The following is a 72,089-nucleotide window of genomic DNA, read 5'->3' as shown; positions in this document are numbered from 1 at the left end:
TATGAAGTTTGACCTTCTAATCGATGATTCTCTGTCTCTGGATCTATTTTTTATTCATCAGTTTATGTTGTTCATTATATTCCATAAATGAGTGAGATCATGTGATATTTATCTTTCTCTGACTGGCTTATTTCACTTAGCGTAATGCTAACCAGTTCCATCCATGCTGTTGCAAATGGTAAGAACTCCTTTTTTACCACAGCCCAGTATTCCATTGTGTAGATGTACCACAGTTTTTAGTCCACTCATCTGTTGGTGGGCACTTAGGCTGTTTCCAGATCTTAGCTATGGTGAATTGTGCTGCTATGAACATAGGGTTGCATATATCCTTTCTGATTGGTGTTTCTAGTTTCTTGAGATATATTCCTAGAAGTGGGATCACTGGGTCAAATGGGAGTTCCATTTTTAGTTTTTTGAGGAAACTCCATACTGTTCTCCATAGTGGCTGCACCAGTCTGCATTCTCACCAGAAGTGCAAGAGGGTTCCATTTTCTCCACATCCTCACCAGCACTTGTCACTTGTTGATTTGTTGATGATAGCCATTCTGACAAGTGTGAGATGATACCTCATTGTTATTTTGATTTGCATCTCTTGGATAATTAGTGACTGAGCATGTTTTCATATGTCTCTTTGCCTTCCTTATGTCTTCTTTCAAAAAGTACCTATTTAGGTCTGTTGCCCATTTTCTGCTTGGGTTGTTTATCTTCCTTTAGTTAAGTTGTATGAGTTCCCTGTAAATATTAGAGATTAAACCCTTATCAGTGATACCATTGGCAAATATGTTCTCCCATGCAGTGGGCTTTCTTGTTGTTTTGTTGATGGTTTCTTTTGCTGTGCAAAAGTTTTTTTTTTTTATTTTGAGGTAGTCTCATTTTTTTCCCTTTAGTTTCCATTGCCCTAGGACAGGAGTGGGCAAACTTTTTGTGAGTGCGTGCCAAAACCAGCAAAATCTCTGACTCAAAATTCTTCTGCGTGCCAACCCTATTTTTTTGAGAACAAGTTACGCCTACTTGATATCTCTTAAGGTGTACGTATGTGAAGAACCTTGAAGAAATAATAAAATTCATTCTAGCAACAAAAACACAGTATATTATGATGAAAAATACATTTATTTTTAATGTATACATGTACACTGATAAGTCCGACAGAAAACTTTATGACTCCGTTTGATATTATCAGTGGGACTTTTGCTGCTGCATCACTGATGACAGAGATTTTACATCAGGTTTATATTTCGTGACCTTCAGAGATATGCACGAGCTACTACTGTCATCCGACAGGCTACTCCTATTACGAGACTTAACAAAATTCATCACTGAGAACAAAATTCACAAGCGTATGTGGATGAAAACATGGAGAGTAATGCTGTTGCAAAATTGTTTTTTTTTAAATTTGTTTTATTGCTTAAGGTATTACAAAGAGTATTACATATGTCTCCTTTTTTTTGCCTCTTGACCTTCCCCCGGCCTCCTCTACCCCCCAGTGTCTTGTGTCCATTGGGTATGCTTATATGCATGCATACAAGTCCTTCGGTTGATCTCTTAACCCCCCCCCCCCGCCCCAACCCTCCCCACTGTAGTTTGACGTGTGGCAAAGATTTTAAACAGAAAAAATTTTCTGGAATGGCATTCCAAGTCCTCAATAGTTCGTTTTCGACACTATTGAAATTGCTCTTCCCCTCTCTCATCAATCCATGTCTATGGTCCTTAAAATAACTTGTTATGTAAAATTATTTATTTATCTAAGATACACCTACACTGAATTTATCTGAAAAATAAAAAAGTCGATATTAAGAAAAAAATTGTAAATGGAAGATTATAAGAGAGGGTTTCGCGTGCCAGCAAAAATTACTGGCGTGCCATGTTTGACACGCGTGCCAGGGATTGCCCACCCCTGCCCTAGGAGCAGTATCAGTGAAAAAATTGCTTCTGCATATGTCTGAGATTTTGCTGCCTGTAGATGCCTCTAGTATTTTTATGTTTTCCCGTCTTATGTTTAAGTCCTTTATCCACTTTTGAGTTTATTTTTGTGTGTGGTGTAAGTTCGTGGTCTAGTTTCATGTTTTGCATGTGTCTGTCCAATTTTCCCAACATCATCTATTGAAGAGACTCTTGACTCCATTGTATGTTTATGCCTCCTTTGTCGAATATTAATTGAGCATAGTGGTTTGGGTCGATTTCTGGGTTCTCTATTCTACTCCATTGATCTACATGTCTGTTCTTGTGCCAGTACCAGGCAGTTTTGAGAACAGTGGCTTTGTAATACAGCTTGATATCTGGTATTGAGATCCCTCCAACTTCGTTCTTCTTTCTCAGGATTGCTGCAGCTATTGGGTGTCTTTTTTATTCCAGATGAATTTTTGGAAAGTTCATTCTAGGTCTGTGAAATATGCCGTTGGTATTTTAATGGGGAGTGCATCGAATCTATAAATTGCTTTGGGTAGTATAGACATTTTGGTGATGTTGATTCTACCAATCCATGAACACGGTATGTTCTTCCATCTGTTTATGTCTTCCTCTATCTCTTTTTTCAGTGTCCTGTAATGTTCCGCGTACAGGTCTTTTACCTCCTTAGTTAAGTTTATTCCTACGTATCTTAATTTTTTTGGTGCGATGGTAAATGGGATTGCTTTTTTAGTCTCTCTTTCTGTAAGTTCATTATTGGTGTATAAAAATGCCATAGATTTCTTGGCTTTAATTTTGTATCCTGCTACATTGCCAAATTCATTTATTAATACTAATAATTTTTTGATGAAGTCTTTAGGGTTTTCTATTTACAGTATCATGTCATCTGCAAATAAGGACAGTTTTACTTCCTCTTTTCCAATTTGGATGCCTTTTATTTCTTCTTGTCTGAACACAATGGCTAATACTTCCAATACTATGTAGAACAGGGATGGTGAGAGTGGGCATCTCTGTCTTGTTCCTGTTCTTAAGGGAAATCGTTTTAGTTTTTACCCATTGAGTATAATGTTGGCTGTGGGTTTGTCATATATGGTTTTTATTATGTTGAGGTATGATCCTTCTATCCCCACCTTGCTGAGAGTTTTTATCAAGAAAGGGTGTTGAACTTTGTCAAATACTTTTTCTGCATCAATTGATATGACTATGTGATTTTTATCTCTCAATTTGTTTATGTGATGTATCACATTTATTGATTTGTGGATATTGTACCATCCTTGCATCCCTGGGATAAATCCAACTTGGTCATAGTGTATGATCTTTCTGATGTTCTGCTGGATCCGTTTTGCTAGGATTTTGTTGAGGATTTTGGCATCTATGTTCATGAAGGATATTGGCCTGTAGTTCTCTTTCATTGTGTTGTCTTTATCTGGTTTTGGTATTAGGGTGATGCTGGCTTAATTGAATAAGCTTAGAAGTGTTCCTTCCTCTTAAATTTTTTGAAATAGTCTGAGAAAGATAGGTTTTATTTCTTCCTTGAATGTTTGGTAATACTCCCCTGTGAAGGTGTCCGGCCCCAGGCTTTTGTTTGCTGGAAGCTTTTTGATGACTGCTTCAATTTCTTCCATAGTTATTGGCCTATTGAGATTTTTTAGAATCTTCCTGATTGAGTTTTGGAATGTTGTATTTTTCTAGAAATAAGTCCATATTTTTGTCTGTGAAGCTCCTTATTTCCCCTTCAATTTTGAATGATAGCCTTGCTGGATAGAGTATTCTTGGATTCAGTCCCTTGCTTTGCATCACTTTGTAAATTTCCTTCCATTCCTTACTGGCCTTATGTGTTTCTGTTGAGAAATCATTTGATAATCTAAGGAGAGATCCCTGGTATGTAACTTTTTGTCTCTTTCTTGCAGCCTTTAAGATTCTCTCTTTGTCCTGAACATTTGACATCGTAATTATGATGTGTTTTGGTGTGGGTCTTTTGGGGTTCATCTTGATTGGGACTCTTTGTGCATGTGTGACTTTTTTCTTCCCCACATCAGGGAAGTTTTCTGACATTATTTCTTCAAATAGATTTTCTAACTCTTGTTCCTCTTCGTGTTGTTCTGGCATCCCTATTACTCATATGTTACTTCATTTCATGTTGTCCCATAGCTCTCTTAGGCTATCCTCCTGTCTTTTAATTTTTTCTCCAATTGCAGTTCAGTTTGGATGTGTTTTGCTTCCCTGTCTTCTAATTTGCTAATTCGGTCCTCCACTTCTCCTAGTTTACTGTTGAAACTTCCCATGGTGTTTTTTATTGCACCTATATCACTCTTAATTTCTTCTTGATTCTTACATAAGTTGTTGATTTTTTTCATCCATTTCTTCTTTTTTTGTTTCTTTTTGTTTAAAATATTTTATTGATTTTTTTAGAGAGGAAGGGGGAGGGATAGAGAGTTAGCAACATCAATGAGAGAGAAACACCAATCAGCTGCCTCCTGCACACCTTCCACTAGGGATATGCCTGCAACCAAGGTACATGCCCTTGACCAGAATCAAACCTGGGACCTTTCAGTCCACAGGCCGTCGCTCTATCTACTGAGCCAAACCAGTTAGGGCCATCCATTTCTTCTCAATTCTTATATAAGTTGTTGATTTTTTTTCATCTATCTGGTTTATGAACTGTATAACCATTATTCTCAATTCTTTTTCTGACATATTGCATGCCTCTGTTTCACTTAGCTGCTTTTCTGGTGATGCCTCCTTTTCTTTCCTTTGGGGGTTTCTTTGTCTCCCCATTTGTGGTCTCATTGACTGATCTAGATTTCGAATCTTACAGGGGCTTCTTCTTGGGTGGCAGTGGCTCCTCGGGTTGTGGTTGCTCCTCGGGCGGTCTTGCTAGCGGCTGCTCCATAAATGGCAGCAGCTTCTCTGGTGGGTGCTGTTCACAGCAGTGGTGTCTCCTCTGGCTGGTGGTGGAGGCTGTTCGCATAGCTGCTGTTCCTAGGACGGGGGTAGGTGATCACAAGGCTGCTGCTCCTCAGATGTGGGCAGGCTGCGTGCAGCTGTTGCTCCTTTGACGGGGGTGGGCTGCTCATGGGGCTGTTGCTCCTCAGACAGGGCGGACTACTTACCTGGCTGCTGCTCTTTGGATGGGCCTGGCTGTGTGCTGCTGCTGTTCCTCAGATGGGGTGAGCTGCTCGTGAGGCTGCCGCTCCTTGTACAGGGGCAGGTTGCTTGCAGAGCTGCTGCTCCTCAGATGGGTGTGGGCTGCTTGTGAAACCGCTGCTGCTCCTCAGACGGGTGTGGGCTGCTTGTGAAACCGCTGCTGCTCAGATGGGGGATGGGCTGCTTGCACAGACACTGCTCCTTGCTTGGGAGTGAGCTGCACATGCAGCTGCTGCTCCTCGGACGGGGGCAGGCCGCTCACCCAGCTGCTGTTTATTGAACAGGTGCAAGCTGTTTGTGGCTGCTGCTCCTTGGACCAGTGTGGACTGGACAGGGCTGCCGCTCTTCAGATGTGGGTGGTCTGCTTGTGTGGCTGCTGCTCCTTGGACTGGGGCAGGCTGCTCTGGTGGCTGCTGCTCCTTGGATGGGGGAGGGCTGCTTGCGGCACTGCTGTTCCTTGGATAGGTATGGGCTGCTCACATAGCTGCTGCTCCATGGATGGAGGCAGGATGCTCCTCCTCAGATGGGGACATGCTGCTCACACAGCTGCTGCTCTTTGGATGGGGGCGGGCAGCTCACACAACTGCTGCTCCTCAGAAGGGGGCAAGTTGCTCGCGCAGCTGCTGCTCCTAAGACAGGTGCATGGTGTGGGCTGTGCACAGCTGCTGCTCCTTGGATGGGGGCAGGCTGAGCTGGGCTGCTGCTCCTCAGTCATGGGCGGGCTGCTCATGCGGCTGCTGCTCCTCAGACATGGTGGGCTGCTCACGCAGTTGTTGCTCCTCAAACGGGAGAGCGGACCACTCACACAGCTGCTGCTCCTTGGACAGGGGCAGGCCACGTGAGGCTGCCACTTTTAGGCCTTGGGTGGGCTGCTCGCAGGGCTGCTGCTCCTTAGACAGGAGTGGGCTGCTCATGTGTCTGCTGCTCATGTGGTTGCAGTGCCTTGGGCTAAAGCATTGGGCTGGTAAGAGGTGAGTATGCCTCAGATCTCACAGGAGCCTGCACCTGGGGTGGCTGGAGACTCGTTGACCATGGGACTGCAGCCAAGGTAGCAGGTCTATGTCAGGGGTGGCTTTCTCCTGGGGTTTTCTGCCCTTCTCAGCTTCAAACTGTCTCATCAGCTGAGTCTCCTTTGCCAATTTGGGTTGGATGTTATTCATTTCAGCTGCTAAATTTATTTGCTCTGGGACAGGCTCTGGACATGTCCATCACTGCCATTTTGTCTCTCCTAGTTACTATTCTAATAGGTGGGAGGTTATGGACCTGTGAGTCTCAGCTTGACTTTGAGGTTCCTAGGAAGAAGACCTTTCAGAAGAGCATTGCTGGCTTCTTAACTCAGACTTCCCTCCAGGGTAGCCAAAGGATGACCATTCTGAAGACAAAGAGATACCTGAAGACAATGCACTTCCTCTATCTCAATATGGCTCCTAGCTAATACTTTAGCCCCTGTATAACAGCTCGCATGATGTGGTTGGGGTGAGCATCACAGTCATCCAGCCTGAGGGGAGATCCCACCCACTAACAGGAGAACAACCACCAAGACCCAATTACAACAGGAGAGCCCAAATAACCCACACAAGGGACAATCGTAGAGCATCCACCTAAAGAGAGCAAAGAGACTGCACCACAAGACACTTACTACATAAGGCCACCCCACAAAGACTGAAAGGCATAGCAGTTGTATCTAATACATAGAAAAAAAACCACAAAGAGGTCAGAGTAATGGTGGCATAAGAGATTCCTTCAGCCTCTCCCCCTAAAACTTTAATAAGTTAACCAACTATAACTCAACAAAGGATTTCCTGCTCAATATAGAAACATGTCTGAGTGACCCATGCATTGAAGCATCTAAAGGTGGGCAACTGGGAATGAACAGGGAGGTGAGAAGGGAGGAGAGCTCAGATGGCCACAGACATAACCCTGCAACAGGGAGCTGGTGAACAGCTTGGTCCAGACAAGGGAGAAAGCTGGAGGTAGCAGGCATTTCTGTGGGTCAGTAGGAACAGAGATTCTCGGTGGGCTCTCCAATAGGGCAAGGGCAAGCAGTGGCTGAGCCAGAAGAGATGCCCAGGCAAGGACTCAGCATAGGGGTTCTGCTACCGCTGTCTGCTGTTGGGTGGTGGTGTTTCAGATAAAGAAACAGAGCCATAGAACCCTACTGCCCATCAGACTCCCCAAACTCGCCTACTGTTGCCCTTGGTGTAGGGCCAAGGAGCACATTATCTGCAAATCGAGAGCAATTGCAGTGAAATCACTATTATCCTCTCTGATTGATCTCCAGGTGGGGCATGTTGGGGGGTGGGTAACCCTGCTGAGGTCTGGGGTCAACGTTTTGGTGAGGACAAAACAAACCCCACACCCAAGCTGCATGCTGTACTGTATGGTGGAAGCCATGGAGGTCAGCTCTGGGATGTCACAGAGGAAAAACCTTGTGATTCAGTACCACCAACTGGAAAATAGTAGAAAGAATTCTTCATAGAAAGCTGTGAGAGAAAGTTCAGTAATTCAATAGATGCCTAGGCAAATGAGGCAAGGATATACCTTGAATAACCATGTTAATAAGGAAGCTCAGAAAGAAAAAAAATCTACAGAAAAGAAGCTGGAACACATGGATATATGTGATAAAAATGACAGAGAATTCAAGATTGTAGTTCTAAGACAGGGATGGCTGCTTTCACCACTCTTGTTCAACATAGTGCTGGAAGTGTTAGCCATAATGATTAGAAAAGAAGAAGAAATAAATGGCATCCAAATGGGAAAAGAAGGAGTAAAATGATCATTATTCTCAGATGACATGATACTGTACATAGAAAACCCTAAAGACTCCATCAAAAAATTATTAGACTTAGTAAATAAATTTGGCAATGTAGCAGGATACAAAATTGACTCCAAGAAATCTATGGCATTTTATACACCAATAGTGAACTTAAAAAAGAAAGATTAAAAAAAAACAATCTCATTTACCATTGCACCAAAAAAATTAAGACACCTAGGAATAAACTTAATTGAGGAGGTAAAAGACCTCTACTCAGAAAACTACAGGACGTTGAAAAAAGAGATAGAGGAAGACATAAACAGATGGAAGAACATACCGTGTTCATGGATTGGTAGAACCAACATCATTAAAATGTCCATACTACCCAAAGCAATCTATGGATTCAATGCACTCCCCATTAAAATACCAACGGCATATTTCACAGACCTAGAATGAACTCTCCAAAAATTCATCTGGAATAAAAAAGACACCCAATAGCTGCAGCAATCATGAGAAAGAAGAACGAAGTTGGAGGGATCTCAATACCAGAGATCAAGCTGTATTACAAAGCCACTGTTCTCAAAACTGCCTGGTACTGGCACAATAACAGACATATAGATCAATGGAATAGAACAGAGAACCCAGAAATTGACCCAAACCACTATGCTCAATTAATATTTGACAAAGGAGGCAAGAGCATACAACAGAGTCAAGATAGTCTTCAATAAATGGTGTTGAAAAAACTGTACAGATACATGCAAAAAAAATGAAACTAGACCACCAACTTACACCATACACAAAAACAAACTCAAAATGGATAAAGGACTTAAACGTAAGATGGGAAATGATAAAAATCTTAGAGGAATCCAAAGGCAGAAAAATCTCAGACATATGCCGAAGCAATATCTTCACTGATACAGCTCCTAGGGCAATGGAAACTAAAGAGAAAATAAACAAGTGGGACTAAATCAAAATAAAGAGCTTCTTCACAGCAAAAGAAACCATCAACAGAACATGAAAGCCCACTGCATGGGAGAACATATTTGCCAATGTTATCTCATAAGGGTTTAATCTCCAACATTTACAGGGAGCTCATACAACTTAACCAAAGGAAGATAAACAACCCAACCAGAAAATGGGCAACAGACCTAAATAGGTATTTTTTGAAAGAGGACATAAGGAAGGTGAAGAGATATATGAAAACATGCTCAAAGTCACTACTTATCCGAGAGATGCAAATCAAAATGACAATGAGGTACCATTTCATACCTGTCAGAATGGCTATCATTAACAAAGCAACAAATGACAAGTGCTGGTGAGGATGTGGAGAAAATGGAACCCTCATGCACTGCTGGTGGGAATGCAGACTGGTGCAGCCACTGTGGACAACAGTATGCAGTTTCCTCAAAAAACTAAAAATGGAACTCCCATTTGACCCAGTGATCCCACTTCTAGGAATATATCCCAGGAAACTAAAAACACCAATCAGAAAGAATATATGCAACCCTATGTTCATAGCAGCACAATTTACAATAGCTAAGATTTGGAAAGAGCCTAAGTGCCCATCAGCAGATGAGTGGCTTAAAAAAACTGTGATACATCTACACAATGGAATACTATGCTGCTATAAAAAAAAAGGAACTACCATTTGCAGCAGCTTGGATGGCGCTGGAGAGCATTATTCTAAGTGAAATATGCCAGTCAGAGAAAGATAAATAGCCCATGATCTCACTCATTTGTGGATTTTAATGAACAAGATAAACTGATGAACAAAAACAGATCCAGTGACAGAGAAGCATTGAGCATATGCTCAAACCTCAGAGGGAAGGTAGGGGAGGGTGGGGGTAAGGGAGAGAGATCAACCAAAGGACTTGTATGCACGCATATAAGCATAACCAATGGATGCAGACACCAGGGGGGTGAGGGCATGAATGGGAGTGGAGTGGGGCGGGAGGAAAATGGCGGGATAAGGACACATATGTAATACCTTAATCAATACAGAAAAATAAACACATAAATGAAAATAAAACAGAACAAATAAAACAAAATAAATTATTTTAAAATATTGCAGTTCTGAAAATATTCAACAGGATGTGAGAAAGTACAGACAATTTAATGCACTCAAAAAACAAATTAATGAACAAAATGAGTATTTTAGCAAAGGAGTTGACACTCCAAAAAAAACCCAGAACATAAGTCTGGAAATAAAGCATGCAATTAAAGGGATTAGGAATGAACTACTGAGCACAGGAAACAGAGTCAACCAGATGGAGAAAAGCATTAGTGACATCAAAGATAGAAATTACCCAGACGGAAGAAAAGAGAGACCTGACCATAAAAATAAATGAAAGAACTCTATGAGAACTATGACTCCATCAGAAAAAGCAATATAAGAATTATAGGCATTCCAGAAGAAGGGAGAGAAGGGAACAGAGAGCTTATTCAAACTGGATTAGAACTTGAAAACCTCTGGAAAGAACTATATCCTCAAATCCAGGAAGCAAACAGAACACCTAGTTACCTCAATCTAAAGAGTCCCTCTCCAATGCACATATTAAAATGGTCAAAAATTACTGACAAAATTTTTTTTCCAAAGCAGCCAGGGAAAAGAAGGAAGTGACCTACAAAGGAAAACCCATCAGAATTTCATCCAACTTCTCAGAAGAACCTCTATAAGCCAGAAGTGAGTGGAACCAAATATTCAAATATCTGAAACAGAGATACTACCAGCCAAGAATAATATAGCCAGCAAAATTATCCTTTATTTGTTTTGTTTTTAATTTTATTTTTATGGTGAGGGAGAGAGAGAGAGAGAGAGAGAGAGAGAGAGAGAGAGAGAGAGAGAGAAACACCACTGACAAGAGAGAATCATTGATCGGGTGCCTCCTGCATGCCCCCTACTGGGGATTGAGCCTGCATCCTGGGCATGTGTCCTTGACCGGAATCGAACACATGACACGTCAGTCCACAAGCCGAAGCTTTATCCACTGAGCAAAGCCAGCCAGGGAGAAAAATTATCCTTTAAATATGAAGGAGAAACAAAGACATTTCCAGAAATACAGAAGCTGAGGGATTTTATCACCAGCAAATCTTCATTGCAGGAAATACTTAAGGGAGTAATTCTCCCTGAAACAAAGAACATAAGGTCACAACACTAGAAGTAAGGTAACCAAAATATTTGCAGCTTAAACAGGGATAATTTGTCTCACACACACACACACACACACACACACGGGGAGCAGGTAAAGATCTGAACTGGCAAAGGAGGATGAAAAGGAGGATGAAGATCAGATGCACTGAAAAGAAAAACAAACTGATGTATATATGTAAATTTATTTTTTATAAACCTAATGGTAACCACACAAAAAACCTCCAAAATTAAGATGTATAGTTTAAAAAAAGAGGAGATATTGTACAGAAGATGGTTGCTGAAGGGAAGGCAGGCTGCAAGATAGTGTGAGTGAGAGAATGAAAGGAGAGTGTTTTGACATATGGGGAGTGTCTATTTGTGAGTGAGGGACAGCTATATTCCAAGGGACTGTTGGAGACTACCGGACCGGATTCCCCTGACCTGGCAGCCTCCACTGCTGCTGAAATATCTCCCAGAGTGAATGGCTTTGCCACAGAGACCATGCCATCTTGAAGGGGAGAGTGGCTGGGATCAGAAGCCTAGCCTTACCTTCAACCAGGAAGAATCGGATTCCTCCCAGGACCCTACAAACACAACATCCAGGGACCAGCTGTGAACCCACGAACACTGGGTCTCAAGAAACATTAATACGTGGACTCAGAAGAGCTCTGCACCTTCTCACGAAAATGTCAGATTTCACCCAAAAAAAGGTGAGGTCTGCCATCCAGGCTAGAGGGAGAAACGCATGTAGCAGGTTCTAGAGGTTCAGAGGAAGTCTGCACCTCACAAAATTCGTGGCCGTTGGGCCCAGCGTAGTCCGCAAATGTGGAAGGGGGTCCACAGGGATGCTGGCAGAAGGGAACTCTAGAAATCAACCCATAGCTGGGCTAGACACAAAAAGGCAGCCTGAAGTTTTACCAGTATACCGGCTGCGCTATGCCAGGGAAGAAAGACGTGCAGAGTATGCCAGGGCGAAAAAGTCACAAGTTCACGTGATTACGCTGGCTCTTTTTTCTCTTTAAATTATTTTTGATTACTAAGCCCAGTACATAGGATCACCCAATTAAAAACACTCTCAGAGACTGCAGGGGAAAGTTGTTTTTGTGGAATCTGGGGATTAGAGCGGGGAGAAATGATCAGAAAACCAGCTCTGGGGCAGTCCACAACCCAAAACTAGTATTAAGTGTGACAGAGGAAACAAAATTTAATACTTGGTAGAGAGGACTTATAGCCCCAGATGGCAATACAGAAAAACTGCCACCCAGGGGTTGAATCACAAATTGACTATTGTGTAAATACAACTACAGGCCAGCTGAGAAACAAAGAAATACTGCCTGTTTAAAACAGGATTGTGATTTACGTCACAGAGAAGCGGTGGAACACAGGGAACTTCAATTCTGTCCTGACTATCTGACAGGACACAGGTGTGCCAAACAGAAGAGTAGAAAAGTGAATGACTTTCACTACTGCACAGTTTATTTTTTATATTTTACTTAAGAAACTAATTTTTTCTTTATTTTTTTCTCACTTGATTTTACCTTTTTAATTATTATATTTTTATTTTAAATCAGTATTATTACTACTATTATTTTACCTTTTTTAAAGTTTCATTTTATTTTCTCTTTATTTTACTTTATTTTGGGATTAGGGCTCTACATTCTATTTTCATTTTTCCTTTAGCATCATTTTTCTCTATCTCAACTTTACCTCTTCCTCACATTTCCCCTTTTGTTGTCCTGTTTCTCTTACCCTATTCCTGCTTTAGATTTTTCCTTATTCCTTCTTTTTACCTCCTGCTAAAAGTTCATCCTATTTATATATCTAATTTCTGCTCCCGTGCTCCAAGTCCATACACACTTCTTTTTCCTCTTTCTTCACTATCTAATTTTTTTCTCATTTCACTTTTTTTGTTTGTTTGTTTGTTTGTTTTTTTACTTTGTTTTGTTTTGCCCTTATTTCTCTCGGTCCTATTGCTGATTAGATTGGTTTTTTGTGTGTGTGATTAGTTCTCTCTTTTTTTGCTTCTGTTTTTTCTCTCCTTGCTTGTTATTAGTTGTTGTTTGTAGTTTGAATTCATATCTGGGTGTTAGTTATTTGCATGTTTTTGGATTAGTTGTTGTTCTATTGAAGTTTTCTCCCCATATAAATAGTCCCCCCTTTTTAATTCTCTTTCTTTTCTCTCTTACTTTTTTTCACTTTTCTCAATATCATTTTGCACTCTTTTTTTTAATCTCTATATTCTCTTTTCGCTGGTGGTCACCTTTAGTTGGGGTTATTAGTATTGTGAATACATTTGTGTTCAGTGCCTTGTGCGTTGTATTGTATTTTGTGCCTTTAAGTCAATGCAGGAGAGAGAGCACTACATAACAAGACACTGTGAGAGGAGAGATCATGGGGAGACAAAGAAACAGCCCACATACTAAAGAAAAGGAGGCATCACATACAAAAAAAAAGAAGTAAATGAAATGGAGGCAAGCAATACGTCAGAGAAAGAATTCAGAGAAATGGTCATAAGGTCGCTGAAAAGGTTGGAAGACAAATTCAACAATATGTGTAAGAACCAAGAGGAAATGAAGATGAGCCAAGAATAATTGAAAAATGACATCACTGCAATAAAGAACTCAATAGAAAGCATGAACAGTAGACTAGAAGAAGCAGAGGACCACATCGGTGAGTTAGAAGACAAGGTAGGAAAAAATACCCAAGCAGAGCAGTATTTAGGGGAAAAAAACTTAAAAAAACAGGAGTAGAGCCTAAGGGAACTTTGGGAACACGTGAAATGAAACAACATCAGCATAATAAGGGTGCCAGAAAGAGAGGAAACTGAGAAAGGAATAGAAAGCCTGTTTGAAGAAATAATGACAGAAAACTTCCCTGATATAGGGAAGAAAAAACTCACACAAGTCCAAGAAGCTCACAGAGTCCCAAAAAATGAACCCTAAAAGACTGACACCAAGGCACATTATAATTAAATTGGAAAACACCAACAACAAAGTAAGAATCTTAAAAGCAGCCAGAGAGAGACAGAAAATTACCTGCAAAGGATCCCTCATCAGACTAGCGACTGATTTCTCAACAGAAACACATCAGGCCAGAAAGGAATGGAATGAACTATACAAAGCCATACAAAGGAAGGGTCTGAATCCAAGAATACTGTACCCAGCAAGGCTATCAATCAAAATTGAGGGTGAAATCAGTAGCTTCACAGACAAAAACGGACTAAGGGTGTTTATCACCACTAAACCAGCAATGCAAGAAATGCAAAGGGTCTGCTGTAAAAAGAAGAAATAGGAAGCAAAGAAGGAACACAGGCATAAAGAATAAAAATGGTGACAAACAAGTAAGTATCAATAATACTTTAAGTGTAAATGGATTAAATGCCCCGATCAAAAGACATAGGGTAGCGGAGTAGATAACAAAACATGACCCATATATCTCCTGTCTACAGGAAACCCACCTCAGAAAAAAGGACTCACAGAAACTGATGCTGAAGGGATGGGAAAGGGTTTTTCAGGTGAATGAAAATGAAAAAAAAAGCTGGGGTAGCAATACTTATATCTGAAAAATTATATCTCAAAGTGAAGGACATAACAAGAGATAAGGAAGGCCATTTCATAATAATAAAGGGAGCAATCCAACAAGAAGATATAACTCTGGTGAACATATATGCACCCAATACAGGAGCACCCAAATACATAAAAAAAACTTCTGGAGGATATCAAGGGAGATATTAACAGCTATACAGTCATAGTAGGGGACTTTAATACCCCACTAACACCACTGGACAAAACCTCTAAACAAAAAATCAGCAAAGAAACATCGATTCTAAATGACTCACTACATCAGATGGAATTAATTGACATCTTCAGAACATTTCAAGCCAAAGTGACAGAATATACATTCTTCTCAAGTGCACATGGGTCATTTTCAAAGATAGATCACATATTGGGACACAGGCAAAGTCTCTTCAAATTCAAGAAGACAGAAATCATTTCAAGCATCATCTCAGACCACAATGGCATAAAACTAGAAATCAACTACAATAAAAAAAAATAAAAAATAAAAAACCTGGAGGCTAAATAGCATGCTATTAAACAATGACTGGGTTACCAGAGAGATCAAAGAAGAAATAAAAAACATTATGACAACAAACGACAAAGCAAGCACAACAATCAAAAATCTATGGGAAATGTTGAAAGCATTCTTGAGAGAGAAGTTCATATCTCTACAAGCCTACCTCAAAAAAACATGAAACAATGCTAATAAATTATCTAACCCTAGAACTCAAAGAGTTAGAAAGACAGCAACAAGAAAAGCCCAGCGTAAGCAGAAGAAAGGAAATAATAAAGATCAGAGCATAGATAAATGATATAGAGACCAAAAAAAAACCAATACAAAAGATAAATAAAACCAAGAGCTGGTTCTTTGAAAGGATAAACAAGATTGATGACTGTCTAGCAAGGCTCACCAAGAAGCAAAGAGAGAGGACCCAAGTAAACAAAAAGCAGAAATGAAAGAGGTGAAGTAAGAACTGATCCCACAGAAATACAAACAATTATGAAAAAATACTATAAACAACTCTATTCCAACAAAATGCACAACCTAGATGAAATGGATATATTCTTAGAAAAATACAAGCTCCCAAAACTCAACCAAGAAGAATAAAAAAACCAGAATATGATGATAACTACCAAGAAATTGAAACAGCGATCAAAAAACTTCCAGCAAACAAAAGCCGTGATCCAGACAGCTTTACAAGGGAGTTCTACCATGCATTCAAAAAACTAAAACTTATCCTCCTCAGACTATTCCAAAAATTGCAAGAGGATGGCACCCTTCCAACCTCTTTCTATGAAGCCAACATCACCCTAATCCCAAAACCAGACAAAGACACTACAAAAGAGGCCAATATCCTTGATGAACATAGATGCTAAAATTCTCAACAATATTCTAGCAAATGGGATTCAGCAATACATTAGAGAGATCATACATCATGACCAAGTGGGATTTATTCTGGGGATGCAAGGATGGTACAATATCCACAAATCAATAAATGTGATATATCACATAAATAAACTGAGAGACAAACATCACATAATCATATCAATTGATGCAGAAAAAGCATTTGACAAAATTCAACATCCTTTCTTGATAAAAACTCTCAGCAAAGTGGGAATAGAAGGATCATACCTCAACATAATAAAAGCCCTATATGACAAACCTACAGCCAAAATCATACTCAATGGGCAAAACAAGAACAGGAACAGGACAAGGATGTCCACTTTCTCTACTCCTGTTCTACATAGTACTGGAAGTACTAGCCATAGCAATCAGACAAGAAAAAGAAATAAAACCACTGAAATTGGAAAAGAAGAGGTAAAAAATGTCCTTATTCGCAGATGACGTGATACTATACATAGAAAACCAAAAGACGACATCAAAAAACTACTAGATGTAATAAATGAATTGGGCAATGTAGCAGGATACAAAATCAACACCCAGAAATCTATGGCCTTTTTATACACCAATAATGAACTCATAGAAAGAGAAATGAAAAAAAAATCTCATTAACCATTGCAGCAAAAAAATTAAGATACCTAGGAATAAACTTAACTAAGTTTGTAAAAGACCTGTACTCAGAAAACTACAGGACATTGAAAAAAGAGATAGAGGAAGACATATAAAAATGGAATAAAATACTATGTTCATAGATTGGTAGAATCAACATCATTACAATGTTCATACTACCTGAAGCAATCTATAGATTCAATGCAATACCTATTAAAATACCAATGGCATATTTCAAAGATCTAGAAAAAACTCTCCAAAAATTCATCTGGAATAAAAAAGACCCCGAATAGCCACAGCTATCCTGAGAAAGAACAAAATTAGAGGGATCACAATACCAGACATCAAGCTATATTACCAAACCACGGTATTCAAAACTACCTGGTACTGGCACAAGAACAGACATATAGGCCAATGGAACAGAATAGAGGACCCAGAAATTGACCCAAGCCATTATAGTCAATTAATATTTGACAAAGTAGGCAAGAGCATACAACAGAGTCAAAACAGTCACTTTAATAAATTGTGCTGGGAAATTTGGTCAGATCCATGCAAAAACATGAAACTAGATCACCAACTTACACCATACACAAAAACAAACTCAAAATGGCTAAATGACTTGAATGTAAGACGGGAAACCATAAAAATCCTACAAGACTCCATAGGCAGCAAAATTGCAGAAATATGTCATAGCACTATCTTTATAGATACAGATTCTCAGGCAAGAGAGACTAAGGAGAAAATAAACAAATTGGACTATATCAAAATAAAAAGCTTCTGCACAGCAAAAGAAACCATCAACAAAACAACAAGAAAACCCACTGCATGGGAGAACATATTTGCCAATGTTATCTCCGATAAGGGCTTAATCTCCAACATTTACAGGGAAATCATACAACTTAACAAAAGGAAGATAAACAATCCAATCAAAAAATGGGCAAAGGACCTAAATAGACACTTTTCGAAGGAGGACATTCAGAAAGCCAAGATAAATATAAAACATGCTCAAAGTCACAAATCATCTGAGAGATGCAAATCAAAACAACAGTAAGGTACCATCTCACACCTGTCAGAATGGCTATCATCAACAAATCAACAAATGACAAGTGCTGGAGAGGATGCAGAGAAAAAGGAACCCTCGTGCACTGCTGGTGGGAATGCAGACTGGTACAGCCATTTCGGAAAACAGTATGGCCTTTCCTCAAAAATTTAAAAATGGAACTACTATTTCACCCAGTAATACCACTTCTAGGAATATATCCCAAGAAAACAGAAACACCAATCAGAAAGATTACATGCATCCCTATGTTCATAGCAGCACAATTTACAATAGCTAAGATTTGGAAACAGCCTAAATGCCTATTAGCTGATGAGTGGATTAGAGAACTGTGGTACATCTACACAATGGAATACTACATTGCTGTAAAAAAAGAAGGAATTCTTACCATTTGCAGCAGCATGGATGGAACTGGAGAGCATTATGCTAAGTGAACTGAACCAAACAGTGAAAAAAAATACCACATGATATCACTCATTTATGGATAATAAAAAACATTATAACCTGATGAACAAAAAGATATATACAGAGGCAGAGAAGCATAAAACAGACTGTCATATTACAGTGGAAAGGCTGGAGAGGGTTCAGGGGTGGGGGAGTTAAAAGATCAACGGAAGGACTTGTATATTGCATATAACAGTAAGCATAACCAATGGACGCAAGACACTGGGGGGTGGAGGTGAGGGCATGTGCCGGGGGATAGGGGAGGCTGGGAGAAGGTCAATAGGAAAAAAAGGAGACATATGTACTACTATTTGTAATACTTTAAACAATAAAATGAAATTTTTTTTTAAAAAAAGAGGAAACAGAGGAAAGAATTATGGAGTGCCACCAAACAAAAACAACAGAGAGAAAAAGGACCAATATGGGCACAGAGCTACCAGAAAACAAAATATGAAATGGCTATAGAAAATCTTCATACATCAATAATTACCTTAAATGTAAATGGCCTGAATTCAACAATAAAGAGGCACAGCATAGCAGAGTAGATTAAAAAGCAAAACTCAACCATATGCTGCCTTCAAGAGACACATCTAAGCTGCAAAGACAAAGATAGATTCAAAGTGAAAGGTGGAATATGATTCTTCACACAAATATCATCCACAGAAAATATGTAACCATACTTATATCTGACAAAATAGATTTCAATATAACACAGATAACAAGAGACAAAAATGGACATCTACACTAATAAAAGAGAAACATGGTAATTAGCGTACGACCGCTACCCTTCCCATTGGCTAATCAGCATATCCTTATGCAAATTAACTGTCAGCCAAGATGGCGGCCGGCAGCCAGGCAGCTGGAAGCGAACATGAGGCTGCTTGCTCCAGTGACTGCAGACTCCAACGTTCCCCGCCTGCCGCTGCCGGCCTCTCAGCTGGCAGTTTGAAACATTCTAACAAATATAGGCCAGGATCTCAGAGCTGAAGTTATACATTGTTTCGATTATAGAACCGAAACAAACCAGATACGAAGCCTCAGAGCTAGAGCCAGAGCTAAAGCTGGCCCAGAATAAAATTTAAAAAAGGAGCGGTTGGGAGCTTCAATCAACAACCGCCAGCCTGAAAGCAGCCCTCAGCCCCTCACCCAGACTGGCCAGGCACCCCAGTGGGGACCCCCACCCTGAAGGGTGTGTGACCAGCTGCAAACAGCCATCATCCCCTCATCCAGGCTGGCCAGGCACCCCAGTGGGGACCCCCACCCTGATCCAGGACACCCTTCAGGGCAAACCAGCCGGCCCCCAGGCCTCTATCCTATATAGTAAAAGGGTAATATGCCTCCCAGCACCGGGATCAGCGGAACCTCGAGGCCTCCTGGCACCGGATCAGCGTGACAGGGGGCAGCGCCCAAACCCCCTGATCACCCTGCGGCTCTGTGTGTGATGGGGGCGGGGCCACAACCCCCTGATCAGCCTTGCTCTGTGTGTGACAGGGTGTGGCGCCCCAACTCCTCCCCACCCCACACACGGGCCCTGCTCTGTGTGACGGGGTAGAGCCATAACCTCTCCATCGGCCCTGCCCTGAGTGTGACAGTGGCTGAGCCCCAACACCCTGATCGGCCCTGCTCTGTGGGTGATAGAGGGTGGCGCCCCACCCCCACCCCCATGGGCCTTGCTCTGTGTGTGACAGGGTAGAGCCATAACCTCCCCATTGGCCCTGCCCTGAGTGTGACAGTGGCGGCACCCCAACCCCCTGATCGGCCCTGCTCTGTGCATGATGGGGGCAGCGCCCAACCCCCTGATTGGCCCTGCTCTGTGTGTGACAGGGTACGGAGCCCCAACCCCCCTGATGGGCCCTGCTCTGTGCGTGACAGGGGGCAGCACCCCAACCCCCTGATTGGCCCTGCTCTGTGAGTGACGGGGTGGCACCGCAACCTCCCCATCGACCCTGCCTTGATTGTGACAGGGGGCGGTGCCCCAACCCCCCAGTCGGCCCTACCCTGAGCGTGACTGAGGGTGGCATCGCAACCTCCCGATCCACCCTGCTCCGTGCATGACAGGGGGTGGCGCCCCAACTCCCCAATCGGCCCTGCTCTGAGCCCGACCAGGGGCTGCACCTAGGGATTGGGCCTGCCCTCTGCCACCTGGGAGCAGGCCTAAGCCAGCAGGTCATTATCTACCGAGGGGTCCCAGACTGCGAGAGGGCACAGGCCGGGCTGAGGGACCCCCCCTTCCCAACCCCCGAGTGCACAAATTTTTGTGCACTGGGCCTCTAGTTTTATAATGATAAAGGTTACACTACATCAAGAAAACATAAAACTTCTTAATATGTATGCACCAAATCAGGGATCACTGAAACATATAAAGCAACTACTCATAGAACTAAAGAGAGAAACAGATCAAAACAGAGTCATCATTGGAGAACTTAATACTTCATTGACAGTAATAGACAGATCAACCAAACACAAAATTAATAAATATGAGCCTTAAATGACACACTAGGCCAAATGGAAACAATTGACATTTACAGAGTCTTTCATCCTAGAACATCAGATTATTTTTCTCTATTTCACATAGAACATTCTCAAGGATAGACCATGTGTTGGGTCACAAAACTATCGTCAATAAATTCAAGAAAATTGAAATTTTACCAAGCATATCCTCTGACCATGATACCTTGAAATTAGATATCAACTACAAAAAGGAAGTAAAGAAACCTACAAGTATATATTGATTACACAACATACAACTAAAATATGACTGTATCAAAGAAAAAATAAAAGATGAGACCAAAAGGTATATAGAGAGCCCAGACTGTGGGACTTGGGCACGGAGCACACGCCATCTTAAAGGGAAGAGCGGCCTCTTCTAAGAACTCATCAACACCACCACCCAGACAGGCTTTGGATACTGCCCTCGACCCGGCAGCCATTCCAGCCAAAATCCTGCTGCCCCACCGGCAGACCCACAGGCACTGGGATGTCCACCTGCAAAGGTCCACCACTCCTGCAGCAGTAAGTGCAATGGCCCCCTCCCCAGCAGCAGAACTCTAGACACCACATTTGTGTGTTCCCAGCTCACAGGCATCCAGGGAACACCACTCCATAGACAGCTCTTGGATGCTGCTGTGAGCCCCCACGGGGTGTGATTTTTTACAGACACGGGTGCGCAGCCCCACAGTAGAAATTCTGAATTCCCTCTACCTGAATAACTGCCCACAGACAACCCAGCTGCGCAACTTCAGCGCCAGGGCCCCTCAGAGTGTGTCAGAGCTCTGTACTGGCAAAGGCACTGCCACAGTCATGCATTTCCAATGAGCAGGCACCCAGACCCATCTATCCACAGGGCACACATGGGAGCCACTGTGAGCCCCCACTGGATGCGATCTTGGACAAATAGGGTCACACTCCCCTTGGCAGTAGAAATTCTGAATCCACTCATCCTGGATACCTGCTCACAGATGCCTCAATTATGCGACTTCAGTGCCAGGGCCCTTCAGAGTGATTCAGTGTGCTGCGCTGTGCTGGCAAACACACCGCGGGTGCACCTGTGAGCCGCTACTGGGAGCACGCACCTATCCACCACAGGTGCAGCAGCAAGCACTGAGTCTTCTCACTCCACAGCTGCAGAACTCTGGACACTACAGTTGCATGCTTTTCCAGTGTGCAAGCCTCCCAAGCCCATCGCTCCACAGGCAGCCCTTGGGCGCCTCTGTGAGCCCCCATTAGGCGCACACTTATTTAAACAGGGAAGCACTGCTGGGTTGTAGAATCACTGAATTCCCTCTTCTGGGATACCTGCCCACAGACACAGCAATCCCGTGGCTTCAACACCAGGGCCCTTCAGAGTGCATCAGTACACCCTGCTGGCCAAAGCACCATGGGTGCCCCTGTGAGCCACTACTGGGGACACTTGTATCCAACCACAGAAGCAGCAAAGTTGAGTCTGCCCACCCCACTACTTTGGAACTCTGGACACCACAGTCACTCCTTTCCAGAGTGCAGGCTTCCTGAGACCCATCACCCCAACAGATGGTTCCTGGGTGCCACTGTGAGTCCCCACTGGGCACAAGTGATTTCAACCAAGGGCGCAAGACAGCAAAAATTGGGACACCCCCTCCAAGGCTGCTGACTTCTAGACACTGCAGTTGCACCTTTACAGCTCACAGGTCTACATCAAGAGAACCCAAATAGCTCAAGTACGGAGCTACACTAGATTACCAAGCCCAGGAGACCTGCAAGATCATACCAGTAGCACCATCACCAAAAAAACATGGGTAGCAAAGCTATCAGATATACCATTAAAAAGTTACAGCAAAACATGGGAAGAAAAAAAAACAATCCCCAAAGGGAAGAAAAATAAGAATCACCAAAAAGGGAGTTAAATGAAAAAGAGGCTAGCAAAATATCAGAGAAAGAATTCAGAGTAATGATTATAAGGATGCTCAAACGGCTAGATGAAAAATGCACACAACTCAATGACAAATACACATAACTCAATGAGAATTATAAGGAGCTGAATGAGAATGTCACCAATATAAAAAGGCACCAAGAGGAGATGAAGAGGAGAAAACAAGATGGTGGCATAGGTTAACGCCGGAGTTTGCTGCCTTGAACAACCACTTCAAAAATACAACGAAAAGACGGAATGGACATCATCCAGAACCACAGGAAGGCTGGCTGAGTGGAAGTTCTACAACTAGGAGGAAGGAGGAAAGCATACCGTGACTCAGAGGAGGCGCAGTGCTGAAGTAAAATACTGAGGTGCAGAGTGCATGTGGAGAGGGATGGCGGCTGAAGGCGCGGTTGTCTGTTTCAATCGGGAGGGAGTCTCAGGCTCTGAGCTCCAGATCCGGGCGAGTCTCTAGGGACCCAGACTCAAACGGGAGAAGCGGGACTGTCTGGCTTCGGTCGGAACTCGAAGGCAGCTTTCTCTCCGAGGTTTGCAGCTGTTGCTGGGACTCTGAGAGGCAGAGCCCCTGGGGACGGACCGAGAGCAGCCATAACTGCTCGCTCCACCCGCCCTGTTGATCCCCTGGGACCCGCCCCGCCCAAGCCCTGCACAGAGGCATTTGCCAGATAGCCTCAGGCAAAGGCTAGATTAGCACCTCCCTAGAGGACAGTAGTTCTCCCACTGCAGACACAGCTGATTCGCACAGCCAGTTGGCCTGGCGGTCAAGTAGTAATTACCTACAACAATCAAGGCTTACCTACAACAAGACGGAGCACAAAGACCACTAGGGGGTGCACCAAGAAAGCATAAAAAGTGCGGAGACAAAGAAACAGGACACAGATGTCAGAATTGGAGGATATGGAGCTCAAAACCGCACTTTTAAGGTCCTTCAATAATTTTCTAGAAACTGGCGATAAACTTAATGAGAGCTACAAGAAATCTAATGAGACTGTCGATGTTGTGATAAAGAACCAACTAGAAATTAAGCATACACTGAATGAAATAAAGAATATTATACAAACACCCAACAGCAGACCAGAGGAGCGCAAGAATCAAGTCAAAGATTTGAAATGCGAAGAAGCAAAAAACACCCAACCGGAAAAGCAAAGGAAAAAAGAATCCAAAAATACGAAGATAGTGTAAGGACCCTCTGGGACAGCTTCAAGCGTACCAACATCAGAATTATAGGGGTGCCAGAAGATGAGAGAGAGCAAGATATTGAAAACCTATTTGAAGAAATAATGACAGAAAACTTCCCCTACCTGGTGAAAGAAATAGACTTAGAGGTCCAGGAAGCGCAGAGAACCCCAAACAAAAGGAATCCAAAGAGGACCACACCAAGACACATCATAATTAAAATGCCAAGAGCAAAAGACAAAGAGAGAATCTTAAAAGCAGCAAGAGAAAAAAACTCAGTTACCTACAAGGGAATACCCACATGACTGTCAGCTGATTTCTCAACAGAAACTTTGCAGGCCAGAAGGGAATGGCAAGAAATATTCAAAGTGATGAATGCCAAGAACCTACAACCAAGATTACTTTATCCAGCAAAGCTATCATTCAGAATTGAAGGTCAGATAAAGAGCTTCACAGATAAGGAAAAGCTAAAGGAGTTCATCACCACCAAACCAGTATTATATGAAATGCTGAAAGGTATCCTTTAAGAAGAGGAAGAAGAAAAAGGTAAAGATACAAATTATGAACAACAAATATGCATCTATCAACAAGTGAATCTAAGAATCAAGTGAATAAATAATCTGATGTACAGAATGAACTGGTGATTATAATAGAATCAGGGACATAGAAAGGGAATGGACTATTACTGGGGGTGGGGGAAAGGGTGTGGGGGATGCGGGAAGAGACTGGACAAAAATTGTGCACCTATGATGAGGACAGTGGGTGGGGAGTGAGGGCAGAGGGTGGGGTGGGAACTGGGAGGAGGGGAGTTATGGGAGGAAAAAGAGGAACAAATGTAATAATATGAACAATAAAGATTTAGTTAAAAAAAAGAGGAGATGAAGAACGACACAGCTGCAATAAAGAACACAATGGAAGGCTTAAACAGTAGACTACAGGAGGCTGAGGACCGCATCAGCGAATTAGAAGACAAGGTAGGAAAAACACACAAACACAGGAGCAACTGGAAAGAAGATTTAAAAAGCAAGAGGAGAGCCTAAGGGAGCTTTGGGACAACACAAAACTAAACAACATTCGCATAATAGTGGTGCCAGAAGGAGAGAAAGAGAAGCAAGGAATAGAAAACCTGTTTGAAGAAATAATGACAGAAAATTTTCTGATATTTGCAAGAAAAAAAACTATGCAAGTCAAAGAAGCACATAGAATCCCAGACAAGATGAACTCCAAAAGACCGACACCAAGACACATCATAATTAAATTGAAAAACACCAACGACAAAGAATCTTAAAGGCTGCCAGAGAGAGACGAAAGTTACCTACAAGGGAACTCCTATTAGAATATCAACTGATTTCTCAACAGAAACACACAAGGCCAGAAAGGAATGGAATGAAATATACAAAGTGATGCAAAGTAAGGGGCTGAATCCAAGAATACTATACCCAGCAAGGCTATCATTCAAAATTGAAGGTGGAATCAGGAGCTTCACAGACAAAAAAGGGCTAAGAGAGTTTATTACTACCAAGCCAGCAATGCAAGAAATGCTATAAGGGACTGCTGTAAAAAGAAGAAACAGAAAGGCAAGAAGAAAAACAAACATTAAGAATAAAAATGACAAAAACATAAACTTATCAATAATAACATTAAATGTAAATGGATTCAATGCACCAATCAAAAGACATAGGGTAGCTGAATGGGTAAGAAAACATGACCCATATATTTTCTGTCTGAAAGAGATGCACCTCAGAACAAAGGATTCACACAGACTTAGAGTGAAGAAATGGAAAAAAAATTTCAGGCAAATGGAAATGAGAAAAAAGCTGGGGTTGCAAAATTATATCTGACAAAATAGACCTCAAAGTAAAGGCCATAACAAGAGATAAGGAAGGCCACTACATAATACTAAAGGGAGCAATTCCACAAAAGAATATAACTCTGGTAAACATATATGCACCCAATACAGGAGCACCCAAATACATAAAACAACTTCTGGAAGATATCAAGGGAGAGATTTATAGCAATACAGTCATAGTAGGGGACTTTAATACCTCACTGACACCACTGGATAAATCCTCTAAACAAAAAAATCAGCAAAGAAACAGCAATCCTAAATGACTCAATAGGTCAGATGGACTTAATTGACATCTTCAGAATATTTCACCCCAAAGCTACAGAATATACATTCTTCTCCAGTGCACACAGGACATTTTCAAAGATAGACCACATATTGGAACACAGGAAAAGTATCTTCAAATTCAAGAAGATAGAAATCATATCAAGCATCTATTCAGATTACAATTGCATAAAATTAGAAATCAACTACAATAAAAAACGAAAAAATAAAACACTTGAGGGCTAAGTAGCATGCTATCAAAAATTATTGCGATACAAAAGAGATCAAAGAATAAATAAAAAGCATCCTGGAAACAAATAAAAATGGAAACAAAACAATCCAAAAGCTATAGAACACAGTGAAAAAAGTCCTGACAGGGAAGTCATAACTCAACAGGCCTACCTCAAAAAAACAAGAAAAAATGGTGATAAATTATCTAACCCTACAACTTAAAGAATTAGAAAGAGAGCAACAAGAAAAGCCCAGAATAAGCAGAAGGAAGGAAATAATAAAGATCAGAGCAGAAATAAACAGCACAGAGAATAATAATAATAATAATAATACAAAAGATCAATAAAACCAAGTGTTGGTTCGTTGACAGGATAAACAAGATTGATGAACCTCTAGCCAGGCTCACCAAGAAACAGAGAGAGAGGACCCAAATAAACAAAATCAGAAATGAAAGAGGTGAAGTAACAACTGACTCTACTGATATACAAAGGATTGTAAAAAACACTACGAACAACTCTACTCCAAAAAACTGGACAACCTCGATGAAATGGATACATTCCTAGAAAAATACAAGCTTCCAAAACTCAATCAGGAAGAATAAAAAAAGCTGAATAGGCCAATAACTACTGATGAAATTGAAACAGTAATCAAAAAGCTTCCAGCAAACAAAAGCCCTGGACCAGATGGCTTCACAGGGGATTTTTACCGAACATTCAGAGAACTAAAACCAATCCTTCTCAGACTATTCAAAAAAATTCAAGAAGTAGGCACACTTCCAAGATCTTTCTATGAAGCCAGCATTACCCTAATCCCAAAACCAGATAAAGACACCACAAAAAAGAGAATTACAGGCTTATGATGAACAGAGATGCTAAAATCCTCAAAAAAATTCTAGCCAACCAAATCCAGCATTGCATTAGAAAAATCATAACCCATGACCAAGTAGGATTTATTCCAGGGATGCAAGTCTGGTACAATATCCACAAATCAAAAAACGTAATATATCACATAAACAAATTGAGAGACAAAAATCACATAATCATATCAATTGATGCAGAAAAGGCATTTGACAAATCCACACCCTTTTCTGATAAAAACGCTCAGCAAAGTGGGAAGAGAAGGATCATACCTCAACATAATAAAAGCCTTATATGACAAACCTACAGCCAACATCATACTCAATGGGCAAAATCTAAAACCATTTCCCTTAAGAACAGGAACAAGACAGGGATGCTCGCTTTCATCAAGCCTGTTCAACATTGTACTAGAAATAATAGCCATACAGATCAGACAAGAAGAAACAAAAGACATCCTAATTGGAAAAGAAGAAGTAAAACTGTCCTTATTCGCAGATGACATGATGTTGTACATACAAAACCTTAAAGACCCCATCAAAAAACTATTAGACTTAATAAATGAATTCGGCAATTTAGCAGGATACAAAATTAACGCCAAGAAATCTATGGTATTTCTATACACCAATAATGAACTTACTGAAAGAGAGACTAAAAAAGCAATCCCATTTACCATCCCACCAAAAAAATTAAGATACCTAGGAATAAACTTAACTAAAGAGGTAAAAGACCTCTACTCAGAAAACTACAGGTCATTGAAAAAAGAGATAGAGGAAGACATACACAGATGGAAGAACATACCATGTTCTTGGATTGGTAGAATCAACATCATTGAAATGTCCATACTACCCAAAGCAATCTATAAATTCAACTCACTCCCCATTAAAATACCAAAGGCATATTTCACAGACCTAGAACAAACTCTCCAAAAATTCATCTGGAATGAAAAAAGACCCCGAATAGGTGCAGCGATCCTGAGAAAAAACAACAAAGTAGGTAGAATCTCAATACCAGATATTAAGCTGTATTACAAAGCCACTGTTCTCAAAACTGCCTGGTACTGGCACAAGAACAGACATATAGATCAATGGAATAGAATAGAGAACTCAGAAATCGACCTGAACCAACATGCTCCATTAATATTTGACAAAGGAGGTAAGAACATATAATGGAGTCAAGACAGTCTCTTCAATAAATGGTGTTGGGAAAATTGGACAGATACACGCAAAAAAATGAAACTAGACTACCAACTTACACCAGACACAAAAATAAACTCAAAATGGATAAAGGACTTAAATGTAAGACAGGAAACCATAAAAATACTAGAGGAATGCAAAGGCAACAAATTCTCAGACATATGCCGAAGCAATTTCTTCACCGATACAGCTCCTAGGGCATTGGAAACTCAAGAGAAAATTTAAAAAAATGGGACTACATCAAAATAAAAAGCTTCTGCACATCAAAAGAAACCATCAACAAAACAACAAGAAAGCCCACTGCATGGGAGAACATATTTGCCAATGTTATCACCGATAAGGATTTAATCTCCAACATTTAGAGGGAACTCATACAACTTAACATAAAGAAGATAAATAATCCAATCAAAAAATGGGCAAAGGATCTAAATAGACACCTTTGAAAAGAGGACATTCAGAAAGCCAAGAGACATATGAAAACATGCTCAAAGTCACTAATCATCCGAGAGATGCAAATCAAAACAACAATGAGGTACCATCTCACACCTGTCAGAATGGCCATCATCAACAAATCAACAAACGACAAGTGCTGGAGAGGATGTGGAGAAAAAGGAACACTCGTGCACTGCTGGTGGGAATGCAGACTGGTGCAGCCACTGTGGACAACAGTATGGAGTTTCCTCAAAATCTAACAGTGGAACTCCCATTTTACCCAGTGATCCCACTTGTGGGAATGTATCCCAAGAAACAAGAAACACAAATCAGAAAGGATATATGCACCCCCATGTTCATAGCAGCACAATTCACCATAGCTAAGATCTGGAAACAGCCTAAGTGCCCATCAATCAGTAGATAAATGGATTAGAAAACTGTGGTACATCTACATGATGGAATACTATGCTGTTGTAAAAAAGAAGGAATTCTTACCATTTGCAACAGCATGGATGGAACTGGAGAGCATTATGCTAAGTGAAATAAGCCAGTTGGAGAAAGATAAATATCACTTGATCTCACTCATTTATTTAATATAATGAACAACATAAACTGATGAATAAAAAAATAGATCCAGAGACAGAGAATCATCCATTAGAAGGTCAAACCTCATAGGGAAGTTAGGGGAGGGTGGAGGTAAGGGGGAGAGATCAACTAAAGGACTTGTATGCATGCATATTAGTACCAATAAACACAGACAACAGAGACAGAGCCTGTGTCATAACATGTGATCTATCTTTGAAACTGTCCCAGTGCACTTAAGAAGAATGTATATTCTGTAACTTTTGGGTGAAATGTTCTGAAGATGTCAATTAGTTCCATCTGATCTAGTATGTCATTTAGAGCAACTGTTTCCTTATTGATTTTTTGTCTGAATGATTTATCTAGTTATGTCAATGGGGTATTAAAATCCCCTACTATGACTGTATTGCTGTTGATCACTCCCTTACTTATTCCTCTTGATTGGAACATTTTAATACATTTACATTTAAAGCTATTACTGAGAGGTACTTATTTATTGCCATTTTAATTCTATATGCCTATTCCTAGGTTTCTCTCTTCTTCTTGATACACCAGTCCATATAGCATTTCTTGTAATCCTGGCTTTGTGGTGATGTACTCCTTTAGCCTCTTTTTTTTTTTGTCCAGGGTACTCTTTATTTGAGTGTGTATATTGAATGATAGCCTTGCTGGATATAATAATCTTGGTTTCAAATCCTTGCTTTCCATTACCTTGAGTTCTTCATGCCATTTCCTTCTGGCCTGTAGAGTTTCTGATGAGAAATCATGTGTTTGCCTTATGGGAGCTCCTTTGTAAGTATCAGTTTGCTTTTCTCTTGCTACCTTTAAGATTCTCTTTTTGTCTTTAATTTTTGGCATTTTAATTATGATGTGTCTGGGCATGGGCCTGTTTGGGTTCTTTTTGCTTGGGGTTCTCTGTGCCTCCTGAACTTGTGTGCTTTTTTCCTTTACCAGGTTAGGGAAGTTTTCTGCCATTATTTCTTCAAACATGTTCTCTATCCCGTTCTCCCTTTCTGCCTCTTCTGGCACACCTGCTATTTGAATATTATCACATTTCATGTTGTCTCACAGCTCCTTTAAGTTGTCCTCCTCTTTTTGGTTCTCTGATTGAGTGATTTTTTTCAATCCTTCTTCTAATTCACTGATTCAATCCTCAGCTTTCCCTAATCTGTTGTGTTTCCTTCCATTGTGTTCTTTATTTGTGTTATGTCATTCTTTATTTCTGTTTTCATAGTTATTATTTCTTTTCTTATGCCACTCAGCATCTTTATCATCATTATTCTGAACTTTTATCAGATAAATTTCTTTTCTCCATTTCATTTATCCTTCTTCTGGATAAATCTCTTGTTCTTTCATTTGGGGGTTGTTTCTTTGTCTCCCTATTTTGGCTGCCTGTTTGGATTTGTGACTATATATTAGGTAGATCTGGTATGCATCTCAGTCTCTCATACAGGATAGTGTCAAACACTGTTTCTGATTGTTCCTGATTAATTAGATCAGGCAAAGTTTCAAAGCCTCAAGAGATCGCCTCTGTGTACAGACTGATAGGATTCTGTCTTGAATTCCCTCAGGCAATTGTCCACAGGTGTGGCAAGAATTTTTTTCTCAGTAGGGTGTGGCAATTGCTTCAGCCTGGAGGCTAATTGTTATTCTCAGTCTCTTAATGGGCCTCAGCAACTCCACACTGTGAAGCAAGGTGTATTCCAATAGGGTGGGTCAACTGTCTTCCCCCCAGGGAAGGCTGCCTGTATAGCAATGTCTGTATGAGAAACATAACCTGTGCAGCATGAGGGAGTGAGTCAGCACAGGAAACTGGGGTGTCTGCCTTTTCAATTCTAACCCCAGAGCCCACAATCCTGGCTTTTGCTCACACAGCTCCGGTCCAATCTGCTCTTCCTCTGCCAGAGCATAATGTCAGTGGCTTTGCAGGAAATTTTGTGTGTTGGCTCTTTAAGAAGGTGCCTAAATTTCTAGCCATCTCTCTGTTGCAGACAGCAACCATGCTGCTTTTCACAGCCAGATATTATGTGGGTACCCTTCTCACTTCTGGTACTCTCTGCTGGGGGGCATAGCTTGGGGATTAGACCCCCACAGATGAGATATCTCTCTGGAAATTTAATTGCTGTCTGTAGGAGCCAAGCCAGCTCTTTCATGCTTCCCCCGCTCCTTCCAGTCTCTATGAGGTCTCCACTTTTCATCCTCAGTTATCATGGCTCTCTCCAGTGAGTCTTCCAATAATTATTCAGGAAGTTTTTATGTATTTTAGTTGTAATTCCAATTTGGACCTGGGATCATGTCTGTGCAGCATCCACATACTCTGCTGCCTTTTTAATTCCCTCTGACTTTTCTTTCAATATTGTTTCACATTTTAGTGTCCCTTGTGTTTTCATATGAATTTCAGGATCAAATTTCCCTTTTTTTTTTTTAAAGGCCTTTAAGATTCTGATAGGGATTGTAATAAACCTATCAATTAATTTGGAGTATATTGTCTTCTTAACCATATTAAATGTCCCTATTCATAAATACAGAATAAGTTTCCATTTATCTTTAGTTACATAATTATTTAATTAATTAATTAATTTTTGTACTTTTCATAGTATAAAATATTCACTTCCTGATTCAATGTATTTCTAAGCATTTCATTTTTCAAATCATCCTATCTAATAATAGACAAACATGGTAATTGACCATACCTTCCCTACGCCTCCCATTGGCTAATCATTGTGATATGCAAATTAACCACCAACAAAGATGGCAGTTAATTTCCATATACTGGCTGGGAGTGAAGACTGAAGACAACGTGGAAGCGAAGCGCTACAGAAGGGAGCTAAGTAGAGGCGGCGGAGACAGAAACAGAGCCAAGGCTGCGGAGGCGGGAGGGGGAACCCAGCTGCAGTGGCTGGGAGCAGGAAGGGAAACCCAGCCACAGTGTCTGGGAATGGGAGGGCAAACCCAGCCGCAGTGGCTGGGAGTGGGAGGGGAAACCCGCCGCAGCTGCTGGGAGTGGGAGGGGAAACCCAGCCACAGTGGCTGGGAGCAGGAGCGAAGCCCACCTCAGTGGGTTTCGCTCCTGTCTCTGCTTTGCTCCAGCCGCAGGAAGCCCTATTCTTGCAGGAATCTTCCTGCAACATGCCTCTAGTATTATGAACAAAATAATGTTCTTAATTTTCTTTACAGATAGTTCATTGTTAGTGTTTAGAAATACAACTGATGTTTTTATGTTAATTTTATATCTTGTAACTTTACTGAATTTGTTTATTATGTCTCACATTTTATGTGGAATATTTGCCATTTTTGCATATAAGATCATGTTATCTGTGGATGTCTTTTATTTATATTTCTTGCCTAATTGCTCTAGCTAGAACTTCCAAAACTAAGTTAAGTAGAAGTGGTGAAACCTGACATCCTTGTCTTCTTTCTGACTTTAGAGGAAAAGCTTTTAGTCTTTCACCATTTAGATTGTTATCTGTGGTTTCATCATATATGGACTTTATTGAAAAAGTTTCCTTTTATTCCTAAGGTATTGAATGTTTTTTATCATTAAGAAATGTTGAATTTTGTAAAAAAAATTGAATTTATTGAGATGATTGTGTTTTTTTATTCTATTAATATAGTATATTAAGTAGATTGATTTTCATAGGTTGGACGATTCTTGAATTTTGGGAATAAATCCAACTTGATTATGGTATATAATCCTTTAATATGCTGCTGAATTCATTGTGATAGTATTTTGTTGAAGAATTTTGTTACCAACATTCATGAGGAATATTGGCCTATAATATTCTTTTCTTTTTGTGACCTTATCAGATTTTGTTATCAAGGCAATACTGGTCTCTTAAAATTAGTTAGGAAGTATTCCCTTCCCATCCAATTTTTGGAATAGTTTATGCAGAATTGATGGTAATTCTTCTTTAAACATTTGGCAAAATTCACAAATGAAGCCATGTGATCTAGGATTTTTGTTTGTCAGGAGGTTTTTTTTAAAACTACCAAGTCAATCTACTTAATAGGGAATGGATCCAGTCAGATTTTCTTAGGGTTTTTAATGACTCAGTCTTCGTAATTTTGTGTTTCTTGGAACCTGTTTATTCCATCTAGGTTAACTATATTGTTGGTGTACAATTTCTCATAGTACTCCTATAATACCTTGTATTTATTTAGAATTGATAGAAATGTCTCCACTTTCATTTCTGATTATAGTAACTACTAGAGGCCCAGTGAACAAAAATTTGTGCACTCGGGGGGAGGGGGGGGTCCTTCAGACCGGCCTGTGCCCTCTCACAGTAGGGACCCCTCAGGGAATGACCACCTGCTGGTTTAGACCCGCTCCTTGGGGGATTGGGCCTAAGCTGGCAGTCAGAAATCCCTCTGGCAGCCCAGGAGCCCTAGGGGGATGTCCACTTGCCAGCGGGGAGCAGGCCTAAGCTGCAGTCGGACATCCTTAGTGCTGCTGAGGAGGCGGGAGAGGCTCCCACCACCACCGCTGTAATGGCAGCCATCAGCCTGGCTTGTGGCTGAGCAGAGCTCCCCCTGTGGGAGCGCACTGACCACCAGGGGGCAGCTCTTGCATTGAGCATCTGCCCCCTGGTGGTCAGTGTGTGTCATAGTGACCAGTCATTCCCAGTCATTCTGCTGTTAGGGTCACTTTGCATATTACCCTTTTATTATATAGGAGTGCCTGGCCAGCCTGGGTGAGGGGCTGAGGGCTATTTGCAGGCTGGGCACAGCACCTTCAGTTTGGGGGTCCCCAGGCCTAGCCAGCCTGGGACTGAGGGTCATTTTCATGCTTGTCACACCCCCTTCAGGGTGGTGGGGGTCCTGCTGGGGTGCCTGGCCAGTCTGGGTGAGTGGCTGATGGCTGTTTGCAGGCTGGCCACAGCCCCTTCAGGGAACTTTACAGAGAACTCATACAACTTAACAAAAGGAAGATAAACAATCCAATCAAAAATGGGCAAAGGACCTAAAAAGACACTTTTCGAAAGAGGACATACAGAAGGCCAAGAGACATATGAAAACATGCTCAAAGTCACCAATCATCTGAGAGATGCAAATCAAAACAACAATGAGATACCATCTCAAACCTGTCAGAATGGCTATCACCAACAAATCAATAAACGACAAGTGCTGGCGGATGTGGAGAAAAAGGAACCCTCGTGCACTGCTGGTGGGAATACAGACTGGTGCAGCCACTGTGGAGAACAGTATGGAGTTTCCTCAAAAAACTAAAAATGGAACTCCCATTTGACCCAGTAATCCCACTTCTAGGGATATATCCCAAGAAAACAGAAACGCCATTCAGAAAGGATATATACATTCGTATGTTCATAGCAGCACAATTTACCATAGCTAAGATTTGGAAACAGCCTAAGGGCCCAGCAGTAGATGAGTGGATTAAAAAACTGTGGTACATATACACAATGGACTACTATGCCACTATAAAAAGAAGGACCTTTTACCATTTGCAACAGCATGGATGGAATTGGAGAGCATTATGCTAAGCGAAATAAGCCAGTTACAGAAAGGTAAATATCACATGATCTCACTCATATGTGGGATATAATGTTCAACATAATCTGATGAACAAAAATAGATCCAGAGACAAATGGAAGGGGAGGTGCGGGGGTTAGAGAGCAACCAACAGACTTGCATGCATGCATATTAGCATAACCAATGGACACAGACACTGGGGAGGTGGGGGCTTGCCCTGGGTGGGATGGTTGAGGGATCAATCGGGGAAAAAGGAGACATATGTAAAACTTTAGACAATAAAAAAGAATAAACTCAAAATGGATTAAAAAAACTTAAATGTAAGTTGTGAAACTATAAAAATTCTAGAATAAACCATAGACAGCAAAATCTCAGACATCTCTCATACCAATATGTTTACAGATGCATCTGCTAGGGCAGTGATGGCGAACCTTTTGAGCTCGGCGTGTCAGCATTTTGAAAAACCCTAACTTAACTCTGGTGCCGTGTCACATATAGAAAATTTTTGATATTTGCAACCATAGTAAAACAAAGACATATTTTTGATATTTATTTTATATATTTAAATGCCATTTAACAAAGAAAAATCAACCAAAAAAATGAATTCGTGTGTCACCTCTGACATGCATGTAATAGGTTCGCCATCACTGTCCTAGGGTAAAGAAAACTAAGGAGAAAATAAACAAGTGAGACTACATCAAAATTAAAAGCTTTTGCACATCAAAGAATCCGTCAACAAAATGAAAAGGGAGCACACTGTGTGAGAGAATCCTATTAGAAGCTTATTATAATAGAAGCTTATTATGCTAAGTGTCTGACTGTTCATTCGACTGTTTGACCAGTCGCTGGGTCACACACTGACCACCAGGGGGAAGATGCTCCGACCAGTAGGTTAGCTTCTAGCTAGGGTCCGGCCAATTGGGACTGAGCGAGAGGGGCTGGACACACCCTGGAGCCCTCTCATGGTCCCTCCCCGGCTGGCCAGTCCCGATAAGCTCTGATCGGGACTGGGTGAGAGGCCCCGATTGGCCCTGATCAGGACTGGGTGAGATGGCCCCAATCAGCCCTGAATGGGACTGCGTGAGAGAGGCTGGACAAGCCCTGGAGCCCTCCCATGGTCTGTCCCTGGCCTCGATCGTGCACCGGTGGGGTCCCTCAGCCTGGCCTGTTCCCTCTGGCAATCCAGGACCCCTTGGGGGATGTCTGTAGGCCAGGCTGAAGGACCCTACCAGTTCACGAATCCATCCACTGGGCTTCTAGTATATTTGATAATGATACATCTGATAAAGGGTTAATATCCAAAATATATAAGGAACTCATACAACTTAACAAAAGGAAGACAAACAATCCAATTAAAATATGGGCAAGGGTCCGAAATAGATACTCTCCAAAGAGAACATACAGATGGCCAAAAGACATACAAAAAATGCTCGAAGTCACACTTCATTAGAGAGATTCATATTAAAACATCAATGAGGTAGCACCTCATATCTGGGAATGGTTACCATCAACAAATCAACAAATGACAATTGTTGGTGAGGATGTGGATAAAAAGGTATCTTAGTACACTGCTGGTGGGAATGCAGACTTGTGCAGTCATTATGGAAAACAGTATGGAGTTTCCTCAAAAAAAATAATATGGAACTATTAAATTTTTGGAACTGCCATTTGACCCAGTGATCCCATTTCTATTAATATATCTTAAGAGACCCGAGAAACCAATCAGAAAGAATGTATGCACTCCTATGTTCATAGAAGCACAATTTACAATAGCTAGGATCTGGAAACAAAACAACCAAGTGCCCATCAGTAGATGAGTGGATAAGAAAGCTGTGGTACATTTACACCATGGAATATTATGCAGCAATGAAAAAGAAGGATCTCTTTTCCTTAGAGACAGCATGGAGGGACCTGGAGAGTATTATGCAAGTTAAGATAAGCCAGTCAGAGAAAGACAAGTATTATATATGTGAAATCTAATGAAAAAAAAACACACACAAAAACACACTGTTGAACAAAATACATCCAGAGACATAGAAGCATGGAACAGACTGTCAAATATCAGAGGGAAGGTGGGTGTGGGTGGGAAGAGATCAACCAAATAACTTATATTCATATATGCAAAACCCATGGACACAGACAATAGGGTGGTGAAGGCCTGGGTTGAGGGGTGTGGGGAAAGGCTAAAAGGGGCCAGTGGGGGGAAAAGGACACATATGTTATACTTTCAACAGTAAAGATTTAATTTTAAAAATAAAATAAACACCGTGTGACACTGCAGCAATACTTTCCCCTATCTAGGTCTCCATTTCCCTGTCTGTATAATCCTCATTTCTCTATGGAAATTTTCAGTTCTAACCCACAATGATTTCTCTAACATGAGAAAGGGGTTTAATTAACCTGTTACCAGCACCTGCCTTTGAGATCTGGAAAATTTTGATGACTCAAAACCTCCTATTTAGAATAAGTCCAACCCTTCTACTTTTGTCAGCCATACAGCTAATCTCTGAAGGACTCATTTTTTCTAGAAAAAAGGTAAGAATAAGATAGGGATTTCCATAATTATAGAGGTGGGAGGTGGAGTCAAAAAGGTTTGATGTTAGGAATCTGCCTTTAGGTAGACCTTAAAGATGCTATTTGTTCTCCAAACTTGTAGAAAGAGAGGAATATGAACCTGACTAGTCATTTCCTCATAGCTTCTCTGCAAATCTGAGTATCTTTAGCAACATCCTTGAGTCAATTGATAAGTCAACAAACATTTATCACATACAAATCCTTTCTATGTGCTGGGCCCTGGCTAGATGCTCATCATGCATGCACCACACACATCACACACACACACACACACACACACACACACACACACACAAACACATATGTATAGACTCATCCAATATTCTCAAGAAGCTCACAGCCTCAACAGCCCCACACAGCCTGCCCCTGTCCAAGGAGCAGCAGCCTCATGAGCAGCCTGACCCGTTCAAGGAGTGACAGCTGCCCAAGCAGCCTGCCCCCGCTAGCCTGAGGAGCCACCATTGCTGAAAGCAGTACCCGCCAGAGGAGCTGCAGCCAAATCTGCTGCGACTGCCCAAGGAGCATCCACCTCATCAGGAGTCGCTGCAGCCCAAGGAACAACCCCTGTATAACTTGACACCTACATCCTTTGGTGAGAGCAAAAATGGGGAGACAGAGAAACCACCAAAGGAAAGAAAAGGTGGATCTGCAGAAAAGCAGCTAAGTGAATTAGAGGCATACAATATGCCAGAAAAAGAATTCAGAATAAGGGTCATACAGTTCATAAACCAGATGGATGAAAAAAAAATCAACTTATGTAAGAATCAAGAAGAAATGAAGAGTAATATAGCTGCATTTAAAAACACCATGAAAAGTTTCAACAGTAGATTAGGAGAAGCAGAGTACCGAATTAGCATATTAGAAGACAGGGAAGCAAAACACACCAAACTGAACTATAACTGGAGAAGAAGAAAAAAGAACAGGAGGAGAGCCTAAGGGAGATTTGGAACAAGATGAAACAAAGCAACATATGAATAATATGGGTGCCAGAATGACAAGAAGAGGAACAAGGGTGACAAAATTTATTTGAAGATATGTCAAAAAACGACCCTGATGTGGAAAAGAAAAAAGTGACAGAAGCACAGAGAGTCCCAAACAAGATGAACCCAAAAAGACCCACACCCAGACACGTCATAATTATGAGGGCAAACATTCAGGACAAAGAGAGAATCTTAAAGGCTACAAAAAAGAGACAGAAAGTTACATACATGGGGTCTCCCATTAGATTATCAAATGATTTCTCAACAGAAACAAATCAGACCAGAAAGGAATGGAAGGAAATTTACAAAGTAATGCAAAGCAAGGGACTGAATCCAAGAATACTCTATCCAGCAAGACTACCATTCAAAATTGAAGGGGAAATGGGGAGCTTCACAGAATGAAAAAAAAAAAAGGCTAAGGGAGTTTATCATTACAAAGCCAGCAATGCAAGAAATGCTAAAGCGACTGGTGTGAAAAGAAGAAATAAAAAGGGAAGAAGGAGAGAGAGACCAAGATGGCAGCATAGGTAAACACCGGATATTGCTGCCGCAAACAACCACTTCAAAAATACAACTAAAAGACGGAACGGACATCACCCAGAACCACAGGAAGGCTGGCCGAGGAGAGACTCTTCAACTAGAAGGAAAGACAACAGCATACTGAGGCTCAGAGGAGGCGCAGTGTGGAAAATACAAAGGTGCGGAGGTGTGCGCGCAAAGCAGGCTGGTGGCTGAGGGCGTGGTTGTCGTTTTCAATCAGGAGGGAGTCTCAGACTCTGAGCTCCAGATCCGGGTGAGTCTCTAGGGACTCAGACAAAAACCGGAGAAGCGGGATTGTCTGGCATCAGTTGGAACGTGAGGGCAGCTTTCTCTCCGAGGTTTGCAGCGGTTGCTAGGTCTCTGAGAAGCAGAGCCTCTGGGAACGGGACTGAGAGCAGCCATAACTGCTCCCTCCGCCCGCCCTGTTGATCCCGTGCGACCCACCCCACCCAAGCCCTGCGCAGAGCCATTTGCCGGATCGCCTCAGACAAAGGCTAGATTAGCACCTCTCCAGAGGACAGAAGTTTTCCCACTGCAGACACAGCTGATTCTCACAGCCAGTCGGCCTTGTGATCAAATCCCTCTAGTATTAACTACAACAATTAAGGCTTAACTAGAACAAGACTGCACACAAAGACCACAAGGGGGTACACCAAGAAAGCATAAAAAATGCGGAGACAAAAAAACATGACAGAAATGGAGGATATAGAGCTAAAAAAACGCAATTTTGAGGGCTTGCAATAATGTGCTAGAAGCTGCCAATAAACTTGATGAGATCCTCACGAAATCTAATGAGACCCTCAATGCTGTGATAAAGAACCAACTAGAAATTAACCATACATGGACTGAAATAAAGAATATTATACAGACACCCAATAGCAGACCAGAGGAGCGCAAGAATCAAGTCAAAGATTTGAAATGCGAAGAAGCAAAAAACACCCAACCGGAAAAGCAAAATGAAAAAAGAATCCGAAAATATGAAGATAGTATAAGGAGCCTCTGGGACAACTTCAAGCGTACCAACATCCAAACTATAGGGGTGCTAGAAGAAGAGAGCAAGATATTGAAAATCTATTAAAAGAAATAATGACAGAAAACTTCCCCTACCTGGTGAAAGAAATAGACTTACAAGTCCAGGAAGCAAAGAGAACCCCAAACAAAAGGAATCCAAAGAGGACCACACTAAGACACATCATAATTAAAATGCCAAGGCCAAAAGACAAAGAGAGAATCTTAAAAGCAGCAAGAGAAAAACAGTTAGTTACCTACAAGGGAATACCCATATGACTGTCAGCTGATTTCTCAACAGAAACTTTGCAGGCCAGAAGGGAATGGCAAGAAATATTCAAAGTGATGAATGCCAAGAACCTACAACCAAGATTACTTTATCCAGCAAAGCTATCATTCAGAATTGAAGGTCAGATAAAGAGCTTCACAGATAAGGAAAAGCTAAAGGAGTTCATCACCACTAAACCAGTATTATACAAAATGCTGAAAGGTATCTTTTAAGAAGAGGAAGAAGAAGAAAAAGGTAAAGATACAAATTGTGAACAACAAACATGGCATCTATCAACAAGTGAATCTAAGAATCAAGTGAATAAATAATCTGATGTACAGAATGAACTGGTGATTATAATGAATCAGGGACATAGAAAGGGAATGGACTGACTATTCTTGGGGGGGAAAGGGGAATGGGAGATGCAGGAAGAGACTGGACAAAAATCGTGCACCTATGGATGAGGACAGTGGGTGGGGAGTGAGGGCGGAGGGTGGGGCGGGAACTGGGAGGAGGGGAGTTATAGGGGGGGATAAAAAGAGGAACAAATGTAATCTGAACAATAAAGATTTAATTAAAAAAAATACAGCCCCTAGAAACCACTGATGCCAAAAAAAACCAAAAAAAACAAAACTATAACCTGCTAGCCCCAGCCTGTTTGGCTCAGTGAAGGATCCTTGGTTCAACTCTGGTCAAGGGCACATGCCCAGGTTGCAGGCTCGATCCCCAGTAGGGGGCGTGCAGGAGGCAGCCTATCAATGATTCTCTCTCATCATTGATGTTTCTATCTCTCTTTCCCTCTCTGAAATAAATAAAAATATGTTTAAAAACAAACAAAAAAAATAATAAAATAAAATAAAAAGGGAAGAAGGAATGCAGGCACAAAAAATAAAAAGAACTACAAACAAGTACCTATCAATAATATCATTAAACATAAATGGAATAAATGATCCAATCAAAAGACATTAAGTGGCTAAATGCATAAAAAAACATGACTCATATACATGCTGTCTACAAGAAACCCAACTAAGAATAAGGGACCAACAAAGACTGAAAGTGAAGAGATGGAAAAATATCTCTCAGGCAAATGGAAATGAGAAAAAAAACTGGGGTAGCAATATTTATATCTGACACATAGCATTCTTTCTTATATTTTTGTCAATAATCCTATTAAAGTTTTATTAATTGTAACAAAAAAAATACTTATATCTGACAAAATAGACCTCAAAGTGAAGACCATAACAAGATATAAAAAGGCCACTTCATAATATTAAATAGATCAATACAACAAGAGGATATAACCCTGGTAAACACATATGCACTCAATGCAAGAGTACCCAAATACATAAAAAAACTCCTGGAAGATATCAAGGGAGAGATCGACAACAATGCAATCATAGTAGGGGACTTTAGTACTGCACTCACATCACAGGATAAATCCTCTAGACAAAAAATCAGAAAAGAAACAGCAATCCTAAATGACTCACTAGATCAGATGGAATTGACATCTTCAGAACATTTTACCCCAAAGCCTCAGAATATATGTTCTTCTCAAGTGCACATGGGACATTTTCAAAGATAGACCACATATTGGGTCACAGGCAGTCTCTCCAAATTTAAGAAGATTGAAATCATATTAAGCATCTTCTCAGAGCACAATGGTCTAATATTAGAAATAAACTATAATAAAAACAATAAAAAATTCAAACACTTGGAAGCTGAATAGCATGCTATTAAATAATGATTGGGTTACCATAGAGATCAAAGAAGAAATTACAAACATCCTGGAAATGAATGACAATGAAAACACAACAATCCAAAATCTATAGGACACAGTGAAAGCAGTCTTGAGAGGGAAGTTTATAGCTCTACAGGCCTATCTCAAAAAACAAGATAAAATTGTAATAAATAATCTAACTCTACAATTTAAAGAATAAGAGTGAGAGCAACAAGAAAGGCATACAGCAGTGATGGCGAACCTTTTGAGCTCGGTGTGTCAGCATTTTGAAAAACCCTAACTTAATTCTGGTGCCGTGTCACATATAGAAATTTTTTGATATTTGCAACCAGAGTAAAACAAAGGCTTATATTTTTGATATTTATTTTATATATTTAAATGCCATTTAACAAAGAAAAATCAACCAAAAAAATGAGTTCGCGTGTCACCTCTGACACGCGTGTCATAGGTTCGCCATCACTGGCCTAGAGTGAGCAGAAGGAAGGAGCAGAAAAAATGATATAGAGACAAAACAAAAAAATACAAAATATCAATGAAACCAAGGGCTGGTTCTTTGAAAGGATAAACAAGATTGATGAAACTCTAGCCAGGTTCACCAAGAAGCAAAGAGAGAGGACCCAAATAAACAAAATGAGAAACAAAAGAGGCGAAATAACAACCGACCCCACAGAAATGCAAAGGATTGTTAAAAAATACTATGAAGAACTCCATTACAGCAAACTAGACAACAAATGGACATATTCCTAGAAAAATACAATCTTCCAAAACTCAATCTGGAAGAATCTAAAAATCTCAAAAAGCCGGTAACTATGGAGGAAATTGAAGCAGCCATCAAAAAGCTTCTAGCAAACAAAAGACCGGGGCTTGACAGCTTCACAGTGGAGTTTTACCAAACATTCAAAGAAAAAGAAAATCTATACTTCTTAGACTATTCCAAAAAATTCAAGAGTAAGGAACACTTCTAAGCTCATTCTATGAAGCCAGCATTACCCTAATCCCAAAACCAGATGAAGACAACACAATGAAAGAGAATTACAAGCCAATGTCCCTCATGAACATAGATGCCAAAATCCTCAACAAAATTCTAGCAAATCAGATCCAGCAGTACATCAGCAAGATCATACACCATGACCAAGTAGGATTTATCCCGGGGATGCAAGGCTGGTACAATATCCGCAAATCAATAAACGTGATACATCACATAAACAAATTGAGAGATAAAAACCACATAATCATATCAATTGATGTAGAAAAAGCATTTGAAAAATCCAACACACTTTCTTGATAAAAACTCTCAGCAAGGTGAGAATAGAAGGATCATACCACAATATAATAAAAGCCATAAATGACAAACCCACAGCCAACATCATACTCAATGGGTAAAAACTAAAACCATTTCCCCTAAGAACAGGAACAAGACAGGGATGCCCAGTCTCACCACTCCTGTTCAACATAGTACTGGAAGTGCTAGCCATTGCGATCAGACAAGAAGAAGAAATAAAAGGCATCCAAATTGGAAAAGAAGAAGTAAAACTGTCATTCACAGATGACATGATACTGTACATAGAAAACCCTAAAGACTCCATCAAAAAATTATTAGAATTAATAAATGAATTCAAATATGTAGCAGAATGCAATATTAATGCCAAAAAATCTATGGCATTTCTATACACCAATAATGAACTTACAGAAAGAGAGTGTACTGGGCTACATATCTGGCGCTTCGGCCAGATGGGTCATGCTGTGCTGTCTGTTCGTAAAACACATAGATAGGAAGGTACTGACATCAGGCCAGGCCTTGAGATATGATCTCATGGCCCCTTCCCAGCACGCAGGCCTTCTTTCTCAGAAGGCCTGGAAGTCTCATAACCAAATTTGGGAGACAAAAGACTGGAAAACATATAAATAAAGAGAGTTTCCTCCATATTGGGGGCCCAGAATTTGAAAGACACATTTTTCTCTGGGCTTCCACAAAATTTAGTAATGAAATGTAACTCTTGCAGTCAGCACTGCAGTTCAGCCTCTATTTTGGCAGGGTGCTGTAACTGTGGTCAGCTGGCCAGCTTAATAAAGGCTCTTAAATTTAAATTCTGAGTCGGTGGTCTATCTCGCTGAGTGAACCCATAACAAGGGACTAAAAAAGCAATCCCATTTACCATCGCACCAAAAAAATTAAGATACCTGGGAATAAATTTGACTAAGGAGGTAAAAGACCTGTACCCGGAAAACTACAATACACTGAAAAAAGATATAGAGGAAGACATAAACAGACGGAAGAACATAGCATGTTCATAGATTGATAGAATCAACATCATTAAAATGTCTATACTACCCAAAGCAATCTATAGATTCAATGCACTCTCCATTAAAATACCAACGGCATATTTCATAGACCTAGAACAAACTTTCCAAAAATTCATCTGTAATAAAAAAGACCCCAAATAGCTGCAGCAATCCTGAGAAAGAAGAAAAAGTAGGTGGGATCTCAATACCAAATATCAAGCTGTATTACAAAGCCACTGTTCTCAAAACTGCCTGTTACTGGCACAAGAACAGACATATAGACCAATAGAACAGAATAGAGAAGCCAGAAATCAACTCAAACCACTATGCTCAATTAATATTTGACAAAGTAGGCAAGAACATACAATGGAGTCAAAACAGTCTCTTTAATAAAGGGTCTTGTGAAAATTGGACAGATAGATGCAAAAAAAATGAAACTAGGCTACCAACTTACACCATACACAAAAATAAACTCAAATGGATAAAGGACGTAAACATAAGATGGAAAAACATAAAAATATTAGATAACTATGGCAGCAAACTCTCAGATATATTCCAAAGCAATATCTTCACTGATACAGTTCCTACGGCAATTGAAATTAAAGAGAAAATAAACAAATGGGACTACATCAAAATAAAAAGCTTTTGCGCAGCAAAAGAAACCATCAACAAAACAACAAGAAAGCCCACTGCATGGGAGAACATATTTGCCAATGTTATCTCCTATAAGGGTTTAATCTCCAACATTTACAGGGAACTCTTACAACTTAACAAAAGGAAGCTAAACAATCCAGTAAAAAATGGGCAACAGACCTAAATAAATACTTTTTGAATGAAGACATAAGGAAGGCCTAGAGACATATAAAAACATACTCAAAGTCACTAATCATCCAAGAGATGAAATAAAAAAGACAATGAGGTACCATCTCACACCTGTCAGAATGGTTATCATCAACAAATCAACAAATGACAAGTGCTGGCCAGTATGCGGAGAAAAGGAACACTTGTGCACTGCTGGTGGGAATGCAGACTGGTGCAGCCACTGTGGAGAACAGTATGGAGTTTCCTCAAAAAACTAACAGTGGAACTCCCATTTGACCCAGTGATCCCACATGTGGGAATATAACCCAAGGAACTGAAACACCAATCAGAAAGGACATATGCACCCCTATGTTCATAGCAGCCCAATTTACCATAGCTAAGGTTTGGAAACAGCCTAAGTGCCCATCAGCAGATGAATGGATTAGAAAACTGTGGTACATCTACACAATGGAATACTGGGCTGCGGTAAAAAAAAAAAAAAAAAAGGAATTCTTACCATTTGCAGCTGCATGGATGGAACTGTAGAGCATTATGCTAAGTGAAATAAGCCAGTTGGAGAAAGATAAATATCACATGATCTCACTCATATATGGAATATAATGAACAACATAAACTGATGAACAAAAACAGATCCAGAGATAGAGAAGCATCGATCAGACAGTCAAACCTGAGAGGGAAAATAGGGGAGGGTGTGGGTAAGGGGGAGAAATCAACTGAAGGACTTGTATGCATGCATATAAGCCTAACCAATGGACACAGACACTAGGGGGCTGAGGGTATGAGTGGATGGGCAATGGGGGGGGGATAAGGACACATATGTAATACTTTAATCAATAAAGAAAAAAAAGAAGCTCACAGCTTATGAATGAAATAAGACATAAGCACAAATATTGAGATGCCAGACTGGTAGTGGTGACAAGGAAATTCAGTAGAGAGAGAAAGAGGTTCTATTTGGAAGGATCAGGTAGCTTTCAGATGGAGCTGGCATTTGAATCTTGAGTTTCTGTGCAAGAGACTGTAATAATTAAGCTCCCAGACCTTTGGTTTAGTTAAATTTGGGTTATAAAGACAGCACGTCCACCCACTCCTTAGCTATATGCCCTTGGACAAATTACTCAACCATCTACACTAATAAAAGACAAATATGCTAATTGACTGTACCTTCACTACACCCTAAGCCACGCCCACCGGCCAATGAGAGCGATCAAATGCAAATTAGCCCAACCAAGATGGCGGCCAGCAGCCAAGGAGTTGGTGCAAGCAGGAGGCTTGGTTGCCTGGGCAATGGAGGAAGCCAAGCCTCCGGCCTCCCCTGAGCCGGCTGTGGCCTCCGTTCATGGAAACAAAGTTTCAATTATAGAAGTTAAATAAATCCCAGATACCTGCTTCCAGCCAGCCTCCACTGGGAGCTTGGGTGGCTGGAGGCCATGGCCAGCCTGTAAACAGCCATCAGCCCCTCAGCCAAGCTGGCCACACCCTCATGGGGTGAGGGTCCCCACTGGAGGGCTTAGCCAGCCTGAAAACGACCCTCAGCCGCTCACCCAGACTGGCCAGGCATCCCAGTAGGACCCCCCCCCACCATGAAGGGGCTGTGGCCAGTCTGCAAATGGCCCTCAGCCCCTCACCCAGGCTGGCCAGGCATGCCATTGGGGACCCCCACACTGAAGGGGCTGTGGCCAACCTGCAAACAGCCATCAGCCCCTCACCCAGGCTGGCCAGGCACCCCAGGGGGGATCCCCACCGTGAAAGGGCTTTGGCCAGCCTGCAAACAGCCATCAGCCACTCACCCAGGCTGGCCACACCCTCATGGGGTGAGGGTCCCCATTGGGGGGCTTGGCCAGCCTGCAAACTGCCATCAGCTACTCACCCAGACTGGCTAGGCACCCCAGGGGGGGACCCCCACACTGAAGGGGGTGTGGCCAGCCTGAAAATGGCCCTCAGCCCCTCACCCAGGCTGGCCAGACACCCCAGTGGGGACCCCCACCCTGAAGGGGCTGTGGCCAGTCTGCAAACCGCCATCAGCCCCTCACCCATGCTGGCCAGGCACTCTTATATAATATAAGGGTAATATGCAAATTGACCCTAACAGCAGAATAACTGGGAATGACTGGTCACTATGACACACTCTGACCACCAGGGAGCAGATGCTCAATGCAGGAGCTGCCCCTTGGTGGTCAGTGCGCTCCCACAGGGGGAGCTCTGCTCAGCCACAAGCCAAGCTGATGTCTGCCAGTACAGCGGTGATGGTGGGAGCCTCTCCCTCCTCCTCAGCAGCGCTAAAGATGTCCAACTGCAGCTTAGGCCTGTTCCCCGCTGGCAAGTGGGCATCCCCCATGGGCTCCCAGGCTGCCAGAGGGATATCTGACTGCCAGCTTAGGCCCAATCCCCTGGGGAGTGGGCCTAAGTCAGCAGGTGGTTATCCCCCGAGGGGTCCCAGACTGCAAGAAGGCACAGACCGGGCTGAGGGACCCCCACCCCCCGAGTGCACAAATTTTTATGCACCAGTCCTCTAGTTTTAAATATATTTTTATTGATTTCAGAGCGGAAGGGAGAGGAAGAGAGAGACAGAAACATCAATGATGAGAGAGAATCATTGATCAGCTATCTCCTGCATGCCCCACAGTGGGGATCAAGCCCACAACCTGGGCATATGTCCTGAGTGGGAATAGAATCATGATCTCATGGTTCATAGGTCAATGCTCAACCACTGATCCAAGCTGGCTGGGCTACTTAACCGTTTTAAACCTCGGTTCTTTCATCTACAAAATGGGGATATCCCAACCTACCCTGCAGGGTGAATGTGAAGATAAAAGGAGAGATTTTGTGTTGGGCATTTAGTACAGAGTAAAAACCTGAGGTACTGAATCGTATTACCTGTTACAGTTTGAACTATTGTTATCATTGCTTTAATGCTTCTCTCTCTACTATCTGCCTCTAACTGAGGGCCTCTTGTATCAGGCTACGGTGTTTACCCTGAGGCTGGAAGATTTTTTCTGAGTTGCTTCAGTGGTGTAAATGGGTGAGGATTTGTTCTTTCAAATATACTCTTTTAAGATCCTTGGGGAAGTGACTATATCTGGGAATAGTCAAAATTTTATGAAAATGAGCCTTTTGTTGTCAGACCTAAATCTCAGTGACTGTCTTTCATCTTGATTTATTTTCTAACGTCATGTGTTCCATTTCCATGCCTCAGTTTCTCTATCCATAACATGGGGATGTGTCTAAAGGATTTCTTAGGGCTGTTTCAGTGATATAATCCTGATATTTCCTGTTAAAAAATTACCTCCAGGTAACTTGGAGAAAACTGTGTTTTCTCCAAAGAGCTTCCTAAAGTCAGATGGAAAAATCAAACACAAGTTAACTAGTGCACTATTTGATTTGGGATAAAATTAAATTCAGGAGTGACCTTATGTCTAGCAAGCAGGATCATTCAGTACAGTAAAAATTGCTGTTCCTAACATTTATACAGCACTTTAAGTTTTTCAGGCAGTTCAATAGTGGATGTTTTCCCCAATCTCCTTTTCTCTCTGATCCCAGCAAGGGGAGAAACTGCCCTTTAGGTGGCCATAGCCCTGACCATTGGAGGAGGCAGCCTTGGCTGAACAAGACCTGGTGATTTTGATAAGTGGAACCAAAGCATTTTCGGTATGAAAGTCTCTGAATCCCCTATCCCATTGTCTCCAACAAGGTGCCATCAGAAAATCTCTCCTGGGTAGAAAAATCCTTGTCTTATTTCCTCCTGGTTCCATGCTCCTGGTTACACAGCATGAGTGAGTATGCATGTGAGCTCGGGGAGGGTCAAAATGAAGCCGCATTGGTCAGTTTGGACTCCATCAGAGACTTTGTGTTTTCCCCCTTTTCTTATGTATTCCTATGGCACTGGGTACAAACTCTCAAGTGGTCCTGAGCTCAGTGCTAGCCCTGAAATCCCCTTCTACCTGGGCAGGTGTAGCAAGTGGCAAAGCCTTCCTTCCAGTGTGCACAGCCTGTGGTTTAGGTTTGTAATAGTTAAATCACTCAGAGTGAATAGTTTATTTCCCTCTCCATCTTAGGACCTAGGCCTGGATCCAGGAATCTACTGCTTTTCCAAACCTAACTTTATGGAACAAACCAAAGTCAGGAGCTGACTAGGATGAAATTCATATTGGCCTCTAAACTAGCTGGTAAAATCATTAGATATTTGGTTTCTCTACAGGTTTTTCCTACATTTGCTTTTGAGACATAATAAATGTCTTTGGTAATGCATGACCTCATCCCACTTAGGTCCACATCTCTTCTGAGGGCCAGACTCTTTCTCATCCCACATCAATTCTGCAGATGTAGAAATTTTGGCCCAGAAAGATTACAGAATGTTTCCTAGGAGCTGTTCTGTCAGTAGGAACTCCTGAGGAAAGAAACCTTCACTTTTTTTAGTACACATGTAAACTAAACACTCTAATTGTGTACATTATTGGTTATCTTCATGAAGAATCAGAGTATGATTTTTAGTTTACACATGAGGGAAGTGGGGCTTAGGGTAGTTAGGTAAGTTGCTTGGGGTTACACAACAGAAGTGGATGAGCTTAGATTCTAACCAAGAGTTGTCTGATGTCCAGGCCCATGAGTCACCTTGCAAAAAAAAAACCTACATTCTTATAGTAGGACCCAGAATATTGTAGCCTAGTGGACTATTGTGCTTGGGGAGGGTTATAGTCAGAACCAGGAACAGTTTGGGGGGATAAATCTGGATAGAGGTCTTTCTTTCCTGCCATGGGACATTTCTAATCACTTCCTCTAGACAGTAAAAAATGGTAGGAAGTAAACATTGCTCCCAGAATGCTGAGTCCCTCTGGTATTTATTATTTAAAATATTTTAGGATCTCAAGTTCTTTTCCTTCCTTTGCATTCCTCAAATTGCTCTCAGGAAAAGCTCAGCTAACAGTCTTGAGCATTCTAGAAGAGGTTAAACACCAGCAAAATATCACTAAGACTCTCTCCTTTTCCCAGGGAAATAGGCTCAGAGAGATAAAAATCTTCTTCTTGAGATTTATGTACAGCTGGAATCAGGTCTGAGAAAAAAATAAAACAAAACAGAATACCAGGCCTGGAGAGGAATGTTTAGGAGACAGCTCCTTTATCTGTGTCTTTTATAGCTTTTACTAGAGGCCTGATGCACAAAATTCATGCATGGTGGTGGGGGAGTCCCTCATCCTGGCCTGCACTCTCTCTAATCTGGGACCCCTCAGGGGATGTCCAACTGCTGGTTTAGGCCCGATCCTGCAGTTGGGCATCCCTCTCACAATCCGGGACCACTGGCTCCTAACCGCTCGCCTGCCTGATCGCCCCAACCACTCTGCCTGCCGGCCTGAAGCCCCTAATTGCCTTCACCTGCCGGCCTGATTGCCCCCAACTGCCCCCCTGCTGGCCTGATTGCCCCCAACTGCCCCCCCCTCTGCTGACCTGATCACCCCCAATTGCCCTCCCCTGCCAACCTGATCCCCCTAACTGTTCTCCCCTGATGGCCTGATAATCCCCAACTGCTCTCTCCTGCCAGCCTGATCACCCCTAACAGCCTCTGCCTCGGCCCCGTCACCATGATTTTGCCTGGAAGGACATCCGGAAGATCTCCAGAAGGTCTCCTGGTGTAATTAGCATATTACTCTTTTTTTAGTATAGATGTTATCCCAATAAATTTAATAAAAATTGTCTGCAATTTATGCTTACACGGGAAGTGAACCACTTATCAATTTTATTTTAATCATCACTATTGGTGTACCCTGTAGGTGCAAAATTTGGCTTCCACACTGTCAGCATTTCTTGGGGGCCAGACTTTATAGACTTCATAGATAGTTCTGAGGTCTTTGGCCTTGCTCTGAAGTTAATGGCTACCCAAGTTATCACTCGAGATGGTGAATTTTTCTACATTGTCTTGGTCTTTTTCTGGATCATTTTTATTCAGTTCCTCATTTGGCCTGTGATAATGGCCACATATTGTTGGCTTTATAGCTTTCATAGGTTTTCTTGAAGGGGTAGAAATTTTTGGAAAGGCTCCTTTCCTTGAACTCCCTTAAAGACATCTTTTCACCCCCATGGATGTCTTTAGTGCCTGGAAGGACAACAGAGTGAGCGCAGAAGGACATTGGTTTGTGGGGAAGTGGCTGGGATGAAAGGGAAAAAAGTCTTCATGAGAAAAGTTATGAGTTGAGGATGGAATCTTCCAGGCAAGACCAGGGAGTCTTGGGGATATGCCACTAAAGAAGAGGAGGACAAGTTTGGGTGTGGTCCTTTCATCCTGGACACTGGACCTGGGTTAAAAGGTCTTCTTCCTCTTTTACCTTCTTTTTGTGAATGGGGTTGGTTGTTACATAACTGTGCTAGGAATTTGTGGTTTCCTGGTCATCTTCACCATGTCAAAATTTCCCAGGGCCCTACCCCAGGCCTCCTGAACATATACTTTTCTCTAGGACAATGAGGGGCCACACCCCCTAGACTTTAATTAATCAGGAAGCCTCTTCTCCAGCTAATGGTAGCTCTGGGAGAGAAACTTAGACATCATAAAGCACCATCCTGACACTTCCATGGGAGGAGTGAGGAGGCCAAGATGCTTTGGTAAGAGAAAGGGGGCATTTCTTTAGCACTCCAAAGCCTTCTCAAACTTATTGACCCCATGTTCAATTCTGATGGGTCACATGGTAGGGAGATGATGCTTCCTCCAAACGTTTCCCCAGGCCACCCATTTCAGTGGTTCATTGTTCTTTCTCATCCTTCACCATTAGCTAGTTTTCATAAGATTTACCTAAAATCTTTTCAAGGTAATGTCACTATCTCTGTGGAGATGTAAATCATCCTCCTTCCCTAGTACAGGTTGCTCTTATGCACCTTGAAAACCATTCACTTCTTGGCTACTACCAGATAAATTTTCCATTTCACCCCCTTTTTTCCACTGTCCATGTGGCTCTCCTCAGCTTTCTGTTTTCAAGGTTGAAATCATTGCCTTTAGACTGTCTTTAATGAATAGAGTTGCTCAACTGGTTATCTTAGCTTTGTTTAAAATCTTGGGGAATGATCATAGTAGGTATAGGATCTATATTTGGGGTTTAACAGTAGAAGGTGAATGAGACAGGAATTTTAATTCCTGAAGTTGGGCTTCCTGTTTGTATGTTGAAAACTGCACCTCCCCCGACCCTACCTCCTAAGGGAACTCGGGTAGTCAGACCCTTGGTCTGAGGATTGCAGACTCAGGTTCATGGAGGACAGGAGACCCAGGCCCTGTCAAAGTATGGATCAGAGGGAGGGCTAAAGGACCCTATGGAATCTATCTCAGCCCCTGCCATCAGGCTTTGGAATTGCTGGACTTGGTACCGGATGTGACATACACTGACTTCCTGCAGAGGTCTCAGGGCAGTGAGGCCTTTATCTGAGGCGTCCGGCCTTGGGTCAACAGAGGGAGGATCCCAGGACCTGCCATGGCTCAAGGTGAGGAACATGAGGGAGGAGGGAGGGACCCTGGACCCTAGAACAGAATCATCCCACTCAGGGTGGGATGACAACAACAGGTGATTTCTGCATCCGGGTCTCAGAGACTCGGGGGCTTTGGTATAGGGAGTGGGACCTCAGATATGCAGAAGACTGGCCCAAGTCCTGCCAGAATCAACATTATGATGTAGCGACCCTGGATCGCATAACAGAGGGGACCCCACAGAAGCCCACCCTTGCTGTCAACCCTGGAAGTCCCCAGGGTGGGATGACCACATGCAGTGTTTCCTGACTTCCACAAATGAATCTGAGAGATCCTGGGAACATGGTATCAGGAAAAAGGCCTCTGGTCCAGAGAGGGGAGGGCTCAGGTCCTGCTGGAGTCAACCCCCAAGGCAGGGGGCTGCCCGGGCTGGAGGCAAACGACCTCACCCCGCCCACCCCCCACCTGGTGTTCAGTTGAGCCTTCGGTTGTTTTGGACAATACAGACCCTGGCTCTTTATATATATAGATTTGGTGGGGGAAAGAAAGAAGGTACTGGGGGTAGACACATGCCAGCCAATGTATGGGGCTGAGCATCTAATTAAATCTAGAGGTGCTATGCTTTTATGTTTTACAGAAATTGGAAAGAGGCAGAAGGCTTTTATCATTAACTAGAGGCCTTGATGGATGAATTCGTGACTGGTGGGGTCCATTGGGCCGGGCCGGCTGAGGCGAGGGGCTGTGGGCAGTTTGCCAGCTGGCCCCTATTGGGGGCAGGTCGGCTGGGGTTAGGGGCCACAGGCATTCTGGTCATTCCACTGTTCGGTCAATTTGCATGCGTATACCCCCAGTATCTTCTTTCCCCCACCAAATAAAAGCTATAAAAGACACAGATAAAGGAGCTGTCTCCTTAACATTCCTCTCCAGGCCTGGTATCTTGTTTTGTTTTATTTTTTCTCAGACCTGATTCCAGCTGTACATAAATCTCAAGAAGAAGATTGTTATCTCTCTGAGCCTATTTCCCTGGGAAAAGGAGAGAGTCTTAGTGATTTTTTGCTGGTGTTTAACCTCTTCTAGAATGCTCAAGACTGTTAGCTGAGCTTTTCCTGAGAGCCATTTGAGGAATGCAAAGGAAGGAAGAGAACTTGAGAAGAGCTTTTTTATTTTATAGGATTGGCTCATTTGAATGCCAGAGGTGTCTGAGCCAGAAAGGGGCCTGCTGTGTCTTAAAGTAAGAAAGGAAGCTGGGGCCTTCTATAATGAAACCAGACTTATAAACTCTCAATGTGCATGTCACTGACTAATGCTTAAGACCTCTTTGTGACACGGCCTCATTTTGACCTTGTTAGCTCAAGTCTCCTTCCAGAGGGTACCATTGTCAATTAGCCCAGTCCAGGAGCTAGTGATCTTTTCAATAACTGGATCCTTATAGGCTATTCACATTCCCCTTCCCACCCTCACCTCCAAATCTCATTAGGAAGTGAACACTTGTGTCTGTACTCCCCACCCCCCAGATTACCCATTACTAGGATCCCAGAAATCTTACCACATTACTCTGTGATACAGCAGGGAAGCTATTGGGAAATGTGATGTCAGAACCTCAGTACCAACTCATTTCTACATTGGGAGTATAATCATAAATATCTGTGAAACACAGGCTGATAAATGAGGACTCTCCCCATACCAATTTTATTATGGGAGTGCCCAATTAGACCTTTTCTTTAATAACTGCCCCCTCTGTTTATTCTTACTCTCACAAATTCTTTCTGAGAACCTTTAATGGTGTACTTTATGTATTTTGGGTGCCCTCTAGAGATGATATTTCACCAATACAGCCTCCACCAGATTATGGCTTTATGGGAAACTAGAGGCCTGATGCATGAAATTTGTGCAAGAGTAGGCCTTCACAGCTGTGGCAGCTGCCTGGATCCCTCCCTCACAGCCACGATGCTGCCTCCATCCCACAGCTGCAGCCCAGGCTTCATCCAGAAGGACGTCTGGTCTAATTAGCATATTATGCTTTTATTATTATAGATGATAGTTTTGCCATGCTGTCATGACTTTCCCTGGGTATTTTTACTAATCTCTCCTGCAGCCTCAAAGCAGCAGGTGTAGAACCTCAGGGGATTATAAATATGGAGCTTTATAGGACTTTGCATATCACCTATTGTGTTTCTATTTTACAGATAGGCCCTGACATAGTTACTGAATCAGGCCCTAGCAATTCTAGGCAGGTGGGCTTTACAACCATGCTTAGCCAATTATCTAAGAAATGGGCAAAGTGATAAATACAGAGGACAGGAACAATACTTTTTATCAGTAAAACTAGAAATAATAGCTCACATCTATGAACGCTCCATGAGCGCTGGGCACTGTTTTCTATTATAGCATCTTAATTTAATTCTCTGGAGGTACTTACTGTTGTCAACCCCTGAGGCACCAAGAGGTTAAGTGACTTAACCATGTTTCCATAGTTATAAGTAGCAGACTCAAAATTAGACATAAGCAGTCTGACTCATGAGCCCAAGCTCATCTTTTATCTTTTGGTTTTTTCCCCTATTTTCCATCCCACACCTGATCATCACTAAGTTCATCAAATCCTTCTCTTTTTATTGAGATATAATTGACATTATGTTACTTTCAGGTATACAACATGAGATAATATTTGTATATATTTCAAAATGATCACCACAGTAAGTCTAGTTAACATCCATTACCACACAGTTACACTTTTTCTTGTGGTGAGAACGTTTAAGTTCTATTTTGTTAGCAACTTTCAAACATGCAATACAGTATTATTAACCATACTGTCCATTACAGTGGGGCCTTGACTTATGAGTGTCCCAACTAACGAGTTTTTTGAGATACCAGCTGTCTCTCAGCCGATTTTTTGCATTGAGTTGACAGAGTAATTTGAGTTAACAAGCTCCTTGGTCTCAGAACAAATTAAACTCATAAGTCAAGGCCCTACTGTATATCCCCAAGACTTATTTATTTATAACTGGAAATTTGTTCCTCTTAGCTTTTGGGGTTTTTTTTAACTTAAAAAAATCACATATAAGTGAAATCATATGGTTTTTGTCTTTCTCTGACTTATTTCACTTAGCATAATGCCTCCAAGGTCCATCCATGTTGTCACAAATGTCAAGATTTCTTCCCTTTTTATGGCTGAATCATATTCAATTATATACATATTCAGATCACTCTAGTCCCTTTTGAGATTAATCATGAGCCAAACTAATAGCTAATAATGAAATTAGAATTAGGAATATGGTAAGTATAACTTTTATACTATTAATTTGAGAGGCTCACTGTATAGGATGAGGAGAGAAATTCCTAGGTCAAGTAATAAAAATGTGATAACTACTAGGAAGAATTTTATTGAGAAAAGTAGACATGCTGACCCTATTGTATCAAACCCACACTCATAAGGACTTTATTTTTCTATATACACATTTGTTTGAGGAAATAAAAATGCAATTATTACAAGGAGTGGTGCTAGTAAGGTATTAATAAGTAATGTGAGTGCTAGATTAATTATTCTTTTTATTTTATTTTATGGAAACTAATTGATTGGAAGTCAGTAGTGCTAGTTAATATTAAAAGAACAGGATCCTCATCAACAGATGGAGACATACAGGAATAATAAAAAAAGAACAATCAGACTATATATACAAAGTTATGATTAGATGTAACATGAAATTTTAGTTGGCATAAGAAACATATGATAAGGTAAATAGAGCTGATGATTATGTATAATCTATGAAAGCCTGTGGCTATAAAATATGTTGACCTGTATATACCATCTGAGATTGTGAATGAGGTTTCATAGTATTCTGAGGCTTGGAGTAATGTAAAGTATAAGCCTAAGGAGATTATGGTAAGTAAAGGTTGGAGTATATGTTTGTGGTTGCCTTCTATTACACTATGATGGGCCCAGAAGCTAGTAATGCAAATGTATTTAGAAGTGGCACCTCTAAGGGACTGAAAGAATTAATACCTGCCGGGGGTCAATATCCTCCAAGTTTTGGGGTAGGAGCTAGACTTGAGTGATAAAAGGCTCAGAAAAAAACAGAAAATAAAAATATTTCTGGTATATGGTGACCCTGGAAGGTACTCAGATAATGTCTCATTGCCCTTGATATATGGTCAGAATGTTGGTGATTAAGCCGAGGGAGAGGAATAGTGAGGAATTAAAGTGGAATCATAAAACAAGACTTGATGTTATTAGAAGTGCTGATAAGGCTTCAGTAAGTGGTCTAGGGCATGGGTTAACTATATGGTATGCATGGGTTTGGTGAGTCATTAGGCATCATCATGTAGGTGGAGGCTAACTAGGAGAGTGGATACATAAGCCTGAATTAGATCTACAGCAAATTCCAGAGTAGTCAATAAAATGAGAATAATAAATGTGATAAGGGCTGTGGCTATGCTAATGCTTATTAATGCAAGGGTCACTCCATCAATTAGGTGAATAAGTAAGTGTCCAGCAGTAATATTGCCTGCTAGTTGTATGGCTAGTGCTATTAGTTTAATAAACAGATTAATTTTTTAAATAGTTACTAACAATGGGATAAGAGGTACTGGAGTGCCATGTGGTCAGAAATGTGCAAGAGATGTTTTAGTTTTGTGTTGGAATCTAAGGATTCCTGTTTCTACTTATAAAGGAACTGGAAGCCCAGTGCACAAAATTCGTGCACAGGTAGGGTCCCTAGCAGCTGCCAGCCGCTGGCTGGGGCCTCCCTTCCCTTGGCTGCCCCCTGGTCGAACTCTGGTCAAGGCTTTTATTATATAGGATAGCCATTCCAAGACTTATTGATAGTTGTGTAGTAGGAGTAAATAAATGTGGTATTAAGCCCAGAAGATTTGTTGAACCAATAAAATAGGATTAGTGATATTAATATAAAGGCTAAAGTTTGGCATTTTTGATTATGAATAGTTATTATTTGTTTTGATGTCATATGAATTAGTCATTGTTGGATGGGGATTAGACGGTTATTAATTAGTCAGTTAGTTGATGGAAATAGCATACTTAGAAATATAATAATTAGAATAAGAATAGGCAGTCCTATTATCACAGAGGTAATGAAAGAGGCAAATAAGTTTTCATTCATTTAGTTTCTCAGGGAGTTAAATGTTTTACTAATTTAGTTGTTATAGGTTCTGGATTTGAGTAGTAACAGTGTTTTGAAATTTTTAGTTGGATTATAATAAATAGTGTGAGAATTATTTATATGAGTATAATAAATCACATTGATGTATCTAGGTGAGGCATACCATTTAGTGGAGATTTAGACTCCCAGTCTTTAACTTAAAAGGTTATTGCTAATTAGCTCCTTAATGAACTTATAGATGCTATTTTTCAAAGTATTTTAATGAAACTATTTCAAGAACAATAGGTATAAAGTAATGATTAGACCTATACATTTTGGAGCACTGACCATAATATAATCCTGATCAAGTAGATAGTAGTGTTTGATTGAGGCGGCCTAGAATAGCATCTGTTTTTAATCTTAATGAGGGGATAGTTCATGAGTGTAATACATCTTTAGATGAAATTAACATTTGGATAGTTATCTCTATAGGTAATACTATTCGGTTATCAACTTCTAGGAGATGGCATTCTCCTGATTTTAGGTATGATGTGGGAATTATATAAGAGTCACTTAATTTGTTAGGTTGTTTTCATGTCTTGATTATTATAATTTAAATAATGCTATAATGGACATGTGGTGCATGTATCTTTTTGAATTAATATATTCATGTTCTTCAAATAAATACTCAGAAGAAGAATTGTCAGGTCATATGGTAGTTCTACTTAATTTTTTGAGGAACATCCATACTCCTTTCCATAGTGGCTGAATCCATTTACATTCCCACCAACAGTACATAAGGGTTCCCTTTTTCAATAATTTTTATCTTATCTTATTGATAACTAGTAGCCCATCTTGTGATATTGCATGCATTAGGCCTCCTGCAGCTTTTGCGGGAGCCTGCAGGAACCACAGCACGCTGCTGGGAGGCGCGCTGCTTCCATGGGAGCCCTGCAGCTTCCACGGAAGGCAGAAGCAAGTTGCCAGCGCCCACAGAAGCCGGGAGGGAGCCATGCCACTTCCAAGGGAGCCAGGAGGGACCGGCACCCATTCCTCCAGAGGAAGGAGGCAGTAGGCAGGAGGGAGCCTCACGGCTTCCGCTGGAGGCTGGCCCGCCATCTCTACTCCAGGCCTGCGCTCAGCCCCGGAAGATGCCGGCCAGCCTCCCTGTCCCTGTCCATGTCGCTGCCTTAATAGATGTAAGGTGATACCTCATTGTAAGTTTGATTTGCATTTCCCTGATAATTAGTGATATTAAACATTTGCCATGTGTCTTTATATATTTTGAATATATATATATATATATATATATATATATATATATATATGCTAGAGGCCCGGTGCACAAAAATTTGTGCACTCGAGGGGGGGTCCCTCAGCCCAGACTGTGCCCTCTCACAGTCTGGGACCCCTCAGGGGATGACCACCTGCTGGCTTAGGCCCGCTCCCTGGGGGATTGGGCCTAAGCTGGCAGTCAGACATTCCTCTGGCAGCCCAGGAGCCCTTGGGGCATGTCCACTTGCCAGGGGGGAGCAGGCCTAAGCTGCAGTCGGACATCTTTAGCGCTGCTGAGGAGGAGGGAGAGGCTCCCACCATCACCGCTGTACTGGCAGCAATCAGCCTGCCTTGTGGCTGAGCAGAGCTCCCCCTGTGGGAGTGCACTGACAACCAGGGGGCAGCTCCTGCATTGAGCATCTGCCCCCTGGTGGTCAGTGTGTGTCATAGTGACCAGTCATTCCCAGTCATTCTGCTGTTAGGGTCAATTTGCATATTACCTTTTATTATACAGGAGTGCCTGGCCAGCCTGGGTGAGGGGCTGATGGCTGTTTGTAGGCTGGCCACAGCTCCTTCAGTGTGGGGTTCCCCACTGGGGTGCCTGGCCAGTCTGGGTGAGGGGCTGAGGGCCATTTGCAGGCTGGCCACAGCCCCTTTAGGGTGGGGGGTCCTTCTGGGGTGCCTGCCCAGTCTGGGTGAGGGGCTGAGGGCCGTTTTCAGGCTGGCCAAGGCCCCCAGCCACCCAAGCTCCCAGTGGAGGCTGGCTGGAAGCAGGTATCTGGGATTTATTTGTCTTCTATAATTGAAACTTTTTTGCCATGAGCAGAGGCCACAGCTGGCTCAGGGGAGGCAGGAAGCTTGGCTTCCTCTGTTGTTGAGGTATGTTTAATGAACCGAAGACACAGAGGTAAGATGAGCACACAGGATGATTGATGCTGGACAGAGGGCTACAGCTCGCTCAGGCATGTAGCAAATTCTGCACTCTCACCATCGCTTTTATTGGGGTTTGGTACAGGGTTAGTGTGTCAGCAGTTAATCAACTAAATCTTGTCTTGTTCTATATTATGACAATAGCGTATTGAAGACAACTTGCAGCTGTGCCCTCCCTTTTTGCTCTACACCCACGACTATTTAATCTTAGCCTTTCTCAGGGAGGTAAATGTTCCTGGAACTCAAGATTGTGTGCAATCTTGATCCAGCGTGACTCGCTTGCAAGTTATGCTGTGCTCCTGATAGAACATTCACTTCTTCTTGGCAGGACTTCAGATCCTTGTTTACAAATGTCCAGCTACAAATTCCCCTTTTTTCTGGCTTCATTTGATGGAGCATTAGAGAAAACATAGCTGCTTTTCTATTAGTTAATTGCTTGGTTTTCCCGAGTCTTTTGCAGACTAAATATAAAATGATACAGAGACAGATTATTAATAATAGCATTCCAGCAGAAGCTCTTAAAGTGGCTTTTAAATGGGGTATAGGATTTCATTGTTGTAATCCCTCAACTATATCTTTTAACACATTTTGCCTAGTTAAGCTATGCAATTCCTTCTGAAATGTTTCTTGTATATGAGATTGTAAATCTAGAATTTCTTCTGTTAGATTCTTATGATTGAACAAATGTTTTTTAACCTTTTCCCATGGAAACAAACCTTCATTATAAGGTACAGGGGTAATGCAAAATGATTAATAATTCCAGTCACATTTCATATGCATTTGTCTTTGCAGACTTACAATTTGATTTCCTATCATTAATAAAAATGGTAATAGAACACAGGCTTGTACAAAGGCAGTTTTGTTAACATAAAATTGTAAGGTGTAATTCCCAGAGTTATTTTTATAGAAGCCAGTCCATGCTTTCAAAGAGTGTAAGGCAGATCCCAATTTCCATAAGTCAGATTGAACAGGATGTCCTTCTTGATGAGGTGTTTGGGGGCAAATCCTCCAACATGCCACACGATGGTTGCATTCGCTTGTGTGGACATGGACTTGTTCTCTCCTCTACGCCATCGTAGATCAGCTCCATTGGCTTTGGAACTGACAGAACCTGAAGGGCTCCAATCAATGATGTTTCTATAGGAAGTATTAGATAAAACCCGAACTGTCTCTCCTCGAACAGTATTCCCAATGGCATAAAACTGGAAATCAACTACAATAAAAGCAATCCCCAAAAATCAAACACATGGAAACTAAATAGCATGCTATTAAACAATGACTGGGATACCAGAGAGATCAAAAAAAGAAATAAAAAACATCATGGTAACAAATGACAATGAAAACACAACAATCCAAAATCTATGGGACACAGCGAAAGCAATCTTGAGAGGGAAGTTCATAGCTCTACAAGCCTACTGCAAAAAACAAGAAACAATGGTAATAAATTACCTAACCCTCCAACTCAAAGAGTTAGAAAGAGAGAAACAAGAAAAGCCCAGTGTAAGCAGAAGGTAGGAAAAAATAAAGATCAGAACAGAGATAAATGACATAGAGACCCAAAAAACAATACAAAAGATCAACAAAACCAAGAGCTGGTTCTTTGAAAGGACAAACAAGATTGACAAACCTCTAGCCAGGCTCACCAAGAAGCAAAGAGAGAAGACCAAAATAAACAAAATCAGAAATGAAAGAGGAGAAATAACAACAGACCCGACAGAAATACAAAGGATTGTTTAAAAATGCTATGAATAATTCTATTCCAAAAAACTGGACAACCTGGAGGAAATGGACATATTCCTAGAAAAATAGAACCTTCCAAAACTCAATTTGGAATAATCTAAAAATCTCAATAGGCTAATAACTATGGAAGAAATTGAAACAGTAATCCAAAAGCTTCCAGCAAACAAAAGCCTGGGGCCAGATGGCTTCACAGGGGAGTTTTACCAAACATTCAAGGAAGAACTAAAACCTATCCTCCTCAGACTATTCCAAAAAATTCAAGAGGAAGGAACACTTCCAAGCTCATTCTATGAAGCCAGCATCACCCCAATACCAAAACCAGATAACCAGATAAAGATAACACAATGAAAGAGAATTACAGGTCAATATCCATCATGAACATAGATGCCAAAATCCTCAAAAAAATTCTAGCAAATCGGATCCAGCAGTACATCAGAAAGATCATACACCATGACCAAGTAGGATTTATCCCAGGGATGCAAGGAGTGTACAATATCTGCATATCAATAAACGTGATACATCACATAAACAAATTGAGAGATAAAAACCACATATCAACTTATGCAGAAAAAGCATTTGACAAAATCCAACACCCATTTTTGATAAAACCTCTCAGCAAGGTGGGAATAGAAGGATCATACCTCAACATAATAAAAGCCATATATGACAAACCCACAGCCAATATCATACTCAATGGACAAAAACTAAACCCATTTTTCCCTAAGAACAGGAACAAGACAGGGATGCCCACTCTCACCACTCCTGTTCGCCATAGTACTGGAAGTATTATCCATTGTGATTAAACAAGAAGAAGAAATAAAAGGCATCCAAATTGGAAAAGAAGAAATAAAACTGTCCTTATTTGCAGATGACATGGTATTGTACTTAAGAAAACCCTAAAGACTCCTTCAAAAAACTATTAGACTTAATAAATGAATTCAGCAATGTAGCAGGATACAAAATTAATGCCAAGAAATCTATGGCATTCTATACACCAATAGTGAACTTACAGAAAGAGAGACTAAAAAAGCAATCCCATTACGATCGTACCAAAAAAAATTAAGATACCTAGGAATAAACTTAACTGAAGACGTAAAAGATCTATACGCGGAAAACTACAGGACACTGAAAAATGAGATAGAGGAAGACATAAACAGATGGAAGAACGTACCATGTTCATGGATTGGTAGAATCAACATCCTTAAAATGTCCATACTACCCAAAGCAATCTATAAATTCAATGTATTCCCCACTAAAATACCAAGGACATATTTCACAGACCTAGAAAGAACTCTCCAAAAATTCATCTGGAATAAAAAAAAGACCCCGAATAGCTGCAGCAATCCTGAGAAAGAAGAACAAAGTAGGAGGGATCTCAATAACAGATTTCAAGCTGTATTACAAAGCCCCTGTTCTCAAAACAGCCTGGTACCGGCACAAGAACAGACATATACGCTAATGGAATAGAATAGAGAATTCAGAAATTGACCCAAACCACTATGCTCAATTAATATTTGACAAAGGAGACATGAACATAAAATGGAGTCAAGACAGTCTCTTCAATAAATGGTGTTGGGAAAGTTGGACAGATACATGCAAAAAAATGAAACTAGACCACCAACTTACACCATACACAAAAATAAACTCAAAATGGATAAAGGACTTAAACATAAAACTGGAAACTATAAAAATACTAGAGGAATCCACAGGCAGCAAAATCTCAGACATATGCCGAAGCAATTTCTTCACTGATAGAGCTCCTAGGCCAATGGAAACTAAAGAGAAAATAAACAAATGGGACTACATTAAAATAAAAAGCTTTTGCACAGCAAAAGGAAAAATCAACAAGACAACAAGAAAGTCCACTGTACGGGAGAACATATTTGCAAATGTTATCACTGATAAAGCTTTAATCTCCAACATTTATAGGGAAGTCATACAACTTAATAAAAGGAAGATAAATGATCCAATAAAAAAAAATGGGCAATGGAGCCAAATAGATACTTTTCGAAAGTGGACAGAAGGAAGCCAAAAGACATATGAAAACATATGTCACTAATTATCCAAGAGATACAAATCAAAACTACAATGCGGTACCATCTCACACCTGTCAGAATGGCAATCATCAACAAATCAACAAACGACAAGTGCTGGCGAGGATGTGGAGAAAAAGGAACCCTCGTGCACTGCTGGTGGGAATGCAGACTGGTACAGCCACTGTGGAGAACAGTATGCAGTTTCCTCAAAAAACTAAAAATGGCACTCCAATTTGACCCAGTAATCCCACTTCTAGGAATATATCCCAAGAAACTAGAAACACCAATCAGAAAGGATACATGCACCCCTATGTTCATAGCAGTACAATTCACCATAGCTAAGATTTGGAGACAGCTTAAATGCCCATCAGCATATGAGTGGATTAGAAAACTATGGTACATCTACACATTGGAATACTACACTACTATAAAAAAGAAGGAATTCTTATCATTTGCAGCAGCATGGATGGAACTGGAGAGCATTATGCTAAGTGAAATAAGCCAGGCTGTGAAAGAAAAATACCACACGATCTCACTCATTTATGGAAAATAAAGAACATTATAACCTGATGAACAAAAAGATAGATAGAGAGGCAGTAAAGCATCGAACAGACTGTCAAATTACAATGGGAGGGTGGAGAGTGTTGGGGAGGGGCGGAAAGAGATAACTGAAGTACAACCAATGGACACAAGACACTGGGGGGTGGGTTGAGGGCATGTGACTGGGGGTAGGGGAGGCAACCCAAGCCTCCTGCACTCTGGCCTGCTCCATGGCTGCTTCCCATAGGCTCCTCCTTCAGCACCGGCCCAGGCAGGCGGGAAGCTTGACTGACTTTGTTGCCTGGGCGACCCAAGCCTCCTCCTGGTCTGGTTGGCTCCATGGCTACTGCCATCTTTGTCTCACTAATTTGCATACTTACTCCTGATTGTCTGGTGGGAGTGGCTTATTGGTATCAAGAAGGGATGGTTAATTTGCATGTTTCTCTTTTATTAGTGTAGATTATTAACTATATTCTCCAGGCTGTAATTTATATGCACATGAGTATTTTATAACTGAAAATTTGTACTTTTTAATCCCTTTCACTTTTTTTCACCTATTGTCCCAAACCCACTCCCATCTGGTGACTATCAATTAGTTCTTTCAATTAAGTTTGTTTCTATTTTATTTGTTCATTTATTTTTGTTTGTTTTTTATATTACACATATAAGAGAAATCATATGGCATTTGTCTTTCTTTGTCTGAAATATTTTGCTTACCATAATACTGGCTAGGTCCATCCATGTTGCTTCAGTGACAAAATTTCATTCTTTTTTATGACTGAACTAGAGGCCCAGTGCACAAAACTTTGCACACTCAGGGGGGTCCCTCAGCCCGGTCTGTGCCCTCTCACAGTCTGGGAGTCCTTGGGGGATGTCAACCTGCTGGCTTAGGGGATTGGGCCTAAGTTGGCAGTCAGACATCCCTCTGGCAGCCCAGGAGCCCTCGGGGCATGTCCACTCGCCAGCGGGGAGCAGGCCTAAGCTGCAGTCAGACATCTTTAGCACTGCTGAGGAAGTGCGAGAGGCTCCCACCACCACCGCTGTACTGGCAGCAATCAGCCTGGCTTGTGGCTGAGCAGAGCTCCCCCTGTGGGAGTGCACTGGCCACCAGGGGGCAGCTCCTGCATTGAGCATCTGCCCCCTGGTGGTCAGTATGGGTCATAGTGACCAGTCATTCCCAGTTGTTCTGCTGTTAGGGTCAATTTGCATATTACCCTTTTATTATATAGGAGTGCCTGGCCAGCCTGGGTGAGGGGCTGATGGCTGTTTGCAGGCTGGCCACAGCCCCTTCAGGGTGGGGGGTCCTCCCTGGGGTGCCTGGCTAGCCTGGGTGAGGGGCGAATGGATGTTTGCAGGCTGGCCAAGCCCCAGCAGGGACCCTCACCCCATGAGGGTGTGGCCGCCTGGGTGAGTGACTTATGGATGTTTGCAGGCTGTCCAAAGCCCCTTCTGTGTGGGGGTCCCCACTGGGGTGCCTGGCCATCCTGGGTGAGTGGCTGAGGGCTGTTTGAAGGCTGGCCACAGCCTCTTCAGGGTGGGGGTCCCCACTGGGGTGCCTGGCCATCCTGGGTGAGTGCCTGAGCCTGGGTGAGGGGCTGATGGCTGTTTGCCAGCTGGCCAAGTCCCCAGCAGGGAACCTCACCCCATGAGCGTGTGGCCCGCCTGGGTGTGTGGCTGATGGTTGTTTGCAGACTGTCCACAGCCCCTTCAGTGTGAGGGTCCCAGCTGGGGTGCCTGGTCAGCCTGGGTGAGGGGCTGATGGCTGTTTGCAAGCTGGCCAAGTACCCAGCAGGGACCCTCACCCATGAGGGTGTGGCCACCCTGGGTGAGAGGCTGATGGCTGTTTGCAGGCTGGCCATGGCCCCCAGCCACCCAAGCTCCCAGTGGAGGCTTGCTGGAAGCAGGTATCTGGGGTTTATTTGTCTTCTATAATTGAAACTTTGTTACCATGAGCGGAGGCCGCAGCCGGCTCAGGGCTGGTGAGAAGCTTGGCTTCCTCCATCGCCCGGGCAACCAAGCCTTCTGCTTGCTCCAGCTCCGTGGCTGCCAGCTGCCATCTTGGTTGGGTTAATTTGCATATAGTCACTCTGTTTGGCTGGTGGGCGTGGCTTGGGGCATAGCGAAGGTACTGTCAATTAGCATCTTTGTCTTTTATTAGTGTAGATAATATTCCATTGCATGTATATAACACCTCTTCTTTATTCATTTGTCTACCAATAGACATTTAAGTTGATTTTATATCTTGGCTATCTATATATATATAAGCCAAGCGACTGGAACAACTGGTCACTATGATGCCCATTGTGGCCGGCCAACTGGCCCAATCAGCAAAGAAACAGCAATCCTAAATGGTGCACTAGATCCGAGGGAACTTATTGACATCTTCAGAACATTTAACCCCAAAGCTACAGAATATACATTCTTCTCAAATGCACACAGGACATTTTTAAATATAGACCACATATTAAGACACAGGCAAAATCTCTTCAAATTTGAGAACATGGAAATCATATCAAGCATCTTCTCAGATCACAATGGCATAAAATTAGAAACAAACTACAATAAAAACAATGAATAAAAATCAAACAATTGGAGGCTAAATAGCATGCTATTAAACAATTATTGGATTACCAAAGAGATGAAAGAAGAAATAAAAAGAATACTAGATGCAAATGACAATGAACACACAACAGTACAAAATCTATGGGACACAGTGAAAACAGTCCTAAGAGGGAAGTTCATAGCAGAGTACTACACAGTGGTTCGATATTTATGTAGCTTATGATGTAATAGCAGAACATAGAAGAACAGTGGCTTTGTAATATAGCTTGATATATGGTATTGTGATCCCTCCAACTTTGTTCTTCTTTCTCAGGATTGCTGTGGGTATTTGAGATCTTTATTTATTCCATATGAAATTTTGGAGAGTTTGTTCTAGGTTTGTAAAATATGCTATTGGTATTTCAATGTGGATTGCATTGAATCTATAGATTTTTTGGGGGAATATGGAGATTTTAATGAAGTTTATTCTACCAATCCATGAAAACGGTAAATTCTTTTATTTGTTTATGTTTATTTCCTCTATCTCTTTTTTCAATGTCCTGTATTTTTCTGAGTACAGGTCCTTTACCTCCTTAGTTAAGTTTAACTTAGGTATGTTAATTTTTTTGTGTGCAATGGTAAATAGGATTTTTTTTAAATCTCTCTTTCTGTAAGTTCACTATTGTTGTATAAAAATGCCTTAGATTTCTTGGCATTAATTTTGTATCCTGTTACATTGTGGAAATCATTTATTAAGTCTAATAATTTTTTATGGAGTCTTTAGTGTTTTCTATGTATAGTATCATGTCATCTGCGAATAATGACAATTTTACTTCTTCTTTTCCAATTTGGATGCCTTTTATTTCTTCTTCCTGTCTGATCATGGTGCTAGCACTTCCAGTACTATGTCGAACAGGAGTGGTGAAAATGGGCATCCCTGTTCTTAGGGGAAATGTTTTTAGTTTCTGCTCATTGAGTATGATTTTGAATGTAGGCTTGTCATATAAAGGTTTTATTATGTTGAGGTATGATCTCTCTATTTCCCCTTTGCCTTTTCTGCATCAATTGATATGGTTATGTGATTTTTGTCTCTCAATTTGTTTATGTGATATATTACGTTTATTGATTTGCAGATATTGTACCATCCTTGCATCCCCAGAATAAATCCCACTGGTCATGGTGTTTGATAATTTTAATGTAATGCTGGATGTGCTTTGCCAATATTTTGTTGAGGATATTGGCATCTATGTTCACCAGGGATATTTGCCTGTAATTCTTTTTGTAGTGTCTTTATCTGGTTTTCGGATTAAGGTAATGCTGGCTTCATAGAAAGAGTTTGTAAGTGTGTCTTCCTTTTGAATTTGTTGGAATATTCAGAAAAATAGAGGTTTTAGTTCTTCTTTGAATGTTTGGTAAAACTCCCCTGGGAAGCCGTCTGGATCAGGGCTTTTGTTTGCTGGAAGTTTTTGATTACTGCTTCAATTTCCTTGGTAATTATCAGCCTATTCAGGTTTTTTTACACTTACTGATTGAGTTTGGAAGATTGTATTTTTCTACAAATATGTCTATTTCATCTAGTTTTTCCAGTTTGTTGGAGTAGAGTTGTTTGTAGTATTTTTTATAATCCTTTGCATGTCTGTGCTGTTGATTGTTACTTCACCTCTTTCATTTCTTTTGTGTTGTTTTTGGTTTGTTTGTTTTTTTTTGTCTCTATGTCATTTATTTCTGGTTTGATCTTTATTATTTCCTTCCTTCTGCTTAGTTTGTGCTTTCCTTGTTTCTCTCTTTCTAATTCTTTAAGTTGTAGAGTTAGATAATTTATTACCAGCTTTTCTTGTTTTTTGAGTGAGGCTTGTAGTGCTATGAACTTCCTTCTCAGGACTGTTTTCACTGTGTCCCATAGATTTTGAATTGTTGTGTTTTAATTGTCACTTGATTCCAGGATGCTTTTTATTTCTTCTTTCATCTCTTTGGTAACCCAATAATTGTTTAATAGCATGCTATTTAGCCTCCAATTGTTTGATTTTTAGTCATTGTTTTTATTGTAGTTTGTTTCTAATTTTATGCCATTGTGATCTGAGAAGATGCTTGATATGATTTCAATCTTCTCAAATTTGAAGAGACTTTGCCTGTGTCCTAATATGTGGTCTATATTTGAAAATGCCCTGTGTGCACTTGAGAAGAATGTATATTCTGTAGCTTTGGGGTGAAATGTTCTGAAGATGTCAATTAGTTCCCTCTGATCTAGTACATCATTTAGGATTGCTGTTTCTTTGCTTATTTTTTGTTTAGAGCATTTATCCAGTGGTTTCAATGGAGTGTTAAAGTCCCCTACTATGATTGTATTGCTGTCAATATCTCCCTTGATATCTTCCATATTTGTTTTTAATGTATTTTGGCGCTCCTATATTGTGTGCATATATGTTTACCAAAGTTATATCCTCTTGTTGAATTGCTCCCTTTAGTATTATGAAGTGGCCCTCCTTATCTCTTGTTATGTCCTTCACTTTGACGTCTATATTGTCAGATATAAGTATTGCTTCCCCAGCTTTTTTTAAATTTCCATTTGCCTGACAAAATTTTTTCCATCTTTCACTATCAGTCTGTGTGAGTCCTTTGTTCAGAGGTGTGTCTCTTGTGGATAGGACATTTTGGGGTCATGTTTTCTTATATATATAATATCTACACTAATGAAAGAGAACATGCAAATTGGTGTCACCCCACTACACCCACAAGCCATGCCCACCAGCCAATCAGGAGTGAGTATGAAAATTAGCCCAACCAAGATGGCGGCGGCCATGGACCTAGAGCAAGCAGGAGGCTTGGGTTGCCCCCGCCTTGGCCAGCCCTGGCCTCCACTAAATGCTATAAAGTTTCAATTATAGAAGATAAATAAATTCCAGATACCTGCTTCCTTCTGCTCATGGAGGCGCTGAAAAAAAAAAGAAAAAATGTAGGGGCTGGGAGCTTGGTTTGCTGGGGGCCATGGCCAGGCTGAAAACAGCCTCAGCCCCTCACCCAGGCTGGCCACACCCTCATGGGGTGAGGGTCCCTGCTGGGGGGCTTGGCCAGCCTGCAAACAGCCATCAGCCTCTCACCCAGGTGGAACAGGCACCCCAGTGGGACCCCCCTACCCTGAAGGGGGCTTATACAGCTTCCAAACAGCCATCAGCCCCTCACACAGGCTGGCCAAGCACCCCAGTGGGGACCATCCACCCTGAAGGGGCTGTGGCCAGCCTGCAAACAGCCATCAGCCCCTCACCCAGACCGGCCAGGCACCCCAGCGGGGATCCCCACCCTGAAGGGGGTGTGGCCAGCTTGAAAACAGCCCTCAGCCACTCACCCAGGCTGGCTATACACCTCAGTGGGGACCCTCACCCCACAGGGGCATGGCCGGCCTTCAAACCACCAAAGGGTCCTCGCCCAGACTGCCACATGCCCCAAGGAACCCCCACCGTGATCTGGGACAACATTCACAGCAAACCAGCCGGCCCCCACCTATTAATCAGGCCTCTATCTATACTAATAAAAGGGCAATATGCTAATTATACTTGGAGAACTTCCAGAAGACCTTCTGGACATTCTCTGGACAAAGCCATGGTGGCGGGGCTGAGGTAGTGGAGGTTAGGGGCCAAGAGGGGAGGGCAGTTATGGGTGATCAGGCTAGTGGGGGGCGGGGCCATTGGGGGTAAGCAGACCAGCAGGGGGGCCAGTTGGGGGCAAGCAGGCCATCAGTGGGGATTAGCTGAAGGTGATCAGGACAGCTGGGGGGGGCAGTTTGGAGTGAGCAGGCCAGCAGGGGGCCAGTTGGGGTGCGCAGGCTAGTGAGGAGGGAAGGTGGAGGTGAGCAGGCCAGCAGGGGGGGCAGTTGTGGTGAGAAGGCTGGCAGGGGAGGCAGTTGGGGGTGAACACACTGGCATGGGGGGCAATTGGGGGTGATCAGGCTGGCAGGGGGCATTTGGGGGCAAGAAGGCTGGTGGTGGGGGGCAGTTGGCGGCAAGCAGGCTGGCAGGCAGAGTGGTTAGGGGCAATCAGGCAGGCAGGTAGGTGAACGGTTAGGAGCCAGCAGTCCTGGATTGCGAGAGGGATGTCCGACTGCCAGTTTACGCCCAATAACTGTAAACCAGCAGTAGGACATCCTTTGAGGGGTCCCAGATTGGAGAGGGTGCAGGCCAGGCTAAGGAACATCCCTCCCCCATGCACGAATTTCATTTCATGCCACCAGGGCCACCTAGGTTTAATATTAATAATATATCTATATCCTATCTATACTACTATATATTATATATTATTTTTACCTAGAGGCCCCCGGTGCACAAAAATTTGTGCACTGGGGGGGGGGGGGTCCCTCAGCCCAGCCTGTGCCCTCTCACAGTCTGGGACCCCTTGGGAGAAAACGACCTGCTGGCTTAGGCCTGCTTCCGGGGGGGAGAGGGCACGCCCAATCCCTAGGTGCAGCCCCTGGTCAGGCTCAGAACAGGGCCGATTGGGGAGTTGGGGTGCTGCCCCGTCATGCACAGAGCAGGGCAGATCGGGAGGTTGCGATGCCACCCTCAGTAACCATCAGGGTAGGGCCGATTGGGGGGTTGGGGCACCGCCCCCTGTCACACTCAAGGCAGGGTCGATGGGGAGGTTGCGGCGCCACCCACTGTCATGCACAGAGTAGGGCTTATCAGGGGGTTGGGGCGCTGCCCCCTGTCACGCACAGAGCAGGGCCCATCAGGGGTGTTGGGGCTCCTTACCCTGTCACGCACAGAGCAGGGCCCATCAGGGGGTTGAGGAACTCCCCGCTGTCACTCACAGAGTAGGGCCGATAGGGGAGTTGGGGCACCGCCCCCTGTCACACACAGAGCAGGGCAGATCAGGGGGTTTGGGCGCTGCACCCTGTCACACTCAGGGTAGGGCCAATGAGGAGGTTATGGCTCTACCCGGTCACACACAGAGCAAGGCCTGTGGAGGGGGGTTGGGGCGCCACCCTCTATCACCCACAGAGCAGGGCCAATCAGGGGGTTGGGGCGCCGCCACTGTCACACTCGGGGCAGGGCCGATGGAGAGGTTATGGCTCTACTCTGTCACACACAGAGCAGGGCCGTTCAGGGGGTTGGTGTGCTGCACCCTGTCAAACACAGAGCCGCAGGGCAATCAGGGGATTGGGGAGCTCCCCCCTATCAGGCACAGAGCAGGACAGATAGGGAGGTTGTGGCCCCGCCCCCTGTCACACACAGAGCCGCAGGGCGATCAGGGGGTTTGGGCGCTGCCCCCTGTCACGCTGATCCTGGTGCCGGGAGCCTCGCTGCTCTGCTGATTCCGGTGCCTGGAGGCATATTACCCTTTTACTATATAGGATAGAGGCCTGGTGCATGGGTGGGGGCCGGCTGGTTTGCCCTGAAGGGTGTCCTGGATCAGGGTGGGGGTCCACATTGGGGTGCCTGGCCAGTCTGGGTGAGGGGCTGAGGGCTGTTTTCCGGAAGCGGGTGACTGAAGCTTCCAACCACTCCTTGTTTTCTTTTTTTTTTTTTTTTTTATTCTGGGCCAGCTTTAGCTCTGAGGCCTCGCTGCTGAAAACATCGATACAATGTTGCTAAAGCCCAGCTGAATGAAAGCCGCTTTCTGGGGTTTTGTTTAGCTTCTTATTTGCAATATAGTACATAGTTGCTTAGACTTGCAACTCAGAGGCTGGCAAGTGAGGCGGGGAACGTTGGAGTCCTCCTTCACTGCAGCAAGTAAGCCTCATGTTCGCTTCCAGCTGCCTGGCTGCCGGCCGCCATCTTGGCTGACAGTTAATTTGCATATACTCA

This window comes from Myotis lucifugus, unplaced genomic scaffold, assembly GCF_000147115.1.
Source record: "Myotis lucifugus unplaced genomic scaffold, Myoluc2.0 scaffold_4, whole genome shotgun sequence".
Classification (NCBI taxonomy): Eukaryota; Metazoa; Chordata; class Mammalia; order Chiroptera; family Vespertilionidae; genus Myotis; species Myotis lucifugus.
The sequence above is the reverse complement of the archived record's forward strand: the minus strand, read 5'-3'. Positions refer to the sequence as shown.